General features: G+C 50.1%; 4 protein-coding genes and 1 non-coding gene across 18 annotated transcripts; 3 read left to right on the top strand and 2 right to left on the bottom strand.

Annotated features, from left to right (window-relative positions):
• Positions 1-12,322: 12,322 nt before the first annotated feature.
• On the top strand, positions 12,323-12,394 carry TRNAQ-UUG (transfer RNA glutamine (anticodon UUG)). Its single transcript has one exon. It is a non-coding gene; the product is annotated as a tRNA-Gln (tRNA).
• Positions 12,395-12,582: 188 nt separating this feature from the next.
• On the top strand, positions 12,583-42,931 carry ABI3 (ABI family member 3). 10 transcript variants are annotated; one of them, XM_055258714.2, is made up of 11 exons: positions 12,583-12,874; positions 27,494-27,664; positions 28,428-28,557; positions 30,264-30,505; positions 36,244-36,411; positions 37,461-37,637; positions 39,279-39,364; positions 39,597-39,692; positions 39,908-40,065; positions 41,799-41,933; positions 42,257-42,931. In XM_055258714.2, exons 4-11 carry the CDS (start codon positions 30,389-30,391, stop codon positions 42,418-42,420), a joined length of 1,101 nt encoding a protein of 366 aa, XP_055114689.2. In that variant the 5' UTR covers positions 12,583-12,874; positions 27,494-27,664; positions 28,428-28,557; positions 30,264-30,388; the 3' UTR covers positions 42,421-42,931. The 10 variants fall into 10 exon arrangements, with proteins under 10 accessions (XP_055114689.2, XP_063484884.1, XP_063484885.1 ...); XM_063628814.1 differs by lacking the exon at positions 30,264-30,505 and adding an exon at positions 14,250-14,577 and having other exon boundaries at positions 12,656-12,874; positions 37,404-37,637; XM_063628815.1 differs by lacking the exon at positions 30,264-30,505 and adding an exon at positions 14,250-14,577 and having other exon boundaries at positions 12,660-12,874.
• Positions 22,798-30,763, bottom strand: GNGT2 (G protein subunit gamma transducin 2). Of its 3 annotated transcripts, none has more exons than XM_055258728.2 (4): positions 30,745-30,763; positions 28,512-28,621; positions 26,996-27,101; positions 22,798-26,540 (listed from the first exon to the last, which is right to left on the bottom strand). In XM_055258728.2, the coding sequence occupies exons 3-4, from the start codon at positions 27,077-27,079 to the stop codon at positions 26,415-26,417; spliced, it is 210 nt and encodes a 69-aa protein (XP_055114703.1). In that variant the 5' UTR covers positions 27,080-27,101; positions 28,512-28,621; positions 30,745-30,763; the 3' UTR covers positions 22,798-26,414. The 3 variants fall into 3 exon arrangements, with proteins under 3 accessions (XP_055114703.1, XP_055114700.1, XP_055114701.1); XM_055258725.2 differs by lacking the exon at positions 30,745-30,763 and adding an exon at positions 30,063-30,265; XM_055258726.2 differs by lacking the exon at positions 30,745-30,763 and adding an exon at positions 30,107-30,265.
• A 927-nt stretch (positions 42,932-43,858) lies between the features above and the next one.
• On the bottom strand, positions 43,859-46,452 carry PHOSPHO1 (phosphoethanolamine/phosphocholine phosphatase 1). 3 transcript variants are annotated; one of them, XM_055258718.2, is made up of 3 exons: positions 46,337-46,433; positions 45,355-45,476; positions 43,859-44,835 (listed from the first exon to the last, which is right to left on the bottom strand). In XM_055258718.2, exons 1-3 carry the CDS (start codon positions 46,379-46,381, stop codon positions 43,950-43,952), a joined length of 1,053 nt encoding a protein of 350 aa, XP_055114693.1. In that variant the 5' UTR covers positions 46,382-46,433; the 3' UTR covers positions 43,859-43,949. The 3 variants fall into 3 exon arrangements, with proteins under 3 accessions (XP_055114693.1, XP_055114697.1, XP_055114696.1); XM_055258722.2 differs by lacking the exon at positions 45,355-45,476 and having other exon boundaries at positions 43,859-44,708; positions 46,337-46,452; XM_055258721.2 differs by lacking the exon at positions 45,355-45,476 and having other exon boundaries at positions 46,337-46,448.
• A 3,874-nt stretch (positions 46,453-50,326) lies between these two features.
• On the top strand, positions 50,327-51,144 carry LOC129470674 (uncharacterized). Its single transcript, XM_055258723.2, has 2 exons — positions 50,327-50,686; positions 50,824-51,144. The coding sequence occupies exons 1-2, from the start codon at positions 50,327-50,329 to the stop codon at positions 51,007-51,009; spliced, it is 546 nt and encodes a 181-aa protein (XP_055114698.2). The 3' UTR covers positions 51,010-51,144.
• The last annotated feature ends 17,230 nt before the right edge of the window (positions 51,145-68,374 follow it).

Below are 68,374 nucleotides of genomic sequence, written 5' to 3'. Positions count from 1 at the left end.
CAAACAAAACCACCACCACTTTACAATTCTTTTTAATTTTGCCACTATAATGACATCTTTGTCAAGGTAAGAGTATAGAACATTAAACAGTTTGCTAGCTTCATTTTTTATAGCTTTAAATATTTACACATAAGGATGTTGGTTTTCATGTGTACTCTTTTTTTTTTAAACTTTAGAGATGGAGTCTCACTCTGTTGCCCAGGTGCAATGGTGCGATCTCGGATGCAAGTGATTCTTGTACTTCAGCCACCCAAGTAGCTGAGACTACAGGCATGCATCACCATGCCCAGCTAATTTTAGTATTTTTTGTAGAGATGGGGTTTCACCATGTTGGCAGGCTGGTCTCAAATACCTGGGCTCAAGCAATCCTCCCACCTCAGCCTCCCAAAATGCTGGGATTACAGGCTTGAGCCACCATGCCTGGCTTGCTTAACCTAATTTGAGTTGGTTCCTGTTACTTATAAACAAAGTGTCCTAAATAATACAACCATGCTGTACAACTGCCTGTTTCCAAAACAGAAAGGCATACATAAATAAAAGGTTTTCTCCTTTGGGTAGTTTGGAAGCAAAAATCAGGTCACAGACAATACCAGCCACATAGGCTTTCCTCCAGCCTTGAGTTTCAGACACAACCAAAGAGCCTGGACCAAACCAATGACAAAGCTATCCTTCCAGGACACTGAGTATCCCCCTGATACTTTCTGCTAAACTCCAAATTTCAGGAAAGCTGGGTACAAATAGCCAAATAATTGCATGGGCCTCCAGGGGGCGCTCAAGCCTGCCCTCTCTCTTTCCTTTACTTCCCCACCCGCTTAACCCAGGAAAGGAAAATTGCTGCTGTGCTTTTGGAGAGGACGGATCTTATTGGCTACTGGGCTACTGGTCTTTTTCTTGCCTGCATAGGTGTGTCTATTTCCTGCGGCTGAAGTAGAAATTGGGTCTGAGGTCAGCTGGCTTCTTCTCCACTCTTAGGAAGGTTTTTGATTTTTTTTTTTTTTTTTTTTTTTTGAGATGGAAGTCTTGTTCTGTCACTCAGGCTGGAGTGCGGTGGTGCTATCTTGGCTCACTGCAACCTCTGCCTCCCGGGTTCCAGCAATTCTCCTGCCTCAGCCTTCCGAGTAGCTGGAACTACAGGTGTGTGCCACCATGCCCGGCTAATTTTTTTTTTTTGTATTTTTAGTAGAGACGGGGTTTCACCAGGTTGGCCAGGATGGTCTTGATCTCTTGACCTTGTGATCTGCCTGCCTCGGCCTTCCAAAATGCTGGGATTACAGGTGTGCGCCACCACACCTGGCCAAAAATCTCATAATGGTTGAAGAAGGTTTACAAATTTGTGTTGGCCCGCATTCAAAGCTGTCCTGGGCCACAGATTGAACGAGCCTGCTCTAGGAGAAGCGCCCCTGTCCTTTACCTTCCAGATCCACATCTGATGGGGAGTGGGCAGGTTGACCTTTCTGAAACCTACACAGAGCTTTAACTGCCCACTTCCTGTTAGTGGTGTTCACAGGTGTGGGCATGGCCGTAGGAGTAAAAACTCATTAGCTGTTAACAGTCAGGGTTTTAAGGAAACTGAATTGCCAATGAAATCTGATTGGCAGTTCCTTAAAACTTACAGGTTTCCTGTCACTTCCAGTCACTTCCAGACATCTTGTCTAGACATATCTTTGAGACTGGGGAACCTATTCTTGTAACCACAGGCCACCACCCAGGCCTCTGGCGCTCAGTTAAATGGCTTCTGCCTTGAGGCTATTCACAATAGTCGTCTCTAGTACAGAGGGACCATCTATAATCTGCTCTTTGCCCCAGTTTTTCCTCTTTGTGGGCAGAAAATATTTAAAGCATTGTGATGCAGCAAGCTGGTCTCGCCCAAATCAGTGTCCTGCTAAGTCCTCTGTCTCTGGATGCTAACTTTCACCTGGGGTACAGAATTCAGCTTTTCCAGCCCTGTAACACTCCAAGTTGTAGGATTTCCAGTAAACTTGGATTGCAAGTCACTCTAAGCAAAACTGAAAACTTAAAACAGGGCACCTTCAGCCTAAAAGATGTCTCTTATAGGACCTGAAGACTGCATGAAATCACTAACTCCTGCCAGCATTCCAATTTTTTCCTACCATTTCCCATAATTCCACAGTCCTGATAGGCACATAGTCTGTGTTCCAGACACCAGCACCAATTTCAGGATCATTAAATTTTGAAGAGGTGCCTGCTCTCCACCCTACCTCTTCCACTCAACCCTGCATCTGTCTTGACAGAGGATTCAAGTTAACACACAGCTCTTCTTTTTCTTATTCCTTTGTTTGGATGCTCCTGCTTCCTTTATGTCTTCAGTTTCAAACAAGTTCAATTCAAGTTATATTCAAATTAGAATATAAATTCTAATTCCCTCATCTTTAAATTTTACCAATGGATTATCAAGATGTTCTTCATGTAATTGAGTAATCTAGGTAACTGCATATGCCTCTCTCCTATCCCATTGTGCTTGTAAAGATCCCAGCTCTCCACATGCAAAGGACAAAAAAGGCATTCATCATAAAAGAAAAAAAAAGGTACATTTGACTTTATCTATCAAAATTAAAACCTTCTGCTCATCAAAAGACATTGATATGGTTTGGCTGTGTCCCCACCCAAATCTCATCTTGATTTCCACGTGTTGTGGGAGGGACCTGGTGGGAAGTAATTGAATCATGGAGGCAGGTCTTTCCCATGCTGTTCTGTGACAGTGAATAAGTCTCACAAGATCTGACGGTTTTAAAAAATGGACTAATACAGAAAGTTGGTGTTACTGGGGGTGAATTTTTCTGGCTGGAAATCTCTGTAGCCACAGTGCCTTTGCCCGAGTTCTTGTCCTGCATCTGGAAGAATGAGGTATGCAGACAAGTAAAGGGTGACGAAGAGTTTTATTTAGTGTTAGGACAGCTCAGAGGAGTGGGTACCTCCTCCTCTCTGTAGGCAGGTCATCCAGTCAAGTGTTTAGCTCTCAGCAGAGGAGGCCCTGGAGAGGATGGTTCCTCTCCTCAGCCAAGTCATTCACGTGTCTCGGTAGGTCTCTGAAGCTCTCAGCAGAGAGGGTACTCCTCTCTGCAGCTGGTCATCCTGTCCCATAGATGGTACTCCTCTCTAGAGCTGGAGTAGATGGTACTCCTCCTCTCTGCAGCTGTTCATCCTGTCCTGCCATGTCTCCCTGCCCTCTTTGTCCTCTGACCATCCTCTGCCTGCTCTGGCTGAGCCCAGAGCTTTTACGGACCTCAAAGAGGAGGAAGTGCATGCCGATTGGTCCATGGGCAGCCATGGGCAGGCCAGAAGAGGTACCACAAGTCCCCACTCCAGTCTGTGGGACTGGCAGCCCAGCCCCCAGCCCTCAGGCCCTCCTTGGCCTGACGGTGGGGCCTTACTAGGGACCCCACCCACTTCTTCCCAGGACTGTCTGCCTTCTGCTACCATTTATGGCTCTGGGGCTTGGCCTTAACCCTGCTCTGAGATGAGAGTGTGTGCCAGGAGTGGAGACATGCCAGGCAGGGGGAGCAGACACCTCTGAACCTGCAGGGATGGGCTGGGGGGGTGGGGTCGTTTCTGGGGCACCTGAGGGTGCAGGGTGCAGAGATGCCTGGGTCCTGCACCTGGGAGGGCAGCCGCAGCTGCACCTGGGAGCTCCTACCCCACTAACTCGAAAGAGGCAGGCCTCCCGCTTGTCCCTGGCTCCTGTTTGCTTCATGGAGTGGGAGGCCCAGGTCTGCAGTTGCGGGTCTGGTGGCTGCCACTGCACCCAGGAGGGCAATTTTGCCTGCACCTAGCTCCCCCAAGAGCACAGGGAGGCTCAGATCCATAGCTGCAGTTTGCATAGCCCCAGGAGGGTGAGGCTTCTGCCTGCTCTGTAGAGCAGGAGGGCTGGGTCTGCAGCTACAGTTTGGGCAGCTGCAGTGGCATGGGGCACCCCCATCCCAACTCAGAAGGGGCAGGGCTCCCACTGGCTCCATGGAGTGTGCAGCCCCAGCCATGCCTCCCTGATGCAGCTGTCAGGATGGCAGCAGCCACTGCCATCATTGGTATTGAGAGTGTGGTGCTGCTGAAAAGATACTCAAAAATGTGGAAGTGACTTTGGAACTGGGTAACAGGCAAAGGGTAAAACAGTTTGGAAGGCTCAGAAGAAGACGGGACAATGTGATAAAGTTTGGAACTCCCTAGAGACTTGTTGATTGGATTCAACCAAAATGCTGATAATGACATGGACAATGAAATCCAGGCTGAGGTGGTCTCAGATAGGGATGAGGAACTTGTTGGGAACTGGAGCAAGGGTGACTCTTGCTATGTTTTAGCAAAGAGACTGGCAGCATTTTGTCCCTGCCCTAGAGATTTGTGGAACTTTGAACTTGAGAGAGATGATTTAGGGTATCTGGTGGAAGAAATTTCTAAGCCTCAAAACATTCAGGAGGTGACTTGGGTGCTGCTGTTAAAGGCATTCAGTTTTAAAAGGGAAACAGCACAAAAGTTTGGAAAATTCATAGCCTGACAACACAATAGAAAAGAAAATCCCGGCTGGGCATGGTGGCTTTCAGTCTTCAAAACTTTCTCAAATCTGTCTGGTCTCACACCTGTAATCCCAACACTTTGGGAGGCTGAGGCAGGCAGATCACTTGAGGACAGGAGTTTGAGACCAGCCTGCCCAACATGATGAAACCCTGTCTCTACTAAAAATACAAAAATTAGCCAGGCATGGTGTTGTGTGCCTGTAATCCCAGCTACTCGGGAGGCTGAGGCAGGAGAATCACATGAACCCAGAAGGCGGAGGTTGCAGTGAGCCAAGATTGCACCACTGCACTCCAGCCCGGGTGACTGAGCAAAACACCATCTCAAAAAAAAAAAAAAGAAAAAGAAAAAAAGAAAAGAAAATCCCATTTTCTGAGGAGAAATTCAAGCCAGCTGCAGAAATTTGCATAAGTAATGAGGAGGCGAATGTTAATCACCAAGACAATGGGGAAAATGTCTCCAGGGCATGTCAGAGGTCTTCGCAGCAGCCCCTCCCATCACAGGCCTGGAGGCCTAAGAGGAAAATATGGTTTCGTTGGCCTGGCCCAGGGTCCTTGTGCTGAGTGCACCCTAGGGATTTGGTGCCCTGCATCCCAGCTGCTCCAGCTGAGGCTGAAAGGAGCCAACATAGAGCTTGGACTGTAGCTTCAGAGGGTGTAAGCCCCAAGCCTTGGCAGCTTCCACATGGTGTCGAGCCTGCAGGTGCACAGAAGTCAAAAATTGAGATTTGGGAACCTCCACCTAGATTTCAGATGATGTATGGAAATGTCTGGATGCCCAGGCAGAAGTTTGCTCCAGGAGTGGGGCCCTCATGGAGAACCTCTGCTAGGGCAGTGAGGAAGGGAAATGTGGGGTCAGAGCCTCCACACAGAGTCCCTACTGGGCACCACCTAGTGGAGCTGTGAGAAGAGGGCCACCATTCTCCAGAGCCCAGAAAGGTAGATCCACCAACAGCTTGCACTGTGCACCTGAAAAAGCTGTAGACACTCAATGCCAGCCTGTGAAAGCAGCCAGGAGGGAGGCTGTACCCTGCAAAGCCACAGGGGGGTGCTGCCCAAGACCATAGGAACCCACCTTCTACATCAGTGTGACCTGGATGTGAGACACGGAGTCAAAGGAGATCATTTTGGAGCTTTAAGATTTGACTGCCTCACTGAATTTCAGACTTGCATGGGGCCTGTAGCCCCTTTGTTTTGGCCATTTTTTCCCATTTGAAACAGCTGTATTTACCCAATGCCTGTACCCCCATTGTATCTGCTTTTGATTTTACAGGCTCATAGGGAGAAGGGACTTGCCTTGTCTTGAATGAGACATTGGACTGTTGACTTTTGAGTTAATGCTGAAATGAGTTAAGACTTTGGGGGACTGTTGGGGAGGCATGAATGGTTTTGAAATGTGAGGACATGAGATTTGGGAGGGACCGGGGCAGAATGATATGGTTTGGCTGTGACCCCACCCAAATCTCATCTTGAATTTCCACATGTTGTGGGAGGGACCCAGTGGGAGGTAACTGAATCATGAAGGCAGGTCTTTCCTGTGCTGTTCTCATGATAGTGAATAAGTCTCATGAGATCTGATGGTTTTAAAAAGGGTAGTTCCCTGCACAAGCACTATTCTCTTGTCTGCTGCCATGTAAGACATGCCTTTCACCTTCTGTCATTATTGTCAGATCTCCACAGCCACGTGGAACTGTAAACCTCTTTTTCTTCCCAGTCTCAGGTATGTCTTTATCAGCAGTGTGCAAACGGGCTAATATAGACACTATTAAGAAAGTGAAAAGGCAGCTGGCCACAGTGGCTTGCGCCTGTAATCCCAGCACTTTGGGAGGCTGAGGTGGGCAGATCACTTGAGGTTAGGAGTTCGAGACCAAACTGGCCAACATGGTGAAACCCCATCTCTACTAAAAATACAAACATTAGCTAGCCATGCTGGTAAGCACCTATAATCCCAGCTACTCAGGAGGCTGAGGCACGAGACTTACTTGAACCCAGGAGTCAGAGGTTGCAGAGATCGTGCCACTGCACTCCAACCTGGGTGACAGAGTGAGATTCTGTCTTAAAAAAAAAAAAAAAAAAAGAAAAAAAGAAAGTGAAAAGGCAAGCCACAGACTGGGAGAAAATGTTCAACATACATATATTTGATAAAGGATTCATATCAGGATATATAAAGAATTCCTGTAAATTAATAAGAAATTTTTTTTTTGTGAGACAGGGTCTTGCTCTGTTGCCCAAGCTGGAGTGCAGTGGCACAACCAGCCCAGCTAATTTTTTAATTTTTTGTAGAGATGGGGTCTTGCCATGTTGCCCAGGCTGGGAACAACATTTTCTAATGAACAAAATACTTGAAACAGCACTTAGAAAAGAACATATCTAAACAGCTAGTAAGCATGTAAAATAGATGTTCAACATCATAACCATCAGGGAAATACAAACTAAAACCATAAAAAGAGATCACTATACACCCACAAGAATGGTTGAAATTTAAGAGACTAACAATGCCACCTACCAACAAAGATGTAGAACTGGAACTCTCCCATACACTGCTGGTGGAAGTATAAAATAGTACAAGAACCTTGGAAAACCGTTTAGCAGTTCCTAATAAACTTAAGTATACACATAGCCTATAGCCCAGCAATTCTATTCTTAGGTTTATACCCAAGACCAAAAAAAGAGTTGTACAAGAGTGGTCATAGCAGATTTATTTATACTAGCCCCAAACTGTAAACAACTCAAATGTCCATCAACTAGAGAATGGATCAACAAATCGTGGAATAGTCATACAATGCAATACTACTCAGCAATGAAAGAATGTACTACCGATATATAAAATGACAAGGATGAGTCTCAAAATTGTTATTTATTTATTTTTTTGAAATGGAGTCTCACTCTGTCTCCCAGGCTGGAGTGCAGTGGTGCTATCTTGGCTCACTGCAACCTCTGCCTCCCGGGTTCAAGCAATTCTCCTGCCTCAGCCTCCCGAGTAGCTGGGATTACAGGCATGCACCACCACGCCCAGCTATTTTTTTTGTATTTTTACTGGAGACTTGGTTTTACCATATTGGCCAGGCTGGTCTCAAACTCCTGATCTTGTGATCTGCCCGCCTCGGCCTCCCAAAGTGCTGGGATTACAGGCGTGAGCCACCGCTCCCGGCCTTCAAAATTATTGATTTAATTTTGTTGATTGATTTTGTGTCTGGCAAAAGAAACCAGACATAAAATACACTACAGATAAGTGAATTTCATGTATGTAAAATTTAAGAGCAGGCAAAAGTAATTTATGGTAATAGAAACCAGTATAGTGACTCCAGGGAGGTAGGAGGTAATGGCTTGAAAAGAGTACCAGAGAACTTCCTGGGGTGCTAGAAATGCTTTATATCTTGATCTGGGTGATGGTCACACAGGTGTATACATTTGTTTAAAAAAGAAGTATTGGTTTCTCCAGTTATGATTTGTGCATTTTCCATTATATAAATAATAATTCAATTACATATCATTTAAAGGGATAAGGCTGCGGGCAGGGGCTCATTGCTGTAATCCAGCACTTTGGGAAGCCAACGCAGGAGGATCACTTAAGGCCAGGGATGCAAGACGAGCCTGGGCAACATAGCAAGATTCCTGTCTCTATTTTTAAAAATGAGATAGATTTTATATATTCTGTTATTGAACAATCTTCAACATATGCAACATATGGTGCTAATAAAACAAGGTGCAGAACAGTGTTTTGATTTTTTCTTTTATAAGAAAAAGAATATGTGCTGGGGTCAGTTGCTCACATGTGTAATCTTGTCACTTTGGAAGGCCAAGGCAGCAGGATCACTTGAGCCCAGGAGTTCGAGATTAGCCTGGGCAACATAGCAAGACTCTGTCTCTACACAAGAAAAAAGGAATATTCATATTCATATACATGTATATTTGTTGGGTTTTATTTATTTTTTTAGACGGAGTTTTGCTCTTTTTGCCCAGGCTGGAGTGCAATGGCACAATCTTGGCTCATTGCAACCTCTGCCTCCCGGGTTCAAGTGATTCTCCTGCCTCAGCCTCCCAAGTAGCTGGGATTACAGGCATGCGCCACCATGCCCGTCTAATTTTATATTTTTAGTGGAGATGGGGTTTCTCCATGTTGGTCAGGCTGGTCTGGAACTCCCGACCTCAGGTGATCCACCCACCTTGGCCTCCCAAAGTGCTGGGATTACAGGCGTGAGCCACCGCACCCAGCCTCATTTTGTATTTTGTTCAGGAATGCCAGACCCTTCTGGGTAATAGGGCTTGGGGCTGAAGGGGCAAGCCCAGAGACTCAGGGCATCCTTCCTCACGCTGCACAAGGAGGTACTGGCAGCTTGTCTGGCTCAGCTGGGGATCCCATGGTAAAGTAGGGGATTCGTGGCAGGTATCACCTAAGCTAGGTGATGAGGACACAGAGCAAGACAGATTCTATCCCAGCTAACTGTGAGAAGCTTCAGAATGGACAAAGGAAATGGACTGAACATGGCTACGATAGTGAACAGGAATACTTTCCATTTAACTACTCAAAGCACCTGTTATTCCATCCACTATATATTTACAGGCTTACAAAAACTTGAAGTCCCTAATCCTCGCCTTCAGGTTTTTTTTGTTTTTGTTTTTTTTTGTTTTTGTTTTTGTTTTTTTGAGACAGAGTTTCGCTCTTGTTGCCCAGGCTGGAGTGCAATGGCACTCTAATCTCAGCTCACTGCAATCTCCGCCTCCTGGGTTCAAGCAATTCTCCTTCCTCGGCCTCCTGAGTAGCTGGGATTACAGGCACATGCCAATACACCTGGCTAATTTTGTATTTTTAGTAGAGATGGGGGTTTCTCCATGTTGGTCAGGCTGGTCTGGAACTCCCGACCTCGGGTGATCCACTCACCTTGACCTCCCAAAGTGCTGGTAGCCACTGCACCCAGCCTTCCTTCAGGTCCTTCCTAATCCCTGGCCTCACTGTTCTCCCCCTCTGCCTGATTCAGCCCTCAGTCTCAGTGCCAGGGCTGAAGCCACACTGACCCCACCTCTAGCAGAACCTAGGACTCTCCCATGCTTCAGGAGCCACTTGGGGAGGCTGGGTCTGTTCTCAAAGATGCCATGGGTTGCCATCTTTACAATGTCATGAACTGTGGCTTTATGTTAATGGAAACTAGTTATTCTGGAGAAGGAAGATTACATCCTGTCTCCCTTTTCTCTCTTATCATTAAAAAATTAGTAAATGTGGCCAGGCACGGTGGCTCAGGCCTGTAATCCCAGCACTTTGAGAGGCAGAGGCAGGTGGATTACTTGAGGCCAGGAGTTTGAGACCAGCCTGGCCAACATGGCGAAACTCCGCCTCTACTAACAACACAAAAATTAGCTGGGCGTGGTGGTGGTGCACTGTGGTTCCAATTACTCGAGAGGCTGAGGCAGGAGAATCGATTGAACCTGGGAGGCAGAGGTTGCAGTGAGCCGAGATCATGCCACTACACTGCAGCCTGGGCAAAAGAGCCAGACTCCATCTCAGAAAGAAGAAAGAAAAGAAAAAAGAAAAGAAATGAAAAAAGAAAAGAAAAGAGAAAAGAAACAGCTAGAGAATGGGAGTAGGGAGAAGTGGAAGTAGGAGGGTGGAGTCACTTTTACCCTCACACTGGACAGAAGGAACTATCTCCTATGCATTGTCAAAGAATATCATCATGACGCTTTAGGGTTTCTAAAGTAGCTTTTGAGAAATTAATTTCAATGCACTCTCACTGGTGCTCACAGAACCCGCGTAAGGAAGAAATAAACAGGAAAGCTGAGGTCCAAAGATGCTGGTCATTCAACTTCAGTCTTAATAGCTCACCCTTAAGCCATAGGAGCTTAAGGGGAGATTGGCTTGTTTCCCAAAATGGAAGATCTTTACTGTTTCTTCTGACAATATACAAGAGTTATTCTTTTATCAAGCAATATGGAAAAAACAGAAAACTCCTGATAAATTTACTACTCAGAGATACATCATCAACAGAGCAGTTCAGATTTAGGCTACCATGCTCTTGACTGCATGCAACGGAAAAGGACTGGGTACATTAAGCAAGAAAAGAGACTTATTGGAGGGATGTGAGATAGCTCAGAGCACCAGAGAGGCTGGAAAAGCAAACTCAGGAAGATGGGCAGAGCCCAAGGGGAACTGGGCAGCCAGGACCTCAGGCAAGGTCAGGATCCTGGGCCATGTGGTTAGGATGCCAGCTCTGCTGCCAGTGGGTATGGCCTGGCTGCCCCCACTGCCCCTGGGACACTGGGTGTCACAGCCACCACTAGCAGTAGAACGAGTTCTAAAATGCCCATTTCTGGGCATCAGTCTCTGCATTTTAAGTCTAATTGGCCAAGCTACATATCATTCTGACTGCTGGAGAGTGAGTATATCTACCTTGGGGCACAGCTGCTGTCACCCAGATCCACACAGTGTTGGCGCTCTCAGGAAAGGAAGTCAGATGTCACACGTCAAATAAATGGTAAATGTTCATTACACACATGTATAACTTTCCTGTTTGTTTATAAGTCATGGGATATTATACATACTACTATATATTGTTAGTATATATTATATATGAATTAGCTATTAGTATATATTAAATGATATATTTTATTTATATATAATTTATGTTATATATAATTAATATCTACTATATTATTATACACACTAATTGGTACAACACTATTATACATACAAATCGGTAAGTAGATTTTACCTACTATTATCATATTGTTATACATACTAATTGGTATGTATACATACTAATTGGTAAGTCGATTTTATTATTATTATACATAATAATTGGCAAGCAGCTTTTTTGTTTTGGCCTGTATATCTTTTTATATCATTACAATAAGTTATTCCCTAAATTCTTGCACAATATTTGTTGTGTAGATATTGTCATTACCAATTTTCACTTGGACGTTTATTTTCTGTTTTTTACTATTATAAACAACACAACTGAGAACATCCTGGAACATACGTCTTGGCACTTGCCTTGGTGTTTCCGTAGGTTAAAGTCTCAAAGGTGAAACTGCTGAGTCAAATGGCGTGTAAAAATTTAATGTAGCCAGATTGACCTGCAGAAACATCCGTTTACATACACGCTCACTAAAATGGGGGAAAGAGCCCAGAGGGGAGTGTCTTTTCCACTGATCTGATTTAATCTTAAGGATAATGGCCCAGCAAGGAAGGGTATCTGGGTGTTATCTCAGCAGTCCCACCTGGTGGTTCTTAATTAGGCACACACGCAAGTGGAGGCGAAAGTTTAGAACGGTTTTCTGGTGAGCTCCAGCCACGTGAAACAGTAGGCCTCGCACCGACGCATGACGGCTGGGGGCGCAATTTCAAAGTCTCTGTTCGCGCGTCCCTGGGGGCGCCTGGGGTTTGAACCGTTGATCCGCCACATGCCGGTCCGCTTCCCTTCCCGCTTGGCCAAAATACCTTTTCTAAGGCACTCCCCACGTAAATAAATAAATAAACAACCCAGGCTCCGTGCGCCGCGCCTCCTGCCCTGGAGCTGGGGTTGGAGCAGGCTTTCCCCGGACCCAGTCCGGCCCCACATCGTCAACCCCGCCAGCCTGCTGCCTTTCCGACCTCCCAGCCCCCGGAGGAGCGCAGGAAGACATGATATCCCCGGGACCAGAAACGCCTGGAACGCGAAGGACGCAGAAGCCCTCGCTGCGCCGCCCGTGGGGCACCGGCCCAGGGCTCAGTCCGGCAAACACGGACACCGCCGCCGTTCTGGGAAGACCGCCCAGAGCCCTCCTAGCTTGAGGAGACTCGCGGACGCTTTAAGCAGCCAGCGGGTCCCATGGTGTAATGGTTAGCACTCTGGACTTTGAATCCAGCGATCCGAGTTCAAATCTCGGTGGGACCTCACAAGACCTTTTGGTCCTACAATTCCTGTTTTGGGGACAGCTTCCGGCAGCAGCCACCTCGGGCTGTGTGGGTAGCCCCACTGGCCTGCCCTACAGCGGCTTGGGGTCCCTCCCCCTCTCTCAAGATGTTTTCATTTCAGGGCCATCCTGGGGGTGTCAGTGCGCACGCGCGAGAGTCGGGCAGAAAAATAAATGTGTTGATGGGAGAGCGAACGCGACTTCACCCTGGAGGACAACTTCCGAAAGAACCCAAAGGATCCGGAGGATGCTGCTTCGGGCGGGGCATAGCTAGGTCGGCTGGTCTAGGAGGTCCCAGGTTGCCGAGGGTGCCGTCATGCTTCTTATTGGCTACTGAGCAAGCGCGATCCGTTACTGCTGCCTGAGCCGCCAACGAAGTGGCTCGACCGAACCAAGGGGCGGGGAAACGGGGACTCCAATTGGTCACGAACAATAACGAGGAGGCTGCGGTCCCCAGAGGGGTGAGTTTTTCGGGTCTGGCACGCACCCTAGTGTGTTTGTCTTGGTTGTCCAGTGCTCAGTGAGGTCGTCTGTGTCTGTCAGTCAGAAAACAGGCCCTTAGGCTGTATGCGGTGGCTCACGCCTGTAATCCTAGCACTTTGGGAGGCCGAGGTGGGCGGATCACCTGAGGTCAGGAGTTCGAAACCAGCCTGGCCAACATGGTGAACCCTCGTCTCAACTAAAAATACAAGAATTAGCCGGGCGTGGTGACGCGCCCCTATAATCTCAGCTACTGGGGAGGCTGAGGCAGGAGAATGGCTTGAAGCGGGAAGTGGAAGTTGCAGTGAGCCGAGATCGTGCCTGGGAGACAGACTTCAACTCAAAAAAAAAAAAAAAAAGAAAAGAAAAGAAAGAAAACAGTCCCTAGATGCTGTAGTTTTTGAAAGAGAGATTAAAAAAAAGAAAGAAAGAAAACAGTCCCTTAGATGCTGTAGCTGGTGAAAGAGGAAAGGAGAAAGAGAGAGACAGACAGAGAGAGAAGAGGGGAGAAAGAGAGAGAGAGAGGGTGAGGGGAGGGGAGGGGAAGAGAAGAGAAAGAAAGAAGAAAAAGAAAAACAGTCCCTTGGCTAAGGGACCAGTTCTTCAGCCCGCCAGGGCATCTTAAGGGAGTCCTCAGGTGGACTGAGCGCGTCTCTCCGGGCAAATCTGTCCAGGATCTGTGTTTAGGGTGCCGAGCAGGCGCACGTGCTTTGCAGGAAAGGGCCTACCTTTAGGATTGTATGGGAGAGACGTGCGTGAAGCAGCTTCTTTGGATCAGCATCTCGGTTTTGAGACGTGCCTGTCCCTCTAGGATAAGTGACAAGGGAGTCCGCTGACGCATTTATGATCTCCCCACAGGGTGATTGGCACTGTGGTTATATGTTCCCGCCCGTTGGGAGGATACCATGGAAACAGAGAGGATCCTCGCGCTGCTCTCCCACCTCTCCCCTGAGCACCCATTCTCCCCACCCCACCCCACACTCTCCCTAAATGGTTGAATGGATCTGTGTGTATGAGCAATCCCAGCCTCAAAAATACCTAGCCATGAGACGTGGGAGGATTTGCTCCACCAGAGCGTAAAGCTTATTATCAACTGCAAGCTATAGAAATTGAGGTAGTTCGGTACTGGTGCAAGGATGGGAAAACATGCCAATGCAACAGAGCAGGGAACCCAGATTCAGCCCCACAAGTATCTGGACAATTGATTTATGACAAAGGTGGCACAACAGAGGAGTGGGTAAAAGAACTTTCTTTTCCTTTCATTCTTTCTTTTTTCTCCTCCTCTTCCTCCTCCCCCTCCTACTCCCCATTCCCCCTCTCCTCCTCCTCCTCCTCTTTTTTTCTTCTTTTTAACAGGGTGTTGCTCTGTTGTCCAGGCTGGAGTGCAGTGGCACAATCACAACTTACTGCAACCTCGAACTCCTGGACTCAAATGATCCTCCCTCCTCAGCCTCCTAAGTAGCTGGGATGGCAGGCACGTGCCACCATGCCCAGCTAGGGCCTACTTTTCGATAAATTGTTCTGGGACAATTGAGTGTCCATATGGAAAAATATGAAATCGAATTCCTCCCTAACTTATATTAAACAGAGAAATAAATTCCATGTGAATTGTAGACTACAATGTGAAGAAAAAACAATAAAGTTTCTGGAAGACAACATAGGAGGCTATCTTCACGACCTCAAGGTAAGGAAAGTCTTCCCAAAAAAGACAAAAAAGATTCTAAAATGTTGATATACTTCACCATATTAATGTGATCCTGTATGTTCTCCTTGTCAAAAGACCCCAATAATAAAATGACAAGGTCAGCCACAGAATAGGAAAAGATATTTGGGTTTTTTTGTTTGTTTTGTGTTTTGAGATAGAATCTCACTTTATCCCCCAGGCTTAAGTGCAGTGGTGTAATCTCAGCTCACTGCAGCCTCAACCTCCCAGGTTCAAGCAATTCTCCTGTCTCAGCCTCCTGAGTAGCTGGGATTAGAGGCCTCCAGGTAATTTTTGTACTTTTAGTAGAGATGGGGCTTTGGCTTGTTGGCCAGGCTGGTCTCGAACCCCTGACCTCAGGTGATCCACCTGCCTCGGCCTCCCAAAGTGTTGGGATTACAGGTATGAGCCACTGCGCCCGGCCTAATTTTTGTATCTTTAGTAGAGACAGGGTTTCACCATGTTGCCCAGACTGGTCTTGAACTCCTGAGCTCAAGCGATCTGTCTACCTCTGCCTCCCAAAGTGCTGGGATTACAGGTGTGAGCCACCTTGCCCAGCCAGGAAAAGATATTTGTAATGCATAACTGACAAATAACTTAAATATAGATTACAATAGACAAATCCAGCCAGGAGTGGTGGCTCACACCTGTAATCCCAACACTTTGGGAGGCTGAGGCAGGCATTACTTGAGCCCAGGAGTTGGAGACCAGCCTGGGCAATATGGCAAAAACCCATCTCTACTAAAAATACACAAATTGGCTGAGTGTGATGGTGCAGACCTGTGATCCCAGCTACTTGGCTTGAGCCCTTGGGGTCAAAGCTTCAGTGAGCCATGATTGCACCACTGCACTCCAGCCTTGGTGACAGAGCAAGATCCTGTGTCAAAAATAAAATAAAGTAGGGAAAATACGTAGTCAGTTTGGGTTTAAAAGAAAAAAAAGAAAAATCCTAAAAATCAATAAGACAATCTAATAGAAAAATAACAAAAGGGTTGAACGGGCACTTCACTGAAAAAGGAAACTGAAAATAACTGATATACATATGAAAAGGTGAAAGAGATCATTAGTCATCATGCATATGCAAATTAAAAGCTCAATCAGATACTACTACACACTCACCAGAATGCCAATGCTGATGTTAAGAATATGAAATAATGTGAACATTCGTAGGAGTGTAAATTGGTGGAAAACAGTTTGACATTAACTAAAGTTGGAAATGCTAGACCCTATGATATAGCAATTTCACTCTTGCCCATATATTCACAGAAATATGTGCATATGTGCACCTAGAGACATACATAAGAATGTTAGGCTGGGCAAGGTGGCACATGCCTGCAATTCTAGCACTTTGGGAGGCCGAGGCAGGAGGATCACTTGAGGCCAGGAGTTTGAGACCAGCTTGGGCAACATAGTGAGACCCCATCTCTATTTTAAATAAAAGAAAACTTTGTCCACCAAGGGGAAGTCAGGATAAAGATTTTCTACTTTGGGCCAGTCAAACCACATCTGGAGGATTGAGATCAATTCTAGGTATCACACAAAGACATTGGTAAATTTCATCCTGCCACTAACTGGCTGGGTAATTTGGGTAAGCAATTTAAGTGTTCTGAGCCTCATATGCAAAAGGATAATAATAGTACCTTTTGCATAGCAGTGTTGTGAGAATTAGTAAAATAGAAATGAAAAGTCTTTATATCTATTTCTGATCCATAATATAGTCAAGAATGGTAACTGCTAGAGAAACAACTAGAATAGTGAAGTCTGTGGAAGCTCAGATACTTGAGAAACACAAATACTTACACCAGGAGGAAAATGAAACTTAGAGGTCACAAGATAGCTTTCTTAGTTTATTTGCCTATTTGTTCCTAGTCTGGATTACAACAGAGGCAGAGAATTAGAAGTCATGGGTGGAAGTTAGAGGGGCAAAGAAGATGAACTTTCTAACAACTTGAGCTGTCCATTGGCAGAACAGTGTAATCACCCAGGGGGTTCTTCCTGCCCGCTGCACAAACCAAATCAGTTCACCAAGACCTCAGCATTGCATTAAAGAAAGAGTTCAATTGACACGAGGTCTGCCATGTGGGAGATGGAGTTATTTTATTTTATTTTTTTAGACAGAGTCTTGTTCTGTCATCCAGGCTGGAGTGCAGTGGTGTGATCTTGGCTCACTGCAATCTCTGCCTCCTGGGTTCAAGGGATTCTCCTGCCTCAGCCTCCCAAGTAGCTGGGACTACAGGCATGCACCACCACACCCGGCTAATTTTTGTATTTTTAGTAGAGATGGGGTTTTGCCATGTTGGCCAGGCTGGTCTTGAACTCCTGACCTCAGGTGATCTGCCCGCCTCGGCCTCCCAATGTGCTGGGATTACAGATATGAGCCACCACGCCCAGCCTGGAGATGGAGTTATTACTCAAATCAGTCTCCCTGAAGGCTCAGAAGTTGGGGTTTTTATGAATAATTTGATGAGCAGGGGGCTAGGGAATGGGCACTGCTGACTGATTAGGGATTAAATCATAGGGGTGTGGAAAACGGCCCTTCTGTGCTGAATCTGCCTTTGGGTGGGGCCACAGGTCCAGTTGAGTCATGAATCACTGATCTAGGTGGGGTCTGTCAGTTGCCAGAATGCATCTCAAAAGACCAAGCCTAGGTTTTACAATAGTGATGTTATCTACAGGGGGCACAAATCACAAATCTTGTGACCTCTGGCCACATGACCTCTGAACAGTAAAGGATTATAGAAACTATGCCTACATTTTGGGTCCCTGAGCAAGGAGGAGGTTAGTTTTAGGGAGGGACTATTACCATCCTTGCTTTCAAGTTAAACTATAAACCAAATTCCTCCCATGTTTAGCTTGGCCTACGTGCGGGAATGAGCTGAAGACAGCCAGTCTGCGAGGCTAGAAGCAAGATAGAGTCGGCCATGTCAGTTTTCTCTCACTGTCAGAATCTTTGCAAAGTTGGTTTCAACAGGCTTGAGAAATACTGAGCTGCTGGTGCCTGAAGTCTTCCAGGGAGGCTCAAAGCTCTTTGTCAGTTGTGAGTGTAGGAAGATTTCTGCGCTCAGATGGAGATTGGGCTCCACAAAATGTACCCTGCCTTCCTCTCTGAGGTTTGGTTTGTCTGTGAATCCTTATTCCCAGTTTCGGACTTTACTCACCATGAGCTTTTTCATTATTTCTCCTATGGCTTTCACCATTTTTTGTTTGTTTGTACTAAGACCCCCAGTAAGATATCTGTTTTTCATCAGAAACCAGTGTACACATACACACATGCACAAAACTGAAATAAAGGTTTAAGAAATAATATGTACTCCACTCCCACTGCTTCACTTGACTAACCTTTTAAAAACAAACCAAAAAAATAGTAAATTAAACAAAAATAGTATTTGGCTTGGCTTGATGGCTCATATCTATAATCCCAGCACTTTGGGGGAGCCGAGGTGGGAGGATCACTTGAGCCCAGGAATTTGAGACCAGCCTGTGCAATGTAGTGAGACCTCATCTTTACAAAAAATTTAAACATTAGCCGAGCTTGGTGGCACGTGCTCCTCTAGTCACGGTGACTCAGGAGGCTGAAGGAAGAGGATCACTTGGGCCCCATAGGTTAAAGCTGCAGTAAGCTGTGATCAGGCCACTGCACTCCAACCTGGGTGACACAGCAAGACCCTATCTCAAATAAATAAAAAGAAATAATATTTACCCTTACACACGTAAAAGTACACTCTGATATTTTTTCTTTTCTTTCCTTTTTTTTTTCTTTTGAAGACAAGGTCTCACTCTGTTGCCCAGGCTGGAGTGCAGTGTCGTGATCAAATGATCCTCCCACCTCAGCCTCTCCAAGAGCTGGGACTACAGGTGTGGGTCACCACACCTGGCTAATTTTTGTATTTTTAGTAGAGGCAGGGTTTCACCATGTTGGCCAGTCTGGTCTTGAACTCCCGACCTCAGGTGATCCGCCGGTCTCAGCCTCCCAAAATGCTGGGATTACAGGCATGAGCCACCACACCCAGCCTCTGATATTTTCTATGTATTTTATTTTTTTTAAACTGGTCGCAATCTACTAACTTGATTCTAGAACCCATAATTGGTAAAACACTTAGACACTCACTACCATCCCAGCTGGCCTTCTTCTCCTAGCTCCAGCTTCTCTGAGACCTCCTCTACATTTCTGTCTCTTTCTATGCCCAGTAGCGTAGGAAGAACCTCTCTTTCTCCTCACAGCAGTCTGAAAGCCTCTTCCAACAGTTTTATTCTGGTGAAGGGGCCCGGGGCATAGCACACTGTAGCCCCAAATTTCTGGGTTCAGGTGATCCTCCTGCCTCAGCCTCCTGAGCAGCTAGGACTACAGGTGCAGACCACTGTGCCCTGTGTAAGCCTATAAGTTATAAAATACATACAGTCTTTTTTTTTTTTTTTTTGAGACAGGATCTCACTCCAGTGCCCAAGCTGGAGTGCAGTGATGCAATCATGACTCACTGCAGCCTTGACCTCCTGGGTTCAAGTGACCCTCCCACCTCAGCCTCCCAAGTAGCCAGGGCCACAGGCATGTGCCACCACATCTGGCTAAGTTTTGTATTTTTTGTAGAGATGGGATTTCGCTATGTTGCCCAGGCTGGTCTTGAGCTCCTGGGCTCAAGCGATCTGCCAGCCTTGGCCTCCGAAAGTGGTGGGATTACAGGCATGAGCCACTGTGCCCGGCCCACACACAGTCTTTTAACACCTACCATGTTCTTGGTGCTAGAAATACAAAATTTAAAAAAGACTTAGCCAGGCGCGGTGGCTCAAGCCTGTTAGCCCAGCTCTTTGGGAGGCCGAGGTTGGTGGGTCACTTGAGGTCAGGGGTTCGAGACTAGCCTGGCCAACATGGTGAAACCCCATCACTATTAAAAATACAAAAATTAGCCGATGTGGTGGCGCATGCCAGTAATCCCAGCTACTCGGGAGGCTGAGGCAGGAGAATCGCTTGAACCTGGGAGGCGGAGGTTGCAGTGAGCCAAGATCTTGCCATTGCACTCCAGCCTGGGCGACAGAGTGAGACTGTCTCAAAAAAAAAAAAAAAAAAAAGACTTGCTCCCTGCCCTCAGGGAGCTTGAAATCTTGACCAATAAATCAAAGACTAAAGTACATTGTAAAATGAAAAGCAAGGCTCGGGAGTATATGTGGATGAAAGGTAAGTAAAATCCAGGTGTAGGTAAAGGCAAAAAAATCCAGACGAAAGCTCGGAATAGCATGGGAGTGCTACCGTTTGTGTAAAAAGGGGAGAACATTTATATGGCTTGTGTGTGCATAAAATATCTCTGCAAGGCTGCATGAGAAACTGGAACATTGATTTCTCCAGGAATGAAACCAGGGAGAGAAAAGGAGAAAGAGACTGTTCACTGTATACCCTTTTACACCTCTTGAATTTTGAAGCCCCTAATTTTTCATTACTTCTTCATTCGGTCACAAAGTCTCTAGGGACTCAAGAAGCCAGAGAAAGGTTGATGTGATGTTTAAACCTAGTTGTGACTTACTATCCGGATTAGCTAGATGAAGAAGTGGCAGCAGGCTGGGGGTGTTTCAAGCCCTGCATGAACTGGTCAAGGAATAAAAGAAGCTCTATATTGATGCATGGAGCCTAGGGGGCCAGGGTAGGGGTTGGGGATGAGTAGGAGGCAGAGCTGAGGCCCCAGAGGTAATAAGGGCCCCTCATGCGGAAGGGCCTTGGTGGCTTTGGTGCCCAGGAGTCTAGATTTGGTCTCACAGGAGGTGGCGAGTGAAGAAGAGTATTAAGCGAGGGAGCTACAGAGAACCCACTAGCAGCCAAGGGCATAGTGGGCTGCAGCCGGGCTAGGAAGGTGGGGAGTTCTGCAGGAGACTGTGGAATCATCAGGGTAAAAGGTGACCAAGCTTTAAGTGAGGACTAGGCAGAGGGAGTAAAGCGATAAACAGATGAACATGTGAGAGCTTTAGAGGTTGGCTCCACCAGGAATTAGCTTGCTTAGGAATTAGCGTGATTAGATGGGCTGCCGGGGAGGAGCAGGGGAGCGGCAAGGCCGTGCGTGCACAGCTCTTCTTCCTTCTCTCTCCTCTCCCGGCTTCCCTGATCCTAGCTTCCTCAGCTCTGATGCTACAGGTGATGAGTCCCCCACCTCTCCCATTTCCGTGGTCTGGTAGAGAATAAGAAAATCAGAGGGGCCAAGGGGACGTTGAGTAACTACTCCAAAGTCACCTCCCTGCCCTTCTCCTACCCCAGCTTCTGTCAGAAATGAGGGAGGAGGGAGAGGAGGGAAGGGAGCAAGATCTTTTTGGTGCTTAATTCAAACCCTGCCTGCAACTCTGCCCCTGCATGAATATCCTGCCTCCTCCATCAGACCAGGGCCTCTGTCTCCCTACACAGGATCAGCCATGGAATGCGTGGAGTGCAGTGTAAAATGAAAATGTGTAGGTCTTGTTCAAAAATTATTAAGAATTTCAAGATGAGGACAGCAGAGTGTTAAACCTAGCATGCACCCTTCTAAGCAGGGGACCCTGTCTGATAGCAGAGGTCGAAGGCCCGTAAAGCTGGTTCTGTCCCCAGGCCTTAAGGTCAAGTAGGGAATTGGGTGGGGTTGGGAGGCAAGAGGCTGTGATTTACTTTTCCAGAGGTGCTGAGGTCATGGTGGGGTAATCCCTGTCCCCACCTCACTCCTTGCTGGCTTCATGGGTAAGATCCGGAAGGCCCAAGGGTGGGCGGGGCTGGGCTGTCTAACCTACTAGGAAGGATTTCTAGCTGCTACCAGCTCCAGGAGCTGAGGCCACATTAGCCAGTCAGCTGTTCCCCCTCCCCGCCTTCTAAGGCTGAGGAATCCCTTCCTGGGAGTCTCTGGTGCAGTGTGGAAGGAGGGTGATACAGAATTGGAAACCTGAGAATGACTCAGTTCCATGTTACTTGACCAGGAAATCAAGGCGTTCAAGAGCATTCCCTTCCGCTTACTCCCTTTTCCTGGCTTGGCATCCTTTTACTGCTCAAGACCATTAGAATCTCAATTATGTGGTTTCTGCTGGCAGCCTCACACGTCTGACCCTCTGTGCTTGGTCTTCTTCACACTCCTCTTCCCCCACCCCAGCCTGAGTTTCTGGAGTTCCTCCAAACTCTATTCTTGGCCCTTCTTCTCTCAATCCACACAGTCCTCTTGGTCAATCCTGCCCACTTTTGTTATATCAGCTACTACCTCTCAGTGATTCTCAATAGGTGTGCAAAGGGAGGAGGAGAAGCCTATGGAGTCATGTGGGATCACCTGGTGGGGAAGACTTTCCAACTGGTGACACCACCATTCACCTAGTCATCCAGAGAGGAAACCGGAAGTCATCCTTCATAATTTCTTCTCCATCCTTCCAACATTCAATCAATCTCTAGGCCCTGAAAATTCTACTTCTTCACTACCTCTCCAGTTCATCTCCTCTCCATTCTTACCCTTCCTCCCCAATTCAGTTCCTAATCACGTCGGGTGGCTGGATCAGAGTGATTCTCCTTTCTCTGGAAACTGACTTTCTGAGGGTGGCCCTGAAAGTCAGCAGAGAAAGGAATTGGGAAGCAATTAAGGTTTGAGTCAGGTGAACAAGATCTTGAAGCACAAGTGAATTGAAAACAAGGAGATCTGGGGAGAGCTTTGTGGCTGGACCTCTTTGGGTGAGCCTGGAAACTGAAAATGCATGTTACAAACAGGTTTACCAGAAGGCTCCCTGCAAAAGAGGCTTTTCACAAGCCATAGACAGGATGACCAAGGGGCTGTCTAGAGCTCATGAAACAAAGCAAACAGAGACGCAGGAATAGAGGCTATGCCTGGGTGGAACAGCATGAACTTCTCTTCATCAAGGCCAGCGTAGCTCCACTACTGCCCAATGAGCTGGCAACGGTGAAACCCTGAGCCCCTCATACAGTACCAGACCTCAAGGCAACCATCCAGTTCTCTGGTGGCAGGTCAATGGAAGGGGCACAGAATTGTCCTCACTGGAATAGGCACTTATTCAGGAATTGAGTTTGTATTCCCTGCCAACACCACCATCTATGGACTCATGCGATGTCTTCTAGGCAGCTATGGTGTCCTAGACCAGGCTAGCTCCAACCAAGAAGCTCTTCCTAGCAAAAGAAGTAAGGCATTAAATGCAATGTGGGTCCTGGAACAGAAAAATGGCATTAGTGAAAAAGCTAGGAAAATCCAAATAAAGTCTGGAGTTCAGTTAACAGTGTTAAACAAATGTTAATTTTTTAATTTTAAAAGTACCATGGTTATGAAGATGTTAACATTAGGAGAAGCTGGGTTAAGGGTATATGGCAACTCTCTGTACTAACTTTGCAACGCCTCTGTAAATCTAAAATTCTTCAAAATAAAACTACCAAAGAAACAAAAAGAAATAAGGTTGGGGCTACTGTCAACAGGATTTGCTGATCTCACCATGTATCTGTTATCTAGAAGCAAGTGGCTTTACAGAGTGATAGCCTGTTCTAGTAAAGACCCAGGGTGGTGCCATGTAGGTGGACACCACTTTGCAAAGACTAAGTGATGTCAGAAAGGTTCCTGGCTGTGCTATAAATGGAACCAGAAACCATTTACAGTGTTTTCCCTTCATGGCTAAAAAACTCAAGGATCTGTAGGCTAGAGGAGGGAAAGGATGGCTCAGATGGCATCAATGACTCACTCTCAGAATGATCATTCTTGTCCTCCTAATCAACAGTGTGAAGGTCTAGGCATGCAAGAAAGGAATGCTGCCCACTGGGCGCAGTGGCTCACACCTGTAATCCCAGCACTTTGGGAGGCCAAGGCAGTTGGATCACCTGAAGTCGGGAGTTCAAGACTAGCCTGACCAACATGGAGAAACTCCATCTCTACTAAAAATACAAAATTAGTCGGGCGTGGTGGTGCATGCCTGTTATCCCAGCTACTTGGGAAGACTGAGGCAGGAGAATCACTTGAACCCGGGAGGTGGAGGTTGCAGTGAGCCAAGATCAGGCCATTGTACACCAGCCTGGGCAACAAGAGCAAAACTCTGTCTCAGAAAAAAAGAAGAAACGAAGGAAGGAAGGAAAGAAAGAAAGAAGGGAGGGAAGGAAGCCACAAGGCACAATGTCATAATCCCTTTAGAAGCTGAGATTTCTGACCTGCCATTTGAGGCTCCCTATGGCATTAGGAAGAGGCAGAAAAAGGGGTCAGAGTATCAGGCTGATGACCGACCCTGAGACTCAAGGAGTCCTGTGATTGTTACCACACCCTGGGGTGGCCAGGAAAGGTACAGGAGGAACCAGAGAACACCTGGGGCACAGTGCCCTGGGAAACGGTGGGCTGAAGAAACTGCTACTCTAATCAGAGTCCCACCAAGGGTTGAAGAGCCTCAGGAACAGAGGTTAGAGTTGCCGCTCTGGATCCAGAACCCCAACCAGTGACAGCCTGCATGAAGACAGGAGAATAAGGACTGGGCAGGTGGAAGAAGGAAGCTGTAGCCACATGGCTGATGGCCGCATGACTGGCGCTCCCATCTTTTTTTCCTTCCTTACTGCTGGAGCCCTATGGAATATTTACCTTTCCTCATTTTTTGAAGGAAGAATTACTGTCTTTAATGTTTTTTCTTTCTCATTCCTCATCTTTTCCTTCTCTTGAGCAGAGTATATGGAGAGTGGTTGAATTGACACCAGCTTGCAGAATGGTGAGATGGAGTCAGGATGGAATTGGGAATTGGAGATCTTGGGTTTTGACCACAGAGGCCCTGTGACCTCACCCTTGGCATTTGGGCTGTGATCAGCTGGGGAAGGGAGGCTGCAGCTGTAGTATGTAGGATGACTATTAGATTAGGTTTGTTTTCAGAGACTTGCTTTCATTTCTATCTAGTAAACCCTACAAGCCAGAAACTTGGATACCATCCTTGACAACTCATTCTCCCTCACTCATAACTCAAAGAAATGTCAAGATCTGAAAACTTTATTTCTCAAAGAACTCATCAACTTACCTACTGCCCCCGAGACTTACGGCCACTGCCCTAATTCAGGCCTTCCTCACCTCACCCCTGATGGAAAAATCACCTCCTTAATTGCCGTTCTGCCTTCACTCTTTCCCTGTTCAATCTTGTAAAAAGCAAATTTCCAGCCAGGCTTGGTAGTTCACGCCTATAATCCCAGCACATTGGGAGACTGAGGCAGGAGGATCGCTTGAGGCCAGGAGTTCGAGATCATCCTGGCAATATAGTGAGACCCTGCCTCTACAAAAAAATTTAAAAATTAGCCAAGTGTGGTGGCACACACCTGTAGTTCCAGCTACTTGGAAGGCTGAGGTGGGAGGATTGCTTGAGCCCAGGAGGCAGAGGGTGCAGTGAGCCATGATTGTGCCCCTGCATCCAACCTGGGTGACAGAGCAACATTTTGTCACCCTCTCCCCCAAAAAAGCAAATTTCCTTCTAACATTACCAAGTCATTCCCAGCAAATAAGTTTGTTTAGTTCAGCAAGCAAGACCCCTCTAATCACCTCCAAGCCCACTCTAGCAGCAGATCCTAAGGATCTAGACCTCTTGACATTCCCACTCCAACCTGATTGGTGCTCCCATTCAAACCATGGTCCTTTCTCATATCATGCCTCTGTTTATACTGGCCCACCAGAAGTGCCATCCATCCACCCATTGACAACTTAACCCTTTAGAACTCAGCTCCAGATATCACCTCCTTCTAAAGGCCTTTCCTGTCTTCCTTCCCAGGACTCAACGCATCCCTTCAGCAAGATTAGGTAGCCCTCCTATGGGATTCCATCATAGCCCTCGCAGACCTCTCTGATGTTGCACTGAGCGCATTATATCATGAGTGCTGGTTTGTCTGCGGCTCTTTCAGTCCTTTCCTTGCTGGCAAGGCCCAGGAATTGGTCTGATCCATCACTACATTCCCAGTCCTTAGCGGGATCTAGCCTCCCTTCTGCTAACCAGAATCTGCTTAAATACCGTCCTAGGCTTCCTATTGCCCTTAGGATGAAGAAGAAAGTTCCTGAGTTCACCGAAAGGTCCTTCAAGACTTGACCCCAATCTCCCTCTCTAGCCTCATGCTTTTCCAGCCCCCATTCTGCACCCCTCGACGGCATTTACATTGACATTGTTCATTGCCCTGAATGTCTCTCGGCTGTGTGTTCCTACACTGCCCTTGACTCTCCCCATTGTAGCATTTATGGACTTAATTGTAAATTGTTTCATGTCTTCTCCGCTAAATTCCATGAAAATAGGAGCCATGTTCGTCTTGCACACTCTTCCATCCACAGTGCCCAGCACTAACAGACTACTCAACAATATTAAAGAAATCATGAAATCATAACTTCACAAACTCTTGTTGTCATCAGGCCATCTGGGGTGATCTAAATGACTAGGAACAGGACCACAGGGTAGGACATGATATGGAGGGACAGGACCCCCCAACCCTGGCCCCCAGCCCAAACTACTCTGGCGTGGAAATGCTTTATTCCTAGGATGAGAGTGGCAGGAAAAGACGGAGGGGTTCCAAGGTGGTGTAAGTGCTTCCTAAGGACTGCCCTCTGGGGTCTCAGGGTATCGCAGGCTCCTCACACCCCACCACCCATGAGGCCAACAGCTCAGCCAGCCACACTGTCCTCAGAGTGTTCCCAGCAAGGTCAGCAGAGACCCAGGAGGTGGAGGAAATAATGGGAGAAAAGAGTTGAAGGTGGGAGTAGGGAATGGGTTCACAATGCATTTGTTCAGGGATCTTTACTCATTCTGTGATGAAGAGAAGGTGACAGTTCACTGGCTCCCTGGGGGTCTAGGAGACTTGGGCTTGGCTGAAGAGGGACAGACACTCAGGGTGGGGCTCCGTGCCATCAGCTTATCAGACAGCCGCCTTTCTCCTTGAAGGGATTCTTGTCCTCAGGGATGCCTTTGAGAAAAGGGTCGTTTCCTGCTTGGGCCTCCACATACTCCTTGATTTCCTTTCCCGCTTTAGAAATCTGCGAGAATACGAAAAATGTTTTAGGTCCTTGTTACTTTCTCTGGATCCGTGATTTGGTCAGTGCCGGAAAAACAGGTTTCTGGGCAGGGCAGAGACCGAGGCCAAAGAGGAGAAAGACACAGAGGACAGACAGGTGTTCAGGGGTGTGAGTTCCTTGATCTGACCCACAACACTGACCCTGACCTTCATGGGCTGCTTGGCCAGAGCCAGCCCAGACACAGGGCTGGACACACTGAACTCTCCAAGGCCCTGAAGCTCTCTCCTGTGCTCAGGGAGGCTGGCACCCTCACAGGGTCAACCCCAGCCTTTGTCTGCATCCTACCCCATCCCAGAGGTACCTCCTACTACTTCTGTGGCCCTGGAACAGTCCCACCACCATTTCGGTCACTTCCTCCTTCCCAGGGCTCATCAGGAACAGGAAGGGAAGAGCAGGGATGGGGCGAGGAGGCTCACCGGAATTCTTGTGTTTTTCACTTCCTTCTTTAGCTGCTCCACCTCCATCTTTAACAGGTCCTTCTCGCTGAGATCCTGGGCCATCCTGCCCTAGACAGACCTGATCCTGGAAAGGATTCATCAGCCAGGATCATAAATGTCATCAGCTCTTCCAGCTCCCTCCACACCTCGACTTCTAGCATCTTCCCTGCCATATCCCTCAGTTCAGGCCCCTCATCATTCAACAGATATTCACTCCATCCTTGCATGCCCTGCCACTTCAAGAGTCTGGGGTCAGGAGGGAAGGAAGCTCCCAGTCTAATGGGGGAGGCACCATTTTTGCCTTTGGATTGTCTGCCTGTGGAGGAAATTTGGATTGTCTGTCTACAGAGGCATCTATCTGTCTGTCTACAGAGGAAACAGAGAAGAAAGAAAAAGGAGTTTCTTTCAGAGAGGAAGATCTGGGAAGCAACGTTATTGTTTCATATAGTGACTCAGAGTTTTCCTCTTTCTCTCCAGGTCCAACAAGGGAGAGTATACAATAATGGTCAAGAGAAGGGGGTCTTGGCTGGGCGCGGTGGCTCACCCCTATAATCCCAGCACTTTGGGAGGCCAAGGTGGGAGGATCGCTTGAGCCCAGGAGTTCAAGATCAGCCTGGCCAACATGGTGAAACCTCATCTCTGCAAAAGGTAGAAAAATTAGCTGGGGGTGGTGGTGAGTGCCTATAATCCCAGCTACTCGGGAGGCTGAGGTATGAGAATCGCTTGAACCAGGGAGGCGAAGGTTGCAGTGAGCTGAGATCATGCCACTGCACTGCAGCCTGGGTAACAGAGCGCAAGTGTTTCAAAAAATAAAAAAAGATCCCAGGCGCTGTGGCTCATGCCTGTAATCCCAGCACTTTGGGAGGCTGAGACAGGCAGATCACCTGAGGTTGAGGATTCGAGACCAGCCTTGCCAAACAAGGTGAAACCCCATCTCTACTAAAAATACAAAGATTAGGCAGGTGTGGTGGCGGGCACCTGTAATCCCAGCTACTCAGGAGGTTGAGGCAGGAGAATCGCTTGAACCCAGAAGATGGAGGTTGCTGTGAGCCGAGATTGCACCACTGCACTCCAGTTTAGGCGACAAGAGTGAGACTCCAACTCAAAAAAAAAAAAAAAAAAAAAAAAGAGACAGACAAGGGGGTCTGGAGCTTACCAGACTCCAACTCTGATCCCAGCTCTGCTGCTTCCTTACTGCTTCCTTAGTGTGGCCTTAGGGAAGTCACTCAACCTCTTTGAGTATTAGTTTCCCCAGCTGCAAATGAGTATTAAAAAAACCTACCACATGTAATTATTGTGGGTACTAAGAAAATAATATCTTTAAAATATTATAATATACTACCTGGCACATAATGAACATTTAATACACTTATTATCACTAATAATGCTATTGTTATTATTATCACTGCAGGGTTATCAGGAAGGCCTTCCTGGTGCCTAGCCCCAGTGATACTAAGAGTAGATCCTAGCCCAGTGCAACCTCAGCCCCTCTCACCTGCCACAGAAGAGCACACTCTCCAAGTCACTCGTCCTGGACTCAGGTAAGATAGTGTTTGAGCCTCCTAGTTCTTCATCAGCTGAAAATCTTCAGATAAAGCAGATGGCCTGGAAACCAAAATCTCTGATGCCTAAGCTGATCATAGGCTCAAAGTTCTAAGCCCATCACCCGCCTGAGCCTTCAAGCCCTCACTACAGCAGAGCAGAGAGATAGACATTCTCCCCACAAAAACAAACTCGAAAACAGAAGCCACCTTTTCACCACCTTACCCTGCATTAGCCTCACTCTTTTGGTGACCTCACTAGCTTAGAGCCCGCAGTGCTTCTATTTCCCCACCTCCACCGTGCAGCCCCACTTACCCGCCTTCGCCTGCTTTCTCCTCCTTCCCTTCCCACCTCTGAGCATGCTCTGAGGCTGTCCTTCCTCCTGACGCAAGTCCTAGACCGGCCCCTAACCTCCTTAACCAAGATGCCTTGTGTGCCCATTGGATCCCCACAGTTTCACCTTACGAATTTCTCCTAGCTCACTCTTCATCCACTTATTCAATAAAAATGTACTTGCTCACCAGGCTGTGCCACTTAGTACTTGGGGCGTGGCCCCCTCTAATACCTCTGTTCAAGCTTCTTTGCTGCCATGCCTCCCTCTGAGCCCCGAATGTGGGTTCCTCAGCACAGGGCCTACATCCTGGTTTTTTTCTTGCTCTCCTCCAAGGAACACCCAAGGGCTATGCCATTTAACAGACATTGAGCTCCTGCTCTGGTTGACACTCATCCAATGACAAGGGACCCGCTGAAGGAGCAAAAGTTAAGGGACCAATATGGTCAGTGGGAGGTCCTCTTATTCTCCCGTCTCTAGGATGACAGGCTTGGTGGTGGGAGGGGCAGAGAGGAGGCCCGCGGTCCATCCTAACTTCCCTGCTCCAGGACCCAGTCCAACTCTCAGCTGGGAGCTCTAAGAATTTGAAATCAGGACAGGATCCTGGAGGTCGTCTGGTCCAACTGTCCTGTTAATGCGTGAACCACAGCCCATACCTCCTAGGCAGGCTCAGTGCTCTGTCCACTGCTGCTTCCTAAAACCGCATGTTGATCTGAAATTTGAACCTGGTGCTTCTCAAATCCAAGTCCTTCCTGTTGTCTAATCTGAGTCCCTCACATTACACTTGGTCAATTTCATCTTGTCCTGCCTTCATCAGCACAGAGCATGTAGGGCAGGTCTTCATCACATGCAACCCTTCGCAGGCTTGCTAACACCCCTCTGGGAACCTCTCTGGTCATGTCTTCCCTGTGTCCAACCCAGACCCCTCTTGCTGCCGCATCGGCTGTTTTCTATTTTTGCTGTGCTGCTGCCCTGCTCTCTGGTATGACGGATCTCCATATCCTATCCACCCTCCAATCCCCTGTCCCTTGGTGACTCATCCCTGAGCTTCCCAAGGAAGCCCCCACCCTCTGCCCTTTCCTCCTGCCTTCCATGAGTGGAAAATCCACCTCCGCCCCCTATAGCAGGCCAGCCCCCTTCCTCCCCAGTCTCCGACCCCATCCCCCCACCGACCAGTTTCCTCTCCAGGACCAGGGAGCAATCACAGCTGCCCCGACCTTGGCTTCCTCTGCTGGGTGGGATTGGGGGCTGGGCCCCCAAATGGGGCCCCTGGCTTCCCCCTTCCTCTGGGCAGGGGACAGAGAGGCACAGGCTCGGGGAGCAGGACTGACTTCCTCTTGTCCCGGAATGAGCATGCCTGCCCTTTGCAAGCAGGTTTGGGTCTCACGCAGAGGAAACCAAAAGCAATAAGAGGGAGGGAAGGCAGAGCAACCAATCAAGGGCAGGGTGAGACTCAAAACGAGAGGGCTCCCTGGGGAGCCAGACAGAGGCTGGGGGTGATGGCGGAGCTACAGCAGCTGCAGGAGTTTGAGATCCCCATGGGCCGGGAGGCTCTGAGGGGCAACCACAGTGCCCTGTTGCGGGTCGCTGACTACTGCGAGGACAACTATGTGCAGGTAGGTAGAGCGGGCGGAAGCCTGACACCCCAGCCCCTGGAGGGGGGACCCTGAACCCAGCCCCAAGTGGGGCCCCGGGAGCCATCCTGACAGTGCTTGTCCTGGGCCTTGGCTGAGAAATCCTCCCACTCCAGGCTTCAGCTTCATCCCAGACCCCAATACTTAACCCTGACCCCACACTACCCAAGCCCCCACTGTGCCCCTTCTGTCTCTCAGAGCCTCAGAGGTCTGGGACAGACAGTGAGATTCCATCCTGTTCTCAGGTGTCACCGCAGGTTCATCCTTCTGAGTCCTCCCAGGTCAATTCAGAGACCCAAAGCCTCCGTCCTCACACAGATGCTGGCGATCATTCTATTTCCAGGCCGGCTCTGGGTGAGGCTTCAGAAGAACTTCCCAAACAGCACAGTGAACCTGAGATGGACAAGGGAAAGGGGTTCTTTCCCTGAGTTTGGGAAAGGGAGAGTGGGGATAAGGCAGAGTAGGCTGGGCTAAAGAGAGGGGATCTCATGCAGAGGTAGGGGGATGGCCTACATGACTACTGGGAGCAGGCTACTAGCAAAAGATAGGGAGGTGGCATTGTAGAACAGGTTTTAAATCGTGTGGTTGTCCTGGGGCTAAGAACATAGATTCCTGGATTCAGGGAGGAGAGGCAAGGCAACTTAGCCATGATGGAAATCACTTCTGTTAGTTCATTAATCTGTACAACTATCTTGTGAGACATGTATTATAATTCCTATTTTACAGATGTGGAAACAGTAGCTCAGGGAGGTGAGGTGACTTGTCTAAGGCCACACAGCTCCAAACAGCACAGCCAGGCATTCCTTTTTTTTCGCTCTTGTTGCCCAGGCTGGAGTGCAATGGCTCGATCTCGGCTCACTACAACCTCCGCCTTCCGGGTTCAAGAAATTCTCCTGCCTCAGCCTCCTGAGTAGCTGGAATTACAGGCATGCACCACCATGCCAAACTAATTTTATATTTTTAGTAGAGACAGAGTTTCGCCATGTTGGTCAGGCTGGTCTCGAACTCCTGACACCTCAGGTGATCCACCCGTCTCGGCCTCCCAAAGTTCTGGGATTACGAGAGTAAGCCACTGTCCCTGGCCAGCCTTTTTTTTTTTTTTTTTTTTTGACAGGGTCTCCTCTGTCACCCAGGCTGGAGTGCTGTGGCATGATCATAGCTCACATAGCTTCACTGCAGCCTTGAACTCCTAGGTTCAAGCAATCCTCCCACCTCAGCCTTCTAAGTAGCTGGGGCTACAGGTGCATGCCACCATGCCTGGCTAATTTTTTAAATTTTTTTGTGAAGACAGGGTCTTGATATGCAGCCCAGGCTGGTCTTGAACTCCTGGCCTCAAGTGATCTGCCCACCTTGGCCTCCCAAAGTGCTAGGATTACAGGCATAACCCACCACATTTGGGCTTCCCTGAATCCTGATGCCAAGCTCTTTCCTCTCCATCTTTCTGCCTCCCTACACGCTATGTGACTTTATGACAGTTTATTAGCCCTCTCTGTCCCCGGTTTCCTCTGCTCCCTGAAGAGCTGCAGGCTAACCTTGTTACCCCTTGGGCAAAACTTTATTTTTCTAACCTGTACTAACCAAACTATGAGAACAGGCACAGGGACCTCGTAGCATAGTAAGAAAACGTTGAAAAAAGAAATAAATGAGTAACAAGTGCTCATGGGAAATGGCAGATTAAAGAGAGTCAGTAATGACAGCAGTTAAAATGCTCTGGACCTTTCTTCTGGGCCAGGCATGTTACCAGCATGGCCTCCCTTCATCCTCATCTGAAGTCCAGTGAGGCGAGTCCCGTTCCCACTTCACAATGAGGAAGCTGATGTTTGGAAAGGTTAAGTCACTTTCCCAGAAGTCTCCTAGCTAGTGTCAGAGCCCGAATTCAAACGCAGAAATCTGATTCCAGAGCCCACTCCCTATGCCACTAACTGAAAATGCTACTCTGGGTATCATTTCGGTCTGTGTAGATGTTGAGTGACCACCTGCAGATGAGACAGAATGAGGCTTGCAAACCAGCTCATTCTCCTAGCATGGAAAGGCATGTTCCCTCTATGGACAAGGATCCAAGCAGTCCTTTCCATTCCTTCCATAACTTCTGCACACCTCAAAGAGCTTCCGAAGGGATCTCATTTGCACACACAGTGTGCACACACAATTTGGGGTCGCAAAGACTTAAGTCCAATTTCCAGCTCTGCCACCTACCAACTACAGGAACTATGGCAAGTTTCTCCTCTGATTCTCGTGCCTGCCTTCAGGGGTGGCTCCATGGGTTCAATATAAAAATGTATCAAAGCATTTAGCCTAGTGCCAGCCCCTTCAGAAGAGCAGGATAAATGGCGGCTCTCACCATGACCATCATTACCATTCATTGGAAGGGTGGATTATAAGAATCAGTTCTAGGGAGGAGAAGCTGTCCTTGCAAAAATATGCGGGGCATGAGAAGCCCTGACCAGAGTTGGAATCCTTGGACTCCTGCTTCCTTCGTGCAGAGCACTAACTACTAGAACACACAACCTGTTACCTTTCCTGGCCTTTCTGAGGATCTTTGTCTAGGCAAATGCCTAGGAAGGATCTGGATCTCAGAACTGCTGTTACCTAAGGCCTGATTCCCCTACCCTCCATCCCCACCTGCAGCCCCTCTCTCCCCACACCACCCAGACACTAGGAAACCCATGGGGAATTAGGGAAGGCAGACCAGTGTCACCTGCAGAGTTCTCAGCCAGGGTTGACTGAGTTTACAGACAGGGTAATTTGCATGATGAACAAGCACTCAGCCGCAGAGATGTATCTCAGATGCTTGTCCCTGCAGACCTAACTTCGGGCTAAAAGCAAAGCCAGGGGTCAGTAGGTGTTCAGGCTCCAGGTGCCCAGAGCTGGGCCCAAGCAGACACTTTTCCTGTTTGGGCCAACAATTCCACATGTTAGTTTGGGGAGGAAACTGTACAGAAGAAGGCAGGCAAACTAAGAAATCTGGGTGGAGATGAAGGAGTAGTCACTGCTCAGTTCTGGGCCTGTTTCCTCATTTAGTAAAGGAAGGTCTTGAACTAAATCAAGACCTGCTATCTTGTCTGGTGTTAATATCCTGGGTTGATTTCTTTGCCTATTCAAGATTCTTGGTGACATATGCTGAGGAGATGTAAGTTTTGTTGCATATGCTAATGCGATGTAAATGACTTGCAAATGAGCACCTCTTTCCTGCTGTTGGAAAAGAAAGACAAGGAGGAGAGAGCCATCGCATGGGCTTCCCAGAAGGTTCTGGCTCAGGCTCCACTAGAGGCTCCCAGGTGTCTCTCAGACTTTGCTCTGAGAGTTTGTGGGTCTGTTCTCCATTGACAGGCCCTGAGGGGCACCTGAGGGCTCAAGCAAGGGGACCCCAGTGTGCAGCCTTGCCTGTTGGCCCACTGGCCCTACCCCAGATTCACCCTAGACTTGCCCCCTACCTGCCTTAGAAAGGTACAGGCTAGAGTATGGCAACTCCATGACCCGACCAGAGATGTGGAAGCTGCCTGGGGAACCAAAAGACCACAGAAGTTTTGCCCTAGCCCCCACTGCCTGATCTGGGACCAACAAAAACAATTTCTTGGCCGGGTGGGGTGGCTCACGCCTGTAATCCCAGCACTTTGGGAGGCCAAGGCAGGCAGATCACCTGAGGTCAGGAGTTCGAGATCAGCTTGACCCACATGGAGAAACCGCATCTCTACTAAAAATACAAAAAATTAGCTGGGCGTGGTGGTGCATGCCTGTAATCCCAGCTACTCGGAAGGCTGAGGCAGGAGAATTGCTTGAACCCAGGAGGCAGAGGTTGCGGTGAGCTGAGATCGTGCCATTGCACTCCAGCCTGGGCAACAAGAGCTAAACTCTGTCTCAAAAAACAAACAAAAAAACTTCTTGCCTTCATCCACAGCCTGCTGACTCCTCCTGCACTGACTGGCAGTGTGACCCTGGCCAGTGCCTGGTACAGTGCCTAGAATACAGTGAGAATGTGCCCAGAGAATGTTTGGGTTCCCATTCGACCTGCTAATTAACTCACTAGTGCATATTTATGAAGAATCTTTTGCGTGTTGGGTGTGATTCCATGACGGGATACAGGATGAAACAGACAAGCTCCCTGCTCTCACGACACTTCCATTTAAGGCAAGGGGTGGGGGGGTAGATAATGAAGATAATGAAAAAAATACATAGATAATGTTTGATAGTGCTAAATGCCATGAAGAAAAGAGAACAGGGTAAATATGATAAAGACGCAGTGAAGGCGTGGGCTAGGGGAGATCTTAGTGTGGTGAAGGAAGGTGTCTCTGAGAAGCTGAGGCCTGCTAATAAGGATTCTGAAAATAAATACAGCATGTGCCAAGGCCCTGAGGCAGAAACAGTTCAGCTTGTTCAGGAACAGAAACCCAAAGGCCAATGTGGCTGGAGGGGAGTGTGTGAGAGGGGGAGTGGTGAAGATGGATTAAAGGGGATGAAGGTGAACAGAAAGGCAGGAGCCAGACCTGGAGGGGCTGTACGTAGGCCACGGTTAGAAGCTTGAATTTTATCCTCAGGGTATTGGAAAGCTATTAGAGGGAATGAATGAATAAAGTCCCTCTGTTCTGGGACTCAGTTTCCTTATTTGAGTTCCCAAACACCAATCTGCAGACTGGAGCTAAACAAAGAGTCACATGGAAAGCTTTTTTTTGGTTTGTTTTTGAGACAGGGTCTCACTCTGTCATGCAGGCTGGAGTGCAGTGATGTGATTTTGGCTCACTGCAACGTCTGCCTCCCGGGTTCAAGTGATTCTTATGCCTCAGGAGTAGCTGGGATTACGGGCACGCACCACCATGCCTGGCTAATTTTTGTATTTTTAGTAGAGACGAGGTTTTGCCATTGTAGCCAGGCTGGTCTCGAACTCCTGACCTCAAGTGATTTCCCAGCCTGGGCCTCCCAAAGCAGTGGGATTACAGGCGTAAGCCACTGCGCCTGACATGGTTTTTTGTGTTTAAAAATGTCGGCTGGGCACGGTGGCTCACGCCTGTAATCCCAGCAGTTTGGGAGGCCGAGGCGGGCAAATCACCAGAGGTTGGGAGTTTGAGACCAGCCTCACCAACATGGAGAAACCCTGTCTCTACTAAAAAAAAAAAAAAATACAAAATAAGCCGGGCATGGTGGCGCATGCCTGTAATCCCAACTACTTGGGAGGCTGAGGCAGGAGAATCGCTTGAACTCGGGAGGCAGGAGAATCGCTTGAACTCGGAACGCAGAGGTTGCGGTGAGCCGAGATTGCGCCACTGCACTCCAGCCTGGGCAACAAGAGTGAAACTCCATCTCAGAAAAAAAAAAAAAAAAATTGAATGTCTGCTTTAGCCAGTGTTGCCTTCCTCTTTCCTTTCTACTATTCACCCCCACTATTACCCCTAAAAGGACAGCCTGTTACTGAAGTCTTCAGGAGGGTCGTACCATCATCTGTACTCAGTCCTCAGCTTGACTATTTGAGAATGGTATCTTTCCCTCCCTTTGCATCCATTCCCCAGGACTGCAGGTTCACTTTTTTAAAGTGAATTTAAAGTATGTTGTAGCAAGTTCCTCTTGCTACAATATCATTCTGCTGGGAGCCACCTCAAACATCTAAGGGTTGCTGCTCTCTCCCAACCCAGTCCCCACTTTCCCTATATCCTCTCCCATCCCACCCCAGCCAGCCAAGGACCCAGTGGAAGATGCTGGCCCTTAGGCCAGGGCTGTGTGTATTTCAGGCCACAGACAAGCGGAAGGCGCTGGAGGAGACCATGGCCTTCACTACCCAGGCACTGGCCAGCGTGGCCTACCAGGTGGGCAACCTGGCCGGGCACACTCTGCGCATGTTGGACCTGCAGGGGGCCGCCCTGCGGCAGGTGGAAGCCCGTGTAAGCACGCTGGGCCAGGTAAGGGGCGTGGGGTGTAGCAAGGCATCTTGTGTCAGGCCTCAACTCTTCAGCCCAACTCAGACATTTGCTACATCAAAAGTTCCTTCCTGCCTTCCGCCATGTCCAAATGCCCAACTCTACAGCAGAAGGTTGGCACTTCCCAAGTTTGTGGACCTCCTTATCTCTGTGGCTACACTACAAATTCCCTGAAGGCAGAGCTTTTTCTTTCTCGGAATTCTGTCCTGGACATGAGAAAGTGTTATCTACCAATCACAGCAGCGCCCTATACAGGAAAGAAGCAAATGAACCCTGTTTGCATCTAAATACAAGCAGTGCCCTCATAAATATCCCAGACCCAGGGTGCTAGCTTGACAAGGTCATCTTCAGCCCTAGAAGCACTGCCACCACCATACAGTATACAGCCTCCACCCTGCCACAGTGTTCTAGCGCACACACCCTCCTCCTTCCTTCCTGGATCCTTGACCGAGGAATTGCCCTATAAAGCACATGCACAGACCCAGCCACACATTCAGCTTGGCCTGTACGTCACCCACATGTTCAGTGGGTGGGGTGTGTCTTTTCCTCCCCCACCACAGACCAGAGTTCCCACCCTTTCGAACTGTAGGCTTTCTCCATGGAACATTCTGAGAGGAAGTCAATTCACTTATTTGTCCCCCAAAGGGGAGAGCTGATCCAGCCACCATTCTCTGCCACCTCCATATTCTCCCCCTCTGCTCCCAAGCCAGCCGCATGCTTGTCTCTTCCTGGCATCCCCAGGGAAGTTGTGTTTTCTCTTTTCCTCCTGTTCCTGCTCAGCTAATAATAACCCTTACTCTCTTTCCACCAGGAAGTTGCTCCAAAGTGGCTCCATCCTTTCCTGCTACTTTTCCCAATTGCTATGTAGACTGGTGGGGGGCGGGGGGCGGGGGGAAGGGCCCTCTTTTTCTAGACCTGGCTGCCTCCCATGGTCCCTATCCCCAGCCCAAAGTCTTTATCTTCTTCCTCTTTAGGGGGAAGGGCGCTGGACCAGACCACCCCTCTCTGTCACCTTGAACCCTGTCATGCAGATGGTGAACATGCATATGGAGAAGGTGGCCCGAAGGGAGATCGGCACCTTAGCCACTGTCCAGCGGCTGTCCCCTGGCCAGAAGGTCATCGCCCCAGAGAGCCTACCCCCGCTCACACCCTACTGCAGGAGACCCCTCAACTTTGGCTGCCTGGACAACATTGGCCATGGGATCAAGGTAGAGAGAGGGGCCCTCCTCTTTCCCTCCAACCCACCCTCTCGTGCCTTGTGGCCCCCTTCCCTCCAGCCCCCAGTTCTTCTGCACGTTTTGTCCCCACTTGCCTCTCCTTTCTTTCCCCCCTCCCTGAAACCACCACTCTGAGCTCTTCCCCCTCTCCCTAGATTTTGTAATCCCTCCCTCCAAAACTGGTCTGTACCGTCCTCGGAGGATCTGCTGAGTGTGAGATCCTGAGCAGCCCTCGCCGCCGCCCCCCCCGCCCCCGCTCCACCCCGTGGGCACCGGGGGTGTGGGAAGGGGAAGAGGGGGAAGGGAGGATGTCAGGGTGTGCATGAGAATGGCTCCCAGCCACATGAGAACAGCAACTTCCTCTGTCTGGGGGTTTGAGGTCACTGCACTGAGCAGTCACCCCAGAGCTGCTGTGGGTGAGAAGAAGCGGGGATACAGCCACACAAAGCGAGATTGGTGAAGAGAGGGGAGCATGGCGCTGGCGTCTTCTCAGCCCATGTCCTTCTGCGAGGTCGGAGAGGGCACGCACTCACACCCGTCCCAACTTCAATTCCTGTCTCCACACCTTAACATTTCTGTATCAAAATGAGCCGCTTGATATCCTTAACTTATCAACCCCCCTTAAAGGGGAAACAACACTCTCCCCTTCAACCACCAGGCCTCCTCCCCACTAGTAGTTCTCTGTTGTCCAACTTGTATTCTTTTTTTTTTTGAGATGGAGTTTCGCTCTTGTTGTCCAGGTTGGAGTGCAAAGGCACGATCTTGGCTCACTGCAACCTCTGCCTCCCAGGTTCAGGTGATTCTCCTGCCTCAGCCTCCCGAGTAGCTGGGATTACAGGATCCTGCCACCATGCCTGGCTAATTATTATTATTATTTTTTTTGTATTTTTAGTAGAGATGGGGTTTCTCCATGGTGGCCAGGCTGGTCTCGAACTCCTGAACTCAGGTGATCCGCTCGCCTCAGCCACCCAAAGTGCTGGAATTACAGGTGTGAGCCACCGCTCCCGGCCCAACTTATAATCTTTGTGCTTCAGCTCAAATCTCTTTTGTCTTACCCCTGGTGAAGCCTATGAGTTAACACTGTACCCACCCCTTGGGGAAGTCCCATTGGTAACAGAAGTTCCCTCTCTCATGTGGGCATGCACCCTGTCATTTGCGCATCCCCTCTGAGTGGCTTGGCTCCTGCTCCTCTCTGCCCTAACTCCCCAAAGCCAATTCCACAAATCTTCGAAAATGACAGGTGGGACACTTCTAAGTGTGATGTGTCCTCTCCTTTCCCCATCCCCTCCTCAGCCCAATCAAAGTTAGGGACCACCAAGCCAGGGCCCCAGCTTCCTGGGTTCTGAGATGGTCTGGGGGAGGGACGGGGGTGCTGGGCCCACTCAACCCGCTGTGGCTGTGCAGAGGAAGTGGCGGTCGGCTTTGGTAGAACTGAGTCCCAGAACCCAGGCAATGACAAGGGGGTGCGGTGGGGGAAGTGTAGGAGAGGGGCCTGAGAAGTGGAAGTGGGAACTGGCCATGCTGGGCTCTCCCTCCGGTTCTCGTCCGCCCCTCCTCCATTTCCTCTTGGGGATGAGGGTTGGGGGCGGCCCCTCACCCCAAATGTCAGCCCTACCTCCCACTCCTTCGCAGGACCTCAGCACGCAGCTGTCAAGGACAGGCACCCTGTCTCGAAAGAGCATCAAGGCCCCTGCCACACCCGCCTCCGCCACCTTGGGGTGAGGCCTCGCCACGACGCCAACTAGCCTAGCCCTGCCCCCCGCGACCCTGAAACTCTCCTCCCCTAGCCTCGCCACCCACCCCTGGCGCCCCCGGCTGCTCAGGCTGTCATGCTGGATGCCTGGCACCAAACCTCCCCCTCGGCCATCTGCCCTTCCTGCTCGCACCCGGCCCCTGCTGGCCAGAAGCCTTCCTCCTTCCTCCTAATACCCACTCCCCGTCCCCCGCCAGGAGACCACCCCGGATTCCCGAACCAGTGCACCTGCCGGTGGTGCCCGACGGCAGACTCTCCGCCGCCTCCTCCGCCTCTTCCCTGACCTCGGCCGGGTGAGACCTACAAGCCCACGTGAGTGGGTGGGGGGTGGGAAGTGGCTTTTGAGAGGGGCCACCTGCCAGTGGTCATAGTGACTCCTGGGCTTGAAAGGACCCAGTTACTCCTCGGTCACACGTGCAGGGCTGGGTTCAGGATTGGAGGGGTGGGGCCAGTTGGGGATGCTGCATTAGGGAAGCCGTGTCCGACAACCGGGCTCTCTGGTGTTCAGCAGCGCCGAAGGTGTCGGTGGGGCCTCCACACCCAAGGGGCAAGCAGCACCTCCAGCCCCACCTCTCCCCAGCTCCTTGGACCCACCTCCTCCACCAGCAGCCGTCGAGGTGTTCCAGTGGCCTCCCACGCTGGAGGAGTTGTCCCCACCCCCACCTGGTAAGGAGCTCCGCCCTCCTCTTCCCAACGGTGGGGTCTTTTTTCCGCCTCCTGCCACTCCCCAGCCCACCTCTCTTGGATCTGCCCCGGCCAGCCTCAGTGAACGCCTCCTCCAAGGAGCGCAGCACAGGAGCGAAAGGAGGCAGAGGAAGTGAACTATCATAACTTAGCGCCTGCTGTATACCAGACCCTGTGTTCGAAGCTTCTCATCCATTTTCTCATTTAAACAATCCTGGCCGGGAGTGGTGGCTCACCCCTGTAATCCCAGCACTTTGGGAGGCCGAGGCGGGCAGATCACCTGAGGTCGGGAGTTTGAGACCAGCCTGACCAAAATGGAGAAACCCGGTCTCTACTAAAAATACAAAATCGGCCGGGCATGGTGGTGCAAGCCTATAATCCCAGCTACTCGGGAGGCTGAGGCAGGAGAATCACTTGAACCTGGGAGGCGGAGTTTGCAGTGAGCCGAGATCGCGCCATTGCACTCCAGCCTGGGCCTCCAGCCTGGGCAACAAGAGAGAAACTCCGTCTCAAAATAATAATAATAATAAACTTAATCCTAAGGGCCAGGCGGGGTGGCTACGGCCGTAATCCCAGCACTTTGGGGGGCTGTGGAGGGCGGATCACTTGAGGTCAGGAGTTTGAGACCAACCTGGCCAACATGGCTAAAAATACAAAAATTAGCCTGGCTTGGTGGCACGTGCCTGTAATTCCAGCTACTCAGGAGGCTGAGGCAGGAGGATAACTTGAACCCAGGAGGCAGAGGCTGCAGTGAGCCGAGATCACCCCACTGCACTCCAGCCTGGGTGACAGAGCGAGATTCCCTCTCAAAAAAATAAAATAAAGGTCGGGTGCGGTGGCTCACGCCTGTAATCCCAGCACTTTCGGAGGCTGAGGCAGGAGGATCACGAGGTCAGGAGATTGAGACCATCCTGGCTGACGTGGTGAAACCCCGTCTCTACTAAAAATACAAAAAAATTAGCTGGGCGTGGTGGCGGGCGCCTGTAGTCCCAGCTACTCGGGAGGCTGAGGCAGGAGAATGGCGCGAACCCGGGAGGCAGAGCTTGCAGTGAGCCGAGATCGCGCCACTGCACTCCAGCCTGGGCGACAGAGCGAGGCTCAAAAAAATAAAATAAAATAAACTTAATCCTGAGGGGGTCTTTACCACTCTCTGTTAATAGATGAAGCCACTGACCCTGAGGTTCAGTGACTTGCCCAAGAGCCACCCAGCTAATAAGAGGCAGAGTCTGACTGTCCTCTACTGCTGGATCTTTCAGGGCTTACTGAGCACTTACTATGTGCTGGCAGCACTGTGGGAAGACCAGGACAGGAGAGGGCTGTAGGAAGATTGCATGAGATAGGTGCATTCTTTTTTTCTTTTGAGATGGAGTCTCACTCTGTCATCCAGGCTGGATGGAGTGTGTTGGCAAGATCTCAGCTCACTGCAACCTCTGCCTCCTGGGTTAAGCCATTCTCCCGCCTCAGTCTCCCGCGTAGCTGGAATTACAGGTGTGTGCCACCATGCCCAGCTAATTTTTGTATTTTTAGTAGAGACGGGGTTTCACCATGTTGGCCAGGCTGGTCTCGAACTCCTGACCTCAGGTGATCTGCCCGCCTTGGCCTCCCAACCCGCCTGGCTGAGATGGGTGGATTCTGGGGCCCAGCTCTTGAGCAGTTCCCTGACAAACAAAGAGCTTCCTGTGCCACACTTACAGCCTTTCTGCTTTTCCCCTAAGACGAAGAGCTGCCCCTGCCACTGGACCTGCCTCCTCCTCCACCCCTGGATGGAGATGAATTGGGGCTGCCTGCACCCCCACCAGGATTTGGGCCTGATGAGCCCAGCTGGGTGCCTGCCTCATACTTGGAGAAAGGTACCTGACTTCTGGGACTGAGGGGCACTGGATCCCACTTCCTCTGTTGCCCTGACCCCCATTCTCCTCCCTCTGCAAAGGTGTGAGTCTATCCCCCGGGCCCCACACAATTTTTCTGACGAACTGACAGAACTGGGGAGCTGGCAGCTGGCCTGGTATTAAATATTAACTAAGCTGGGGAGGGGTCCTGAAGGCTTGCAAGAAGCCCCCCAAGATGGTCCCTAGAGTCTAGTACTTGAGACCCTGCATCCCCAAGGCGGTGGGGGGTGAGGGGGAGAGGGCAAGAGGCGTATCTCACAGCACCCTCTTCTCTTGCCCTGCAGTGGTGACACTGTACCCATACACCGGCCAGAAGGACAATGAGCTCTCCTTCTCTGAGGGCACTGTCATCTGTGTCACTCGCCGCTACTCCGATGGCTGGTGCGAGGGCGTCAGCTCAGAGGGGACTGGATTCTTCCCCGGGAACTATGTGGAGCCCAGCTGCTGACAGCCCAGGGCTCTCTAGGCAGCTGATGTCTGCACTGAGTGGGTTTCATGAGCCCCAGGCCAAAACCAGCTCCAGTCACGGCTGGACTGGGTCCGCCCACCTCTTGGGCTGTGAGCTGTGTTCTGTCCCTCCTCCCATCGTTGGGGGAAGGGGTCCTGGGGAGAGAGAATTTATCCAGAGGCCTGCTGCAGATGGGGAAGAGCTGGAAACCAAGAAGTATGTCAACAGAGGACCCTTACTCCATGCAGGACAGGGTCTCCTGCTGCAAGTCCCAACTTTGAATAAAACGGATGACGTCCTGTGACTGCCCCACGGAGATAAGGGGCCAGGAGGGATTGAAAGGCATCCCCAGTTCTAAGGCTGCCGCTAATTACAGCCCCCAACCTCCAACCCACCAGCTGCCCCAGAAGCAGCATCTTCCCATTTCCTCAGTACCCACAAAGTGCAGCCCACATTGGACCCCAGACACCCCTCTGCAGCCATTGACTGCAACTTGTTCTTTTGCCCATTGCTTGCTGTGTGTGTGATGTGTTCATATGTGGCTGGGCACTTGCCCAAGAGTGGGAACGATCTCCCTGACTTAAGCGGCGCTCTCCGAGAGCACCTCACTGTCAACTCTGAGACTGTCGCGCAAGAGATCTCAGTCATTTCTTCCCCCTTCACCTCCTTTATAGTTGTAAAACACCAGAGGAAGGAGGGGCTTGGGTTTCGCTGGTTCTGCTTAAAAACATCATGGCTTTCTGTTCCAAGGGGGGGATGCGTGGAGGGCCCAGCCCGCGAGGGTGACTTTGGTGAAGTCCCTGGTCTCTTGCTGCATGGACGAGGCTAGGGTGCAAGGAGACACCGTCACACGCTGCGAGGTTACTGGCTGTCCGGACCCGAGCCGGACGGTGCGCTACCTCGTACCACCACCAGGAGGCGATTGTTCCCTCTGGCTTTTCCTTTGGGGGTGCTAGAAGGGAGTGCGGGGGTCGGGAGGCAAGAGGATGTAGACAGCACAGAAATAGTGTGGGGTTGCGGTGGGTGAAGCAAGATCGCAAAGGCCTGGGGCCATAGGTGGAGACCCTCTTCTGCCTTTGTGGGGAGTTCTTGTGGCCAGGAGAATTTCAGGATCCTGGGTTCCCCCCACAGTAGACTGGAGGCGGGGCGGTCACGCAGCCCGAGGCAACAGTTACAGCGGCGGGAGATGTTCCTTCTCTCACCTGCTGGGGAGCCCCTTCCTCCCACTTGGGAGGACCAGGAAACACTGCTGCCTTCCAAGGTTTGCGCGCGACGCCCGATGAGTCAGACTCCAGAACTCAACCGTGCACAGTGGAGTGGGGGAGGCAGCCGAGGTGGGTTAACTGCATAGATAGGGACGGCTCTGAGCCCCCTTCCTCAAGCCCCCAAATATGAGATTCCAGAAATTCCCAGAGGGACATAGCAAAGCCAAAGGGAAAACGGAGTAGTAAAGCTAACTGTCTTTCCCGAATCTCCCTTCCCCGCCCCCTCCGCCGTTGGCCCCGGTACCCCCTTGCAGGCTGCCAGACTCAGCACGACTTCAGCACTTGTTGCAGGTGGAAGCGCACGTCGGCAGCCGTTTCCCAGGGCACCACGCTGGCGCGGAACGAGCTGGGCTCGGCCTTCTGGGCCTCCTGAATGAGGCGGTGCATGGGGTAGCCGCGGCGCGGGAAGGCCACGTCGCCGCCCGCCAGCAGCCCCATGGGGCAGAAGTCGTTGGCGCCGTCGCCCACGTAGAAGAGGCGCTCGAAGTGCACGCCGTCGTGGGCCCGCTCGCGCAGGTAGTCGCTAAGCACCTTGTGCTTGCACATGTTGGCGGGGCAGCGCGCGCAGCTGTGTGTGTGGAACGGCCGCAGAGCCAGCAGTCCCCGCGCATCCGGCCCCGACGGGTTGCTGAGGATGCGGCGGAACAGGCTGTGGTGGCCGGCGGCGCGCAGCGCGCTCTCCACGCCAAAGGTGTTGGCATCGGAGATGAGAATCACCTCGAAACAGGCGCCCTGTTTTGCCACAAACTGCAGCAGGTCGCCCATGCCTGGCGACAAAGGGATGGCTTCATAGATGGCGCGCAGGTCCCGCGGCCGCACGCCCTGCTCGCCCAGGTACTTGAAGACGCGCTGCATGTACTCATTGTAGAAGCCCTCGCGGTAGGTGGCTCGCAGGCTCTCCGGGAGCCGCTGGCCCGGCGCGGCGCGCACGATCGAATCGTCGCTGTTTTCGTCTACGATAGTCTCGTCGAAGTCGAAGGTCAGGAGGAAGCGCGGCGCGCCCTGCGCGGCCATCCCGCCGTCCTGGGAGCAGGGGGGAGAGCAGCAGGAGGAGGAGGAGGAGGGGGCAAGCGAGAGGGGGCGCGGCAGGAGCCCGCCCGGGAGAGGCTGGTTAGCGGGCCATGGCCAGAGGCGCTGGCACATCCAAGACCTGAGGAGGACCCAAGTCTGGTTAAGCTGGGAGGAGTACCCAATGCCACCACCTCTATCCCCAACCTTCCCTGACTACTCCAGTGGCACCTCTTAGTTAACTGCAGTGGGGTTTATGCCCAGAGAGCTTCTCGGCACCTGTTTCCGCTACTCTCATCCGGGCCAATGGGGCTTAACAAGGGTCAAAAGAAAGGAAGAGCAGCTTCCAAGGATTACCACTTTGGGGAGGTTTCTGGACTGGACTGTTTTGGAGACTTCCAGTGGCCCCTGTTGTTGGTGTGGATCAAGAGAGAGTGGTGGGAACTCTCCCCTCCCTCATTCCCTGAGGCAGAGTCAAGGGAAACCACCCATCCACCCAACTGGACCAGTTTCCTCATTCTCCTTTTGGGCCGTGGGGAATCTATGGCTCTCTGGGAGCTGCTTCCAGCCCAATGGCACTGGACAGGGGTCTAGGGATGGGGCATAGCTTCTCCAGGGAGTTTTAGGGCCCTGTGCTGACAGCTCATCACTAATCACTCGCCAGTTCCCCAGGAGGAACGTGTCAGCAGGTGGGGTTTCTGCCAGAGTCCGAAGCAAGCGGGCAGCAGGAGAAGCAGTGGGGCTTGGGGAGGTAAGAGCCTCCCGCACCAGGCCACGACACACCTGGGAGACAGGTAAGGGAGAAGAGAGCAGCAGTGGCTGAAAAGGCAGAGGAGTGGGAGGGGCCAGGTAGTAGGGACTTGGGGGGTGTGGAGGAGAGGGCTGAGAGGAGGTCATGCTAGGGGACCTTGGAGACAGACTGCTGGACAGGAAGAGAGTAGGGGTAGGGATAAGGGAGTTCCAGGAAGTGGAGACCTTGGGCCAGATTCATGTTGGAGGGGAGGGTGGTAGGCAGCATGGGAAAGGACAGAGGACAACAGGAGACATGTCGGCACAAGGAAAGGCAAGCAATGGAGGCAGCAAGAGCCCTCGGCAGCAAGTTCCCATCACCTTTGCCTGCCAGTGTGTGAGAGGTGCAGAGGGGCAGTGAGCAGGTGATGTGCAGCTTCCAGATACCCACACACTGCTTTTCTCCCACCCAGCTCCCACCCCAGTTAATTGAGATGGGATTGTTCCTCTTTCTGGTTTCTTCCTAAGCCCCTCTCTCATATTCCTGGCGTGCTTATGGCCTGGCATGCCTTGTGAAACAGAAACCCAAGCTCCTTATTTCAGAGCTGGGATTTCGATTGGCTATCTGCCTCCCTAACCAAGCTGTCCCTTCCACCTCAACCCTAGAGTCACCCTCTGGTCTCATCAACATCCAGTGGGCATTTCAGTGGCCCAGGATCCTTCAAATTGCAGGTATAAAGCATCAGGACCCCACACCTGGGATGGAAGCTTCTAGGAATTAATGAAGCCCCAGTAGAGGTGAGGGTAAACCTAAAATGGGCTGGATAGGGCCTCTCCCAATACCCTATGGAAAGGTGATGGAAAACTGGGGGCTGAGGCCTCATCCGAGGAGACCCATGGAAGGACCCACTTACCCTAGATAGGCAGCGGAGGCCAGAAACTGGAAAACAGCCACTCATTGTCGGTGCATTACCGTGGGCACCACCTGTAGGGACTCTGTTAGCCTCCAGCCGTTGTCACACGTTCCTGACAACCACAAAAGTTCATTTGAGGGTGCCCAGTCAGCTGCCTTTGCTTCCACCAGGAATACCCACCTGGCCCTGGTCCATCTGCTGAGCTACAGGAGGCACTCCCAGGGTCTTAGCAAAAACAACCCCTCAAATAGGCCCAACACCTACAACTCTAGAGAAGTTTCAGATGGTATTGGAGACCCAGAGAAGTTAACTGACTTTCCCAAAAGTCACCCACTGTAAATGGCAGACAGATCTCAAACCCACACCTGAGCCTCAGTCCAGTGTTTTTTCTCTAGTATCATCATTGTCCCTTAAATGTGTTTGACACATCATAGTTTACAAATCACCTTCACTCATATTCTCTCACTACTCATCAGTCATGAATTCAGCCAATGAGAAGGACTCAGAGAGGTTAACTAACCAGCCACGCTATTTACGTGGGGCATAGACTGCTTCATGAACGCTTGCCCGCAGCTTTGCCCTCCTCAGGCCCTCAAAAAGGAAGGAGATGACCAAAGTTTACTATACCATAGCTGGGGTCTGGGACCCCCAGCCAGGTCTCACAGATGATCTGGGAATGGCCTCCCTGTTGCTTTCAGGGGTCCGGCAGTCAGACAGGAGAGTCAGGTTGAAATCTCGGCAAGACTTTGGTGTGGCTTTGGGGACTGGGTTTAACCTCTTGGGGACTTCACCAACACAGTGGCAAAGGACACCACCTACAGCTTCCAGTGCCTCTCTACTCTCCCACCTGTGCTCCTGGGGTTGAATGAGACCAGAGGCAGCTGGGACAAGATTTGGAAAGATAAAGAGAGCCAGGAGACAAGACCTTGAGAGAAGCAGAGGTCTGGCTGGCTGCTGCCCTCTGGTGGTGACAATGGTGATACTGTAAACCCCTCTGTCAAGGTGACACTCTCCCCTGACTATCCAGGAGGGAGAAGCAATTGCCCCAGGACAGAGACAGGGACATCCCAGGAGCAGGGCACAGGCTCTAGCACTATCCATCTTGCGGTACCCCCTCCCTCACAACAACCGGACCACACGTGTTAAATCCTTCTGTAGGGATGGAATGCGGCTCTCAGTTTTTTCCAAGAACTTCTAATCCAGGAATTAGGAGAGGTGGTCAAAGCTGAATGAAGCAGTGGGCAAAGAGAGGGTGAGGGATGGGAGAGAAGACAGGTCAAGGAGGAGGTGGGAGAGAAGGGGAGGGTTGCATGAGGGACAAGGAAATGGCATGGGTTGGAGCTGTCCCCAGTCCCTACCTGGAGGGATTTCCAACCTTCCAGATTCCCAGCTGATATCACATGTCCAACCTCAGCCAGGCGATTTATAAGAGAAAGGTCAGGGATGCCACTCCCCTTGTAAAAGCAAACAGGACAGGCACATGCGGCACCTGGAGAAGCAAGGGGCAGATACAAAGATTCCAAGGGGTCACCAACAGCTACCCAGAGACCAGCTTTCATCCCATAGAGAAGGGTCTCATTACTTTGCCCTTCCTTCCTTCCTTCCTTCCTTCCTTCCTTCCTTCCTTCCTCCCTCCCTCTCTCCCTCCTTCCTTCCTTCCTCCTTCCCTCCCTCTCCTTCCTTCCTTCCTTCCTTCCTTCCTTCCTTCCTTCCTTCCTTCCTCCTTCCCTCCCTCTCTCCTTCCTTCCTTCCTTCCTTCCTTCCTTCCTTCCTTCCTTTTTTCTATTCTATTGATCATTAATTATGGTCAAAACTTCTTATTTTTTCAGCCAGGCAGGGTGGCTTAAGCCTGTAATCCCAACACTTTGGGAGGCTGAGGCAGGCAGATCACTTAAGTCCAGGAGTTTGAGACCAGACTGGGTGACATGGCAAAACCCTGTCTCTTTAAAAACAAAAATTAAGGCCGGGCGTGGTGGCTCACGCCTGTAATCCCAGCACTTTGGGAGGCCGAGGCGGGCAAATCACGAGGTCAGGAGATTGAGACCATCCTGGCTAACATGGTGAAACCCCATCTCTACTAAAAATACAAAAAATTAGCTGGGCGTGGTGGCAGGCGCCTGTAGTCCCAGCTACTCGGGAGGCTGAGGCAGGAGAATGGCATGAACCCGGGAGGTGGAACTTGTGGTGAGCTGATATTGCGCCATTACACTCTAGCCTGGGCGACAGAGCGAGACTCTGTCTCAAAAAAAAAAAAAAAAAAAAAATTAGCCGGGTATGGTAGCTTGTGCCCATAGTCCCAGCTACTTGGGAGGCTGAGGCACGAGGATCACTTGAACCCAGAAGACAGAGGTTGCAGTGAGCTGTAATGGTACCACTGCACTCCAGCCTGGGTGACAGAGGGAGTAACCCCATCCCCAACACACACACACACACACACACACACAACTCCTCATTTCTCATCATAAAATACAGTTACATTTTTCTGCTAATAATAGTATCTAGGGGATTCAGTTAAACACTTACTGTTTGGTGAGTTGCCCTTGTTTCTTTTAGTCTCCAAAGCAGAAAGTCAGGCATCTTGGGTTTCTTTCCCAGAAAACTGAGAAGGCCATGCCGTGACACCTTGTCCCCACCCCACAGGAGTCAGAGGAACCCCTTCCCCAGTTGGAATTTGGCTCCTGTGATGCCCCAAAAGGTCTCTCACCTCTGACACCTTTGTTCTGAGTTGTCAAATCCTTTTGTGGTCACCAAACAGAGTTCCTCAGAGTAGGGGGCAGGATCTGAGCTTCTCTCACAAGCCAGAGCAGGGAGAAGGGCTTCTGGGGGGTTTCAGGGAGTCCATATTCTAGTCCCACCTAAAAGCAGTGCCTGCCTCCTTAATTCTGCACTGGGTCACAGATCCCTGCCTGCTTCTCCCACCTTTCACACAAATGCTCTTGGATCAAATCTGTGGGAAGGGGGTGGGAGGGAAACAGGCCCCTCTCTGATATAGGCCCTAAGTTTGAAATTCCCCTCTTACTGGGCAGATGGAGTTCCTAGAAAAGTTTTGGGATAGTCTTCCAAAGGAAATGTGCAGAATGAGGATGGGGAGGCGAGGACTCCAGAAAGACCACAGTAACAAGCCCTCTCTGTCCAAAAACAAGTCTCCTTGTATCACTAGAAATCAGATCCAACAACTAAGCTAGAATTCCCTCCCTCTCGCAGACAGTGCTCCCAAACATGATCATCTTCCTTGCTCACCACGCCTGAGCAGCAAATAGGAAAAACAGAGGCCCAGAGAGGTCAAGCTAACATCCTGGGGGTCACACAGCGTCGGAACCGCGATTAGAACTCAGGAGTCTCTGGCGCCTCTTGGGAAAATTGCAACTGGAGCTCCCCGCTTGGCCCTGGAGACTCCCGTGGGCTGGGAGCTTGCGGTTCTGACCAGCTGGCGGTGGTGGCCCTGCACCCTGGTGCCAGTGAGGCGTCTGGGTCTAGCAGTCACCTCTGGGCACTCCCTGGCTGGGAGGACAAGCTGGCAGGGGATCCTAGGGGCAGGGGCAGGGAGGTGGCAGCTGCCGGTAGGGTTGGGGGAGAGATATTTTTAGAGGTGACTAGGAAGCCAGCACTCTGGCGCACCCCCAGCTGGCGGGCGCTGGGCTCCAATGCGTGCGGGTGGTGCGCGGCTCGGGGAGGGGTATTGTGGGTGGCAGGGAGCAAGGGGACACCAATTCCTTGGCTTTGCCAGAGTCGGGGACGGAGGGATACCCCAGCACTATGTTCCTGGGTAGGAGAGAGGACTCACTCCTGAGCTCCAGAACTCCCCCAGTGCCACGCGCGTGAAGGAGCGCCTTCAAACTCCACAGCCCCCACCCCACGCCGGGACCCCAGCCCTCCCCTATCTCCCAGAGCCCAGGACTCACGTGGGGGCGGCGGCGGCAGAGGTCTGTCTCGGCTGAGTTTGGAGTGTAAGAAGTGGGGAAGGGGCTAGCTGAGGTATTGGGGCGCAGGATGGAGCAAGGGGTGCTTACGGGAATTGGAGGGGACGCGGTGTCTTATCCACCCCCGGATTTCTGGGCTCCAGCTCACGAGTCCCTCCAGTCCCGAGGGACTGAGGATGATGTGCGTCTGAGCCGTCCCCTCCACTTGCCCCCTATCCCCCCGGCAGCCGCCGCGTCCCCTTTAAATGCCCGGGAGCCGGAGCCGGAGCCGCGGCCCGCGCTGCGGCTGCTGCAGCAGCGGAGCCCACCGCAGTCCCCACACGTCACAAGCGACTGTCCAATCACAGAGGCGCCGGCGCACATCAAAGGGGCGGGCCGCCCGAGGCCACGCCTCCCTCCTGCCCCGGAGGCTCCCGGAGCGCCAGCCAAGGTGGGATTAGGCTCTCGGGGAAAGGGTGGCAGGGTGGGGATGGAGCGCTCCCTTCCGAGGAGCGTGGGTGGGGGCATCCTCGCTAGAGCGACTGTGGACGTACTCTAAATCCCTGCCTACACACCCAAAATTGCTAGGGCTGTAGACTTTCTCATCCGCCGCCTCCAGGGCTCCGGTTCCTGAGATTTGCAGAAGTGCACCTCCACCTCCTGCCCATTCCGCTCTCGCATCCTAAACCCAGTGGGAGGCACGGGATGACCCAGCGGAGTCGCAGCGTCCTGACCTGGCCTTCGGTACCCTTTCCCCAGATTATAGGTTACTGAGGATTGCGGGGGATGGCGGGAGGAGTGACTCCCCAGCCCCACCCCTGCCCGTAAAGTTGGTGGAGCGGGTGGTGACAGACACTTTGCCCCTTTTGCAGATGGCCCTATAAATAAAAAACACACTTTCTCCCCTGCTTCCTGAGTCTGTTTCTCCCCCACCCTAATCTCCTCCTTTTTGGCCCTCAAAGCCTGCTAGTGAGGAGAAGGAGAGAAGATTGTGTTTCGAGAGGAAAGACGTGAAACTAGTATTTACTGAGAACATACTATGAACCGGGCATTCGGGCTAGGTCGCTGCGTTTATGGCTGAATGTTCACAACACTCGAGAAATTATTTGCCTAGCCGTTCAAAGCCGGACACACCTGACTCCACTGGGTCACAAAGGGGTGTGTAGGTGGGGAGAATGCACTTTGGGAGGCCAAGGTGGGAGGATTGCTTGAGCCCTGGAGTTCGAGACCAGCCTGGACAACATAGGGAGACCCCATCTCTACAAAAAATTAAGAAATTAGCTAGGCATTGTGGCATGCACCTGTAGTCCCAGCTCTACTCGGGAGGCTGAGGTGGGAGGATTGCTTGAGCCTGGGAGGTGAAGGCTGCAGTAAACTGTGATCACAACACCACACTCTAGCCTAGGCGAAAGAGCGAGACCCTGTCTCAAAACAAAACAAAATAAAACAACAACAACAAAAAAGAGTGAGCTTGTCTGGGGTCACCCAGCTGGTAGGGCTGGGGTATCAACCTGATTGCCTTATTCATCACCCCATACTGTCCCTCTCATTGTCTGTCATCCCTCCTCTCCTGTAAGCAACATGAGGACCACGTTTGTCTTATTGATGTACCCCCATCCCCTAGCATAGACAGCCTGGCTGGTGCAGAGTGGGCCTTATAGATGTTTGTTGAGTGAGGCCGGGTGCAGTGGCTCATGCCTGTAATCTCAGCACTTTGGGAGCCTGAGGTGGGTGGATCATTAGAGGTCAGGAGTTTGAGACCAGCCTGGCCAACATGGTGAAACCCCATCGCCACTAAAAATACAAAAAAAAAAAAAAAAGCCAGGCGTGGTGGCATGCACTGGTAATCCCAGCTACTCAGGAGGCTGAGGCAGGAGAATCTCTTGAACCTGGAGGCAGAGGTTGCAGTGAGCTGAGTTCATGCTACTGCACTCCAGCCTGGACAACAGAGCAACACACCATCTCAAAAAAAAAAAAAAAAAAAAAAAGAGATTGAATGAAACAAGTCCCCTGCTGTGTTTAGCTCTAGGTTAGTGCTCCATTTGTGTTCCTTCACTTTGTCTTCACAATAACAGATTGTTTCAGTGTTATCCCCATGTTATTTTATTTTATTTATTTTTGAGACAGAGTCTCGCTGTGTCTCCCAGGCTGGAGTGCAGTGGCATGATCTCGGCTCACTGCAACCTCCGCCTCTTGGGTTCAAGTGATTCTCCTGCCTCAGCCTCCCAAGTAGCTGGGATTACGGGCACCTGCCCCCATGCCCAGCTAATTTTTGTGTTTTTAGTTGAGACAGGGTTTTACTGTGTTGGCCAGGCTGGCCTTGAACTCCTGACCTCAGGTGATCAACACTCCTTGGCCTACCAAAATGTTGGGATGTTGGGATTACAGGTGTGAGCCACTGTGCCCAGCCTATCCATCCCTCCCCCCCCTTTTTTTTTTTTGAGACGGAGTTTCGCTCTTGTTGCCCAGGCTGGAGTGCAATGGCGCGATCTGCGGCTCACCACAACCTCTACCTCCTGGGTTCAAACGATTCTCCTGCCTTGGCCTCCGGAATAGCTGGGATTACAGGCATGTGCCACCACACCCGGTTAATTTTGTATTTTTAGTACATGTTGGTCAGGGTGGTCTCAAACTCCCAGTCTCAGGTGATCCACCCACCTCGGCCTCCCAAAGTGCTGGGATTACAGGTGTGAGCCACTGCGCCCAGTTTATCCATCCCTATTTTATAAAGAAATTGAGACTCAGAGATAAAAGGACTTGTTCAAGGTCACACAAGTGCCCTGGAGGCAACTGATTCAAATTCTAACCTTCTGAGGCAATTAGCAGCAGTTTCAACCTGGTTTCCTAATTCACTGATGGGGTTAGGGAGGGTAGGCAGATAACTTCCTTTGGCCACTGGTGGCTTCAAGTTTTTACTGCGGAGTTCTGCCTTCAGCCAGGTGGTGGGAGTGCCAAAGCTCGTGGGTGCTACCTACAAACTGCCTTTGTGAAAAAGCTGTAGAAAATCCTAAAAGCCAGCTGGGCGTGGTGGCTCACGCCTGTAATCCCAGCACTTTGGGAGGCCAAGGTGGGCGGATCTCGAGGTCAGGAGTTCAAGACCAGCCTGGCCAACATGGTGAAACCTCGTCTCTACTAAAAATACAAAAATTGGCTGGGCGTGATGTCATGCACCTATAATCCCAGCTATTTGGGAGGCTGAGGCAGGAGAATTGCTTGAACCTGGGAGGCAGAGGTTGCAGTGAGCAGAGATCATGCCACTGCACTCCAGTCTGGGCAACAGAGCAAGACTCCGTCTCAGGGGGAAAAAAAAACAAAAAAACTCCTAAATGCCAAAAGCATCAGGACACAATCCTACCTCTCTTTCAGCTTTCTTTACTTTCCCTTTTCCTTGTACCAGTGAGTTGGATGATCAGTCATGTACTTAAACATGGGGATAGAATGGGAACGGGAAACCCATCCCCCATTCGGTTAAGACCTCTGCCCAGCACATGGGCTGTAGATCCTCTTCTCCTCATGTGAGTTTCACCTTAGGACTCAAGTCAGCCAACCTGGCAGAGAGCTTGTGAACAGGAGTCATCTTAGGTGACAGTGTAACCGCCCAAGGGGTTCGCCTTGTCTGCTGCCTAGGATAGCCGATTTATCAACACAGGGTAATTGTAATAGAGAAAGAGTAATTCATGCAGAGCCAGCTGTGCTGGAGACTGGAGTTTTATTATTACTCAAATCAGTCTCCCTCAAAACTCTTTTATTATTACTCAAATCTGTCTCCCCGAAAACTCGGGGATCCGAGTTTTTAAGGATAATTTGGTGGGTAGGGGCCAGTGAATCGGGAGTGCTGATTGGTTGGCTCAGGGATGAAATCATAGGGAGTGGAAGCTGTTGTCTTCTGCTGAGTCAGTTCCTCAGTGGGGGCCACAGAACTGGTTGGCAGGTCCAGGCGGGGCCCTCTGGTTGTTAGAAATGCAAAAACCTGAAAAGACATCTCAAAAGGCCGATCTTGGGTTCACAATAGTGATGTTACCTTCAAGAGTAATTTAGGGAAGTTGCAAATCTTCTAACCTCCAGAATAATGGCTGGTAATATTTAGAATTCCAGCCCCTTTCATCTTGACTTGGTGGCTGGTGGCCTTTCATTAGTTTTACCAGAACAGTTTAGCCTTTTGGGAACGGCTATTATATAAACTATACACTAAACTTCTTTCCAAAGCTAGTTCGGCCTACGCTTAGGAATGAACAAGGACAGTTTAGAGGTTGGAAACAAGGTGGGGTCAGTTAGGTCTGATATCTTTTACTATCATAATTTTCTCAGTTATGATTTTTGCAAAGGTGGTTTCAATAGGGCTCACTTGAGTTCCTAGTGAACCCTGACTCAGGCTGCCAGGGACAACTCAATCCACCTAGTCTTCACAAAGAGGGTGTGTCACTAGCCCAAGGTTTCAGTGTTAGAGCCAAAGAGGCCAAGAGTCCAAGAATGTGGCCTCGTGCTCTCCAGTTGGCCTCCTTCCTGGTGGTGGGAGATGCAAAGGTGAGAGGGAGGGGCAGATGGGCATGAGTTCAACCTGCACACTCCACCTGGGAAGGATGAACGAGTTTTGGGAATCGACTAGGTGCCAGGCACATGATCCCCCCACCACCCTGGAAATGGGGTTTAACCGCAGCATTCCCATTTTCTTTTTCTTTTTTTTTTTTTTGAGACGGAGTCTCACTCGGTCGCCCAGGCTGGAGTGCAGTGGCCCGATCTCGGCTCACTGCAAGCTTCACCTCCTGGGTTCACGCCATTCTCCTGCCTCAGCCTCCAAAGAAGCTGGGACTACAGGCGCCCGCCACCATGCCCGGCTAATTTTTTGTATTTTTTAGTAGAGACGGGGTTTCACCGTGTTAGCCAGGATGGTCTCAGTCTCCTGACCTCGTGATTCGCCCTCCTCGGCCTCCCAAAGTGCTGGGATTACAGGCGTGAGTCACCGCACTTGGCCAGCATTCCCATTTTCACACATGAAAAAAGCGGAAGCTCTGGGATATTAAGAAAGCACCTTGTGGGGAGCGGGGAGGAGGGGCCAAGGTTGAAAACCCACATATTAGGTACTGTGTGCTCACTTCCTGAGTGACAGGTTTAGTCATACTCCAGACCTCAGCATAACACAATATAGCTTTGTGTTGTTGTTTTTTGTTGTTGTTGTTGTTTTTGAGATGGAGTCTCGCTCTGTTCCCAGGCTGGAGTGCGGTGGGGTAATCTCGGCTCCGTGTATACCTTTATAATCTGCATGTGTATCCCTGGAATCTAAAATAAAAGCTGAAAGACAAAAACAAACAAACAAAAAACAAAGAAAGCGTCTTGCCCAAAGGCTCTGTGTAGCAAGTGGTGGTCAGGCTGGATGGTGTAGGTCTGCATTGCTCTATCTGCCCCCCAAAAGCAAAAGGACAGGGCCCTCAGTGATCTGAGGACTGATGAAGGTGGGCTCAGGAGGAAGAGGCCACCAAGGGTGTCCTGGTGCTGGCAATTCTGCAAGATGTGCTGCAGGGCATTCTGCGACTAAAGCCTTGTGCTGGGGGTTAGTGACCAGGGCTGACTAGACCCCTTTCTTGGCTTCACAGTTCCCTTCCAAGACAACGAAAAGCATATACTGCACATGCTCAGCACTAAGAGGCTCCACTTACTTCATTCTCACATCAGCCCTGTAATCTACTCATTCTCCCATTTTACAGATGAGAAACAGGAGGAACAGGATGTATGTAACTTGCCCAAGGTCACAGAGCCAAGAGGTGGCTGAAGCCAGACTTGAACCCAGGCATTCAGCTAAGAAACTGCATTCTTAAGCAAAACATCACAAGACTTGCTCTAGAGAAAGTGTTCCTGCCTCCTGCTAGGCAAGGTGATGCCCTAGGGGAAAGGAAGGAGGAGAAAGGCTTGTGTTCTTAAATTAAGTATTTTCTTTAGGGATCGCACCTTTTGACCTACTAAGGTTGAGAATTCCTTGAGTTTTGGTTTAGAGAACGTCTGACTTGCAATCAGGGTAGCTGAGTTTGAACTTGTGTGACTTGAAACAAGTTGCTCTTCTTTGTTTTATTTATTTATTTAGACAGAGTCTCACTCTGTCACCCAGGCTGGGGTGCAGTGGCGTGATCCTGGCTCACTGCAACCTCCGCCTCCCAGGTTCAAGCCATTCTCACGTCTCAGCTGCCTGAGTAGTTGGGATTACAGGGGTGCACCACCACACCCAGCTAATTTTTGTATATATATATATTTTAGTAGAGACGAGGTTTCACCGTGTTGGCCAGGCCGGTCTTGAACTCCTGAACTCAGGTGATCCGCCTGACTCGGCCTCCCAAAGTGCTGGGATTACAGGCGTGAGCCACCGCACCGAACCATAGACAAGTTGCTCCCCTTTGGACCTTATCTCCCTACTTGGGCAGAAGCTTGTCAAGATCTGACTGGTTTTGAGGATCTTCTGTTATTTAAAGAGACTAGAGAGGGAGTCTTGGTTGGCTCCCCCTGCTCCACAGCATAGTAGAAGCGAAACTGCCTCCAAGAACCCTCATTTCCAAACCAGAGCTAGCCCCAGCGTTCCGTCTCCTCAGAGCCCGGGAAGAGGTCCAAAGGGCAAGGCTAGAGCAGGGACAGGGGCTAGAGGGCTCTCAGGAAGTACAGGAGGAGCTGGGGGCAGAAACATCTCTGCTCCCTTCTTTGCACAGGCAGCAGCCTGCCTGGTCACCTGGGTCCCCAGCCCAAGGACGGCTCGGTAATAAACACTTTTGAAATATTCTGGCCTGAGTCCTTGAGTTCACTCAAACTCGCAGAAACCTGTCTGCTTTCCCTGTGGCACTCGGGCATTCCCCAAATCTGCCTCCCACCCACTTCCCCCTAGAGTAAGGCTTAGTTTTATTTTCCAATCCTGGGCTGTGAATTGGTCCTCCAAAGTCTAGTAACTGGCTCACATATCACCCTGTGGCTCTGGCTAGCCTGCTAAACCTGAGTTTTGAATTGACCTTTAATTGCTCTAAGTGGGCTACCCCACCCCACCCCATCCTGGGAAGATTCTGGCAATGATAGAGATCAAGGCTTAGATCTTTTTTTCTTTTTTCTTTTTTTTGAGATGGAGTCTCGCTCTTGTCCCTCAGGCTGGAGTGCAGTGGTGCAATCTTGGCTCCTGGGTTCAAGTGAGTCTCCTGCCTCAGCCTTCTGAGTAGCTGGGATTACAGGCACCTGCCACCACGCCTAGCTAATTTTTTTATTTTTAGTAGAGACAGGGTTTTGCCATGTTGGCCAGGCTTGTCTTGAACTCCTGACCTCAAGTGATCCGCCCACCTCGGCCTCCCAAAGTGCTGGGATTACAGGTGTGAGCCACCGCACCTGGATTGTCCCATCCACTTCTTGTTATTGGTTGCTGTGGGCGGTTCCCTCCTCTCACCCCTCCACCTGCCCTTGGCAGCTTAGAGATGATACCCCATCTACATCCCTCCTTCCCTGCCTTCCCCAGTCCCAGGCCCCTCTCCCTACAACAGACTCACCCTGACAGAGGTGTCCACTGTCCTCCTCACTTAGCAGCAATAATGGGAGGAACATGGCAGGGGGAACAGGACAGAGAAGTGAGTGAAAAAACAAACGAACCCACTTTCTGTCACCCAACAGATACCCACAACAGGTGAAGGAGAGAAAGCAGTCCCACAGACACCCCTCTCTGCTGGAAAGTCCTTCCTATCTGACTCCAGTCCCACTTGCTGGAGGAGTTCCCCTCATTTCGTTTCTGAGACAGCCTCCTTCTGTGTAACAACTTTTCTGTTTTGTTTTGTTTTTTGTTTTTTTGTTTTTTTTTTGAGACGGAGTCTCACTCTGTCACCCAGGCTGGAGTGCAGTGGCGCGATCTCCGCTCACGGCAAGCTCTGCCTCCCGGGTTCACGCTATTCTCCTGCCTCAGCCTCTCCGAGTAGCTGGGACTACAGGTGCCCGCCACCACGCCCAGCTAAATTTTTTTGTATTTTTAGTAGAGACGGGGTTTCACCGTGGTCTCGATCTCCTGACCTCATGATCCGCCCGCCTCGGCCTCCCAAAGTGCTGGGATTACAAGCGTGAGCCACCGCGCCCGGCCCTTCTGTGTAACAACTATTCAGAGACTTGAAATCTACCTCTCTGATTTCTTCTGTCTTTGCAAATGTCACATTAAAGAGAACAAGATAACTTGGTCTCTGCCTGCCTCGTGTTAATTCTCTAACCATGTCTGTGTCCCAGTACCCCTCACTCTGCCCTTTAACCACACACGACTTCTTTCCAATTTTATTTATTTATTTTTTTGAGACTGAGTCTTGCTCTATTGCCCAGGCTGGAGTGCAGTGGTGCGATCTCGGCTCACTGCAACCTCCGCCTCCTAGGTTCAAGCGATTCTCCTGCCTCAGCCTCTCGAGTAGCTGGGATTACAGGTGCCCATGACTACGCCTGGCTAATTTCTGTATTTTTAGTAGAGACAGGGTTTTATCATGTTGGCCAGGTGGCTCTCAAACTCCTGACCTCAAGTGATCCACCCGCCTCAGCCTCCCAAAGTGCTGGGATTAAAGGTGTGAGCCACCATGCCCAGTCTCTTTCCTAGTTTCAAAAGAAAACCACAGGCCCTTTGCACTTGCCATAGCCTCTGCCCAGGGTACTTCCCAACCCATCCATGGCTTCTCACTGAGCTCAGGGCTGAGCTACAAGGAAGCTTGTCCTGCTCTCCCCGTCCCTCCCCACCCCAAGATCAGGAGCTCCCACATTACACAGCTCCACAGCACCTTTACACTTCTCCTGGGTGATTAATTAATGTCTTCCTCCTGTCAGCTTTGAGAGGACAGGGATCGCAGTAGCTTTGTTCCCGTAGGATCCCCAGTGCCTAGCACAGGCCTTGGCCCATAGTAGCTACACAGATAAATACTTGTTGCTTGAATGTCTGTAGGATTCTCAATCTAGTCAACTTGTATAGGCTGTTGTCTTAGACCTGGAACCAGACCAAAGCAAGCTGGCCCAACCTTGGTTGTGTCCTAATTTGGCCATCTGACTATGAATATGCTAACAAATGACAGGCTTAGCCTCCAGCATTTCCATTCCTTCCCTGGAGCAAGCTCCCCCACCAGCAATCTTCCCAGCCCTAAGGCAGGTCTGTGTTGACGGGGCTAGAGGCCAGAGGACTGGTTGATCTGATCACTCAATTCCTTCTGCCTAACTTCAGAAGCTTCTTCCAAAATAAGAGACCTTTTTTTTTGGATTTTTTTTTTTTTTAAGATGGAGTGTTGCTCTGTCGCCCAGGCTGGAGTATAGTGGCACGATCTCCGCTCGCTGCAACTTCTGGCTCCTGGGCTCAAGCTATTCTCCTGCCTCAGCCTCCTAAGTAGCTGGGACTACAGGTGCGTGACACCACACCTGGCTATTTTTTTTTTTTTTTTTAATCTTTAGTAGAGACAGGGTTTCACCATGTTGGCCATGGCTGGTCTCAAACTCCTAATCTCAACTGATCTGCCCACCTCAGCCTCCCAAAGTGCTGGGATTATAAGCATGAGCCGCCGCTCCCAGTGGAGACCTTTATGTTTTTAATGGGTTGTGTAGCCCACAAAACACCCTTTGTCATTCACACTATTTTTCTGATAAGGAAAATGAGACTGAGGGAGATGAGGTGACAAGTCCAAGGTCATACAGTTAGGAAGGTGGCTAAGGCAACACTTGAAGTCTTGTGAAGCCAGCTGGTTTTCTGAAGGGGATGTGCCAACCAGCAAAGATTCTCAGATTCTGGGCTTTTTGGCAGTTGTTTGATTCTTTTTTTCATTCATTCATTCACTCATTCACTAATTTGTTTAGGAGAGATAAGCTCCAGTCATTGCCTTCAAGGAGGCCAAAGTCTCAATTTGGCATTTTGAATCTAAGGTCTGGTAATGGCCTGAAATGATTATATATATATATTATATATATATATACTCATATATATGTATATATATTTTTTAGTAGAGACGGGGTTTCGCCATGTTGGCCAGGCTTGTCTCGAACTCCTGACCTCAAGCTATAAAATATATATACTATATTTATATAAACTATATATATGAATATAAACTGTAAAATATATATGTTTGTTTTATTGTTTTTTATTTTATTATGTTTTATTATATTATTACATTTATATTATATTTATGTTATTTTATATATTATATTTATATTATTATATCTATATTTTATTATTATGATTATTTTTGAGACGGAGTCTCACTCTATCGCCCCGGCTGGAGTGCAGTGGCACAATCTCAGCTCACTGCAACCTCTGCCTGCTGGTTTCAAGCAATTCTTCTGCTTCAGCCTCCCGAGTAGCTGGGATTACAGGCACCTGCCTGTAAAAAGTAGCCCAGCTAATTTTTGTATTTTTAGTAGAGACGGGTTTTACCAACTTGGCCAGGCTGGTCTTGAACTCCTGACCTCTTGATCCACGCGCATAGGCCTCCCAAAGTGCTGGGATTACAGGCATGAGCCACCACGCCCAGCTGATTGTATATATATTTTAGTGTTCATGTACATATGTGCATTTTTCTTGCAAACTTTCTTTTTTTTTTTTTTTTTTTTTTTTTGAGACGGAGTCTCGCTCTGTCACCCAGGCTGGAGTGCAGTGGCGCAATCTCGGCTCACTGCAAGCTCCGCCTCTCGGGTTCACGCCATTCTCCTGCCTCAGCCTCTCTGAGTAGCTGGGACTACAGGCGCCCGCCACCACGCCCGGCTAATTTTTTGTATTTTTTAGTAGAGACGGGGTTTCACCGTGGTCTCGATCTCCTGACCTCATGATCCGCCCGCCTCGGCCTCCCAAAGTGCTGGGATTACAAGCGTGAGCCACCGCGCCCGGCCTCTTTTTTTTTCTTTTTTAATTGCTTGGCAGAGCATTGAACTTGCAGACTTTCAGAGGGTTCCATGACACCCTGTCCCCTGACCTCCCTTCATTGCAAAAAGGTTAAGAACTGCTGGTATAACGAATGCTATGCAGTGTAAACAGATGGCAGCCCATGTACTCATCAGTATCTCCTGCCTGTTTGGGTGACTGAGGCCCCAGCATGAGACCATCTCTGGCCCAAGTGATAACCTGAGTGTCTGCACCTCATGACCCATCCAAGGCACTGCTGACCTGTAACAGCTCCTCTCAGAAGATCAAACACATAGAAATGCACACACACACACACACACACATGCACGCACACGCACACACACTGACTCCAACACCCCCAGATCCACAACTGCTCCTGAATCCAGGGAGATCCTGTAACCGTCTAATGGGTTCACCTTACCCATTGCCTAGACAGAGCCGATTCCTCAAAATGGAACTTGCAATAAAGAAAGAGTAATTCACACAGAGACAGTTATGTGGGAGACCGGAGTTTCATTATTACTCAAATCAGTCTCCTTGAGCATTTGGGGAGCAGAGTTTTTAAGGACAACTTTTGGGGGGACGGGGAGTGGGGAAGCCAGTGAGCCAGGAGTGCTGATTGTTCAGGGATGAAATCATAGGCAGTCAAAGCTGTCCTCTTGCTCTTAGTCAGTTCCCCAATGGGGGCCACAAGATCAGATGAGCCCGTTTATCGACCTGGGTGGTGCCAGCTGATCCATCAAGTGCAGGGTCTGCAAAGTATCTCAAGCACTGATCTTAGGAGCAGTTTAGGGAGGGTCAGAACTTTGTAGCCTCCAGCGGCATGACTCCTAAACCATAATTTCTAATCTTGTGGCTATTGTTAGTCCTACAAAGGCAATCTAGTCCCCAAGCAAGAAGGAGGTCTGCTTTGGGAAAGGGCTGTTATCATCTTTGTTTTCAACTATAAACTATAAACTGAGTTTCTCCCAAAGTTAGTTCAGTCTATTCCCAGGAATGAACAAGGACAGCTTGGAGGTTAGAAGCAAGATGGAGTTGGTCGGGCGCGGTGGCTCATGCCTGTAATCCCAGCACTTTGGGAGGCCGAGGCGGGTGGATCACCTGAGATGGGGAGTTCGAGACCAGCCTGACCAACATGGAGAAACCCCATCGCTACTAAAAATACAAAATTAGCCGAGATCGCACCGTTGCACTCCAATCTAGACAAAACAAGAGCGAAACTCCATCGCAAAAAAAAAAAAAAAAAAAAAAAAAAAAAAAAAAAAAAAGGAGCAAGGTAGAGTTGAGTAAGTTAGATCTCTTTTACTGTTTCAGTCATAATTTTGCAAAGGTGCTTTCAATCCCTTGATCTTTCTCTTTCTCTGCAGTGTTAGTGACACATAGCACTGCCCATGATGGCTACATATATATATATATATATATTTTGAGCTGGAGTCTTGCTGTGTTGCCCAGGCTGGAGTGCAGTGGCATGATCTCGGCTCACTGCAACCTCCCTTCTGGGTCAAGGGATTCTCTTGTCTCAGCTTTCTGAGTAGCTGGGACTATAGGTGCATCCCACCATGCCTGGCTAGTTTTTGTATTTTTAGTAGAGATGAGGTTTCACCATTTTGGCCAGGCTGGTTTTGAACTCCTGACCTCAAGTGATCTGCCTGCCTTGGCCTCCCAAAGTGCTCGGATTACAGGCATGAGCCACTGTGTCTGGCCCGTGATGGCTACATATTGAAGGCTTCTGTGTGTCAGATCCTGTGATCCTTACACCTTCATGTCTTATTTTTTCTATTTCTTTTTTTTTAAATTAAAAGTGTCCATACTAGTACTAACTTGCTCTCAAGTTTCTAAATGTTTTGTGTGCTTTTTGTTTGTTTGTTTTTCTTTTGAGACAGAGTCTCGCTCTGTCGCCCAGGTTGGAGTGCAGTGGTGCGATGGTGGCTCACTGCAAACTCTGCCTCCTGGGTTGAAGCAATTCTCCCATTTCAGCCCCTGAGTAGCTAGGACTACAGGTGAGCGCCACCATGCCCAGCTAATTTTTTTTGAATTTTTAGTAGAGACGGGTTTTCCCATGTTAGCCAGGCTGGTCTCTAACTCCTGGCCTCAAGTAATTCACCTGTCTTGGCCTCCCAAAGTGCTGGGATTACCTGTGTGAACCACCAAGCCTGGGCTCTTGTGCCTTTTATACATACATTTTTTTTTGAGATGGAGTTTTGCTCTTGTTGCCCAGGCTGGAGTGCAATGGCACAATCTCAGCTCACTGCAATCTCCACTTCCCAGGTTCAAGCTATTCTCCCGCCTCAGCCTCTCAAGTAGCTGGCAATTACAGGCACGCGCCACCATGCCCGGCTATTTTTGTATTTTTAGTGGAGACGGGGTTTCACCATGTTGGTCAGACTGGTCTTGAACTCCTGACCTCAGGTGATGTGCCTGCCTCGGCCTCTTAAAGTGCTGGGATTACAGTCCTGAGCCATCACGCCCAGCCCCCTCATGTCTTTTAATCCCCACAACAGGCCTGTGAGGTTTGGAACTTGCCCCAGCCACATGGCTGGGAAGAGATGGAAGTGAATAATAAGAGAGCATTGTGGAGGTCAGTGGGGGGTGTGAAGAAACCTGAATGTGTTTAAGATCCTTCAGGGATGGACCCGACTATTCACTGTGCCAAAATCGTTCCTGTCTTCATTCTTTCATTCTACCGCTATTTCTTGTTTTTGTTTTTGTTTTGTTTTGTTTTGTTTTGTTTTTGAGACAGTCTTGCTCTGTCGCCCAGGCTGGAGTGCAATGGCGTGATCTCGGCTCACTGCAACCTCTGCCTCCCGGGTTCAAATGATTCTCCTGCCTCAGCCTCCCAAGTAGCTAGGATTACAGGTGCCTGCCACCATGCTTGGCTAATTTTTTGTATTTTTAGTAGAGATGGGGTTTCACCATGTTGGCCAGGCTGGTCTCAAACTTCTGACCCCAAGTGATCCGCCTGCCTCGGCCTCCCAAAGTGCTGGGATTACAGGTGTGAGCCACCGTGCCTGGCAATATTTCTTGGGAATCTTCTATCTGCCAGGTATGTGTTGGAGACTGTGGTGACCAGCTTCCAAGATGGCCTGATGTTGCCCACCTCCTGATGTCTGCACCCTTGGGTAGTCCCCTGCCAGCAAGACCCGGAAACAAAGAACCATTACTTCCAACATTAGGTTGTGAGAGACTGCGGCTCCTGCCTTGGATGCTGTCTCACTCTCTTGCCCTCCCTCTTCTTTGCTTGCCTGCTCTGGGGGAAACAAGCTGCCACGGTGTAAGCAGCCCTATAGACAGGCCCACATGGGGAAGGAGCCAACGCCCCTGCCAATAGCCAGTGAGGAACTTGGGCCTGCCAAGCACCACATGAGTGACCCTGGACACAGCCTGGTCAGGCTCCAGCCTTGGTCAGGTCAACGTGTGAGCCTGGACACAGCCAGGTCAACCCTCCAGCCCTGGTCAGGCGTTGAGATGACTGCAACCTCATGAGGACCCTGCTTGCAGAAACTGGGAGACAATAAATGCTTAGTGTTGTAGCCTGCTAAGTTATGAGGGTAATTTGTTACACAGAAATAGAAAACTAGCCAGGTGTGGTGGCTCATGCCTGTGAGTTCCCAAATCCCAGCACTTTGAGAGACTGAGGCTAGAGGATCACTTAAGCCCAGGAGCTTGAGACCAGCTTTGGCAACATAGTGAGACCCTCCATCTCTGTAAAAAAATTTTTAAAGCCGGGCGCGGTGGCTCACGCTTGTAATCCCAGCACTTTGGGAGGCTGAAGCGGGCGGATCACCAGGTCAGGAGATCGAGACCACGGTGAAACCCCGTCTCTACTAAAAATACAAAAAATTAGCCGGGCGTGGTGGCGGGCGCCTGTAGTCCCAGCTACTCGGAGAGGCTGAGGCAGGAGAATGGCGTGAACCTGGGAGGCGGAAGTTGCAGTGAGCTGAGATTGCGCCACTGCACTCCAGCCTGGGCGACAGAGCAAGACTCCGTCTCAAAAAAAAAAAAAAAAAAAAAAAAAAAAAAAAATTTTTAAAAATTAGGAGGGCAGGCCGGGCACAGTGGCTCACGCCTGTAATCCCAGCACTTTGGGAGGCCGAGGCGAGTGGATCACCTGAGGTCAGGAGGTTGAGACCAGCCTGACCAACATGGTGAAACCTCGTCTTTACTGAAAATACAAAATTTAACTGGGTATGGTGGCAGGCTACCCAGGAGGCTGAGGCAGGAGAATCACTTGAACCCAGGAGGTGGAGATCACACCACTGCACTCCAGCCTGGGCGACAAGAGCAAAACAGTCTCAAAAAAAAAGAAAAAAAAAAAGAAAAAGAAAAAAAAACTAAATCAGGGATATATCAGTAAACCAAATTGACGAGGCTCTTACATTCTATGGAGGACGCAGACAGTAAACACAAGAAGTAAGTTAAAAAAAAAACAAAAACCTGGCCGGGTGCGGTGGCTCACACCTGTAATCCCAGAACTTTGGGAGGCCGAGATGGGCAGATCACCTGAGGTCAGGAGTTTGAGACCAACCTGACCCAACGTGGAGAAACCCTGTCTCTACTAAAAATACAAAATTAGCCAGGCGTGGTGGTGCATGCCTGTAAACCGGGAAACTGAGGCAGGAGAATCACTTGAACTCGGGAGGCGGAGGTTGCAGTGAGCCAAGATTGCACCATTGCACTCCAGCCTGGGTAACAAGAGCAAAACTCCATCTCAAAAAAACAAAACAAAACCCTTGGCCAGGCACGGTGGCTCATGCCTGTAATCCCAACACTTTGGGAGGCTGAGGCAGGAAGATCAGGTCAGGAGTTTAATACCAGTTTAAGACCACCAACGTGGTGAAATCCCATCTCTACTAAAAATACGAAAATTAGCACACAAAAGTTAGCCGGGCGTTGTGGCAGGCATCTGTAATCCCAGCTACTCGGGAGGCTGAGGCAGGAGAATTGCTTCAACCCGGGAGGTGGAGGTTGCAGTGAGCCGTGATCGTGCCACTTCACTTCAGCCTGGGCGACAGAGCAAGACTCTATCTCAGAAAAAACAAACAAACAAACAAAAAACACAAAAAGCCCAGTGTATTAGAGAGCAGTAAGTGCTTTGGAGAAAATTAAAGCAGGCAAATGGGGTAGACATGAGGGAGGCTTTATTTATTTATTTATTTTTGAGACAGGGTCTTACTTTGCCACCCAGGCTGAAGTGCAGTGGCTGAATCTTGGCTCACTGCACCCTCCACCTCCCAGGCTTAAGCCATCCTCTCCTGCTCAGCTCCCCAAGTATCTGGGACTGCAGGCACACGCACCATGCTGAGCTAATGTTTTATTTATTTTTATTTTTATTTTTTGAGATGGAATCTTACTCAGTTGCCCAGGCTGGAGTGCAGTGGTGCAATTTTGGCTCACTGCAACCTCTGCCTCCCAGGTTCAAGTGATTCTCCTGCCTCAGCCTCCTGAGTAGCTGACACCACAGGAATTGCAATTTGCATGCAGGAATACCGACATTTCAGAGGTCTTCCAATAGTTATTGGGATAACTGGTAAACAATCTAACTCCAGCTTAGTAGCTGTAGTTGTTAGGTTGTTATTTCTGGTCTCCCTCTTTGGAGCAAGCAAAATACAAAGTGTGTCTCCATAGCACAGCAGAAAATGCCAAAATAAGGACCTGACCTGTCCATTTGGCTTGTCTTTCCTCCTGGTAACAGACTTGTTGCTCGTAAGTGACCCACGGCCTGAGGACGCCCTCCTCCTATGATCTTCTCCCCCTCAACCCAAGGATGCCTGCTTTGTCCTAGAGCACATCCTCAGAGCCTGCTGGGGCTCCCCGCCAGCAGACCCATGGCTATAGCAACCACATTGACCAGATCAAGATGGACAGACAGTGCAGCAAGCCTGAAGTTATACTTAGAGGATGAAGGGACATCTGGGCTTTCCTAGAAAATGGAAGACATGGCCGGGCGTGGTGGCTCACGCCTGTAATCCCAGCACTTTGGGAGGCTGAGGTGGTGGATCACTTGAGGTCAGGAGTTCAAGACCAGCCTGACCAATATGGTGAAACCCTGTCTCTACTAAAAATACAAAAATTAGCCAGGCGTGGTGGTGCATGCCTGTAATCCCAGCTATTTGGGAGGCTGAGGCAGGAGAATTGCATGAACCCAGGAGATGGAGGTTGCAGTGAGCCAAGATCACGCCACTGCACTCCAGCCTGGGTGACAAAGCAAGACTCCATCTCAAAAAAAAAAAAAAGAAAGAAAGAAAATGGAAGGCATGGCCGGGTTCTGTAGCTCACGCCTGTAAGCCCAGCACTTTGGCAGGCCAAGGCGGGCAGATCACTTGAGGTCAAGACCAGCCTGGCCAACATGGCGAGACCCCATCTCTACTAAAAATACAAAAATTAGCCGGGCGTGGTGGCACATGTCTGTAGTCCCAGCTACTCAGGAGGCTGAGTCAGGAGAATCACTTGAACCCAGGAGGGAGAGGTTGCAGTGAGCCGAGATTGCATCACTGTACTCCAGCCTGAGTGACAGACGGAGACTCTGCCTCAAAAAACAACAAAAAAAAAGAAAATGGAAGGCACAAAGTAGTCAAATACCCCCCAAGACACCCACACATCCTGGAGGGCCAGAGGAGTCATTCATGTATTCATTTGCACATTCTTCCAACAAATATATTTGGAAAACCTACTGTGTGCCAGGACCGGGCTAGGGACTGAAAAATAACAATAAGAGGAAACTTCGGCCCTGGGAGCACTTACAGCTGGCAGCAAGTAGACCAGTGCACAGGCAAGGGCGTGGTGCTTCTGGTGAACTCAGGAGGGACACCCATCCCAGTCCAAAGGGAGGACCAGGGAGGGAGTATCTGTGATGTCACAGGAGGGTTCCATGAGCAATGACTTATAAGCTGAGACCTGCAGGATGAACAGGAGTTAGGTGAAGAGGAGAACAATGTCCAGGCAGGGGCCGGGGAAGCTCGTGCCAAGGAACTGAGGTGAGAGAAGTGGTAGAAAAGGCAAAGCTTGAAGGATCTTTTGAGCTTCATCCGTAAGGGCTGTGGGGAAACACTGAAGGTTTGGAGTCAGGGAATGACACAATCTCATTTGCATTTTATTTTATTTTGATTTTAATTTTTTTGAGTCAGAGTCTCCGTCTGTTGCCCAAGCTGGAGTGCAGTAGTAGCAGGATCTCAGCTCACTGCAGCCTCCGGCTCCTGGGTTCAAGTGATCCTCTTGCCTCGGCCTCCCAAGTAGCTGAGATTACAGGTGTCCGCCACCATGCCAGGCTAATTTGTTTGTGTTTTTAGT

The sequence above is a fragment of the Symphalangus syndactylus genome, chromosome 20 (genome assembly GCF_028878055.3).
Source record: "Symphalangus syndactylus isolate Jambi chromosome 20, NHGRI_mSymSyn1-v2.1_pri, whole genome shotgun sequence".
Taxonomy (NCBI): Eukaryota; Metazoa; Chordata; class Mammalia; order Primates; family Hylobatidae; genus Symphalangus; species Symphalangus syndactylus.
Note: the sequence above shows the minus strand (reverse complement) of the source record. Positions and strands in the feature narration are given on the sequence as shown.

Excerpts from the sequence above, each read along its gene's own strand:
- GNGT2 (XM_055258728.2), bottom strand. The coding sequence starts at position 27,079 with ATGGCCCAGGATCTCAGCGAGAAGGACCTGTTAAAGATGGAGGTGGAG. Across the intron at positions 26,541-26,995 it reads TGAAAAACACAAGAATTCCG|ATTTCTAAAGCGGGAAAGGA; the intron begins GTGAGCCTCCTC and ends GTATTCTCGCAG.
- ABI3 (XM_063628808.1), top strand. The coding sequence starts at position 30,389 with ATGGCGGAGCTACAGCAGCTGCAGGAGTTTGAGATCCCCATGGGCCGG. Across the intron at positions 30,506-36,243 it reads GCGAGGACAACTATGTGCAG|GCCACAGACAAGCGGAAGGC; the intron begins GTAGGTAGAGCG and ends TGTGTATTTCAG. Across the intron at positions 40,066-41,798 it reads GTTGTCCCCACCCCCACCTG|ACGAAGAGCTGCCCCTGCCA; the intron begins GTAAGGAGCTCC and ends TTTTCCCCTAAG.
- PHOSPHO1 (XM_055258718.2), bottom strand. The coding sequence starts at position 46,381 with ATGAGTGGCTGTTTTCCAGTTTCTGGCCTCCGCTGCCTATCTAGG. Across the intron at positions 45,477-46,336 it reads GCCTCCGCTGCCTATCTAGG|GTGTGTCGTGGCCTGGTGCG; the intron begins GTAAGTGGGTCC and ends CCTGTCTCCCAG. Across the intron at positions 44,836-45,354 it reads ACGTTCCTCCTGGGGAACTG|GTCTTGGATGTGCCAGCGCC; the intron begins GCGAGTGATTAG and ends GGTCCTCCTCAG.
- LOC129470674 (XM_055258723.2), top strand. The coding sequence starts at position 50,327 with ATGGAGCAAGGGGTGCTTACGGGAATTGGAGGGGACGCGGTGTCTTAT. Across the intron at positions 50,687-50,823 it reads CTCCCGGAGCGCCAGCCAAG|GGCTGTAGACTTTCTCATCC; the intron begins GTGGGATTAGGC and ends CAAAATTGCTAG.